Below are 70144 nucleotides of genomic sequence, written 5' to 3'. Positions count from 1 at the left end.
TGATCGGCAGCAGAAACCCTCTGTGTGGAGGTGAAGAATGTTTACTTTGGACGAGGCTTTAAGATGCAGCGTAGCAAGCAGTTATGCGTCGGCTTGGAGGACTAGAGAACAGTGTTGATTTGCAGCCACGTTCGCGCCCGTGACCATCCAGGCTCCCGACCGCCAACATGTGAAACCATCATGGAGGTCAGAAAAACAAGAGCCAAAGTGGTCTACACATCTCTAGCAAGCCGGCGTGGTGTGTGTTTCTCATGTCTGTGAGTTCAGGCTTCGCTCTTCGCAGGGCCCTGACCAGTCGGCTCTCAGGTAGGCCAGCGCCACAGTGGCGCCAGGAGGGGGTTGCACACTGTTGGGCTGGTACGAGGAGCTCGGCAGGAACACGCAGCAACTCTGTCAGTCAATGTAGTCATGGCCTTCGGCCTGGAGGAGCCACATTCTTACGGGAAGGATCCAGTGAGTGAGCAAGCATCTAGGTCACAGTACAAGCAACAGGCACAGCCACCTCTGCTACGATGGGCAGAGAGTTACAGGTTCATGGATCCACCTCGGAGTCACTTGCTGCATGTATTCAGTGGCCTAATGAGACGCCTCTCAACTCAGCTAGCCAGTGACGTACACAGTTCATCTGCTGCTTATCCCACGGTGGCGGGAGGCCAACCCTACTACACTGCCACACACCTCGGCCGCCTTCAGGATCAGCTCCCTCTGGAAACCCAAACAAGCTCAGGAGAACCTGGTTCGCCACAAAACACCACCGCAGCAGCCTCCCGCTCTCTGACTGAGCACCATGGCTGGCGCCACCAAATCCTCTGTTAACTGTTCACCCTGAGCCTAATCTGAATGTAGCCCTCTGCTTGTCTTTGTTGGCTGGAACGAGCATTTGATGTCATGGCAGAGATACACAGCGCTGACAAAAGAGAGAGCGGGACCTTTTGTGTCCGGCGCTCCTGGATTGTAGCAGCGGGGAAGTGGAGGGCAGGACAGAGAAACAGATGGAGCCACCTCAAGGGTCGAGACTCAGCGGGTGAATCTTGACTCGGGACGTCGGTGAATGGGTGACACAACTCTGTAAAGGTGTCGGGGCGACCTTGGCGTGTCCTGGATTCTGACGGTGACATCGAAAGGTTTGTCGCAGAGCGTGTCAGCTTAGAAGAATAATTGGATTAAGTAGCAGACGGCTGGTGATGAGAGGGAGCGAGGGGGCGCAGGGGGGCACCAGGGGAGCGAGCTGCTGATAACGTTTGCTGCAAAGCCTCGGGGCATCAAGCAGACACGGAGGGGACTCCACCCGTGACGCCGTAGATTAGAAGGATGAAAGGCTGGGACTGGTGGCATCGGCGCAGCACCCCCACCCCCCGTCTTGAAGAGCAGTCGTATGATCGCAGTGTCTCTCGGGGTTATGGCCTGAAGAGGGGCTGGCGCTGGCCTCACCAGTGACAGACGTCAGTCGAGTGCAGGTCCAGAGGACACCGCAGACGGGTCGCCAGGCAAGAGCCAGCAGTCAAGCGCTGCACCTTTCACCAGCGTGGCGCCCAGAGAAATGCAGAAGGCCAGCGCAGGATAGTTCAGTCGTCCCGGGGAAACTTGACTTGACTCAGCTTGAGTCTGAACCAGCTGCCTCGCAACCGTCGGGCTCTCATTCACATTTAAAGATTCAATTGGGTTGTGACAAGCTCTTTCTAAATGATTTCAATCCAAACTGAAGTTCCAACAGGCCGTCATCCAACGTCACTCGCTGGCCTGGAACCACCTCACTTCGGTCATTTTGCTGCTTATTCCCGTTTAGCGGTTCATGGCTTCTGCAGCCTAAATAGAAAAACTGAGCGCATCTACATAGAACATTTCCCAGCTAAGCACTGAAAAACAAGCAGACAAAAACATTGCAGCTGGGAGTCGTTGACTACTATTGAAAGTTGGACAAAATATGATGAAAAAGCACAATCATGTGCGTATTGTTCTGCACGTTTGTTACATTTCCTAGTGTTGGCAACCACCTGACACAGGCTGAAAAATGTTTAATCTTTCAATGAATTCTACCTCGGTTTTTGAACGTCTCGGAATTCGAACGAATCAGAGTTCGAACAAAAATTGGGACATTTTTTTGCTTTGGATTTCTAAACCAAAATCCAGAACTGGAACGCCCCCCAAAAAGCCGAAAAAACCATAACGTGTGTGGAGCGATCAGCTGAGCCACGAGGCGCTCTGTTATTGTGTATAACGCAGCCTCTGTATTCAGACGTGTCCCGTTAGCTCCATTTAGCTGTTTAGCTGTTTTGTCTTCCTATTGAGGAGTGAAACCTTTGCTGTCTCCGCACTGGACCGTGGTCGAGCGTCACAGGGGAGGTGCTGGAGCGGCCACTCCAGGGTTGGATGTGGTGGAGAACCGAGGTAGCGCTGTGTATGGAAATGAGAAAGAAGATTAGTCTGCTTTCACTGGGATCTGACGCCACAGCAGAAACCACAGAGTCGAGAGGTGACCGTTCTGCAGAGCTCATAAATAAGTGAAGTGGAGGAGAGTCCCCTCAACCTCTGACCTCACACGTTCTTTTCCCTCTCACTCTCCCTGGCCATTCCTCACTGCCCTCCTCCGTTTCCAAATGACCTTCAGTGCCCGCCCGCAGCAACTGAGTCATCTCAGACAGCAGCATGAGCTCTGTCATGGAATAATCTTTGGCTCCACCAAGCCTTGCATAATGACATGTCCAGTCATGATCAGCTCGAAAACTGTCGAGTGAAGCCTGAGTTACAAAGTCTCATGAATTATGGCACATGAAAGAATGCTGTTTTCCTACATGCTACTGTGTGCACATTGAACAAAGCATGGGGACAAAATTCCTCCAAAATATGTCAAATATATGTGTATATATATATAAAAATCATACAAAGTGGCAAATAAATCCACCACAGCCTCCACCAGTCTGAAGGTCACGAGACCAAAGCAAAACTTAGCTGAGACAATATTAACCTGGATGAAATATAGACAATAAAAACAAGGCAAATACGTTGAAGGCATTAGTGCAAAAAGGATGACAGTGACGTTACAAATATTGAAACATGTACTTCAAAAAAGGCACAACTCACCCAATTATTACTACGCCTAATAACTGTTACTGAATAGTGCATTTCAGTGAAATGACTTGTTGAAGTGACATCAACGGCCCATATTAAATCTCTGAAAAGTCTGTCTGAAATGACTCGTATATTTAGAACATATATGAATAGTGTGGGCACCAAAGTCTGCAACAACAAACAGATTTTGAATGAAACCAACATTCAGCATCAGTAAGTGTGGAGTGACTTGACGGAGTGGCGTAGCTGTATACTGGAGCAGAAAGGGAATCAAATGGAATTGAGCTCTAGGATCCCAGGAAACGCTGGATCATAACTCCATCGCACAGCTTTGTGCTGAGTGGGTGGATCAACTGCTATTCACCACCGGTGCTGGTACACAACTGAAACCTATCAAATGGAACCCTGTGGTGTTGAATTGGAGTTAGTGAAACACGAAGACACGTATGGATTTGGTGATGTGATGTTTCTTTGTTAATGACATGGAGCCGCTCACCCTTTGCCCCGCCCTGCTGTTTTCTCCTGTTTCCATTGACAAGTGCCACAGACTAGTTTTATCTGCCATCGAATTAGCATCATAAAACATAGGCATGAAAAAGGGATAAATTCAAAGAGACAGCGCGGCCCAAAACCTGGATTTCACAGGCTTATTTTCATCTTTCTTTCTTGTCTTCTATTCTTTTATGTTGCGCTTTTCTTGTGGCTGAGAGAAATGGAAAGAGACATGCCTTTTCTTTCAGCCTCTGCCTCATTATGGCGCTTTTCAGGTCTGGCCTTTTGTGTGGGCGGCTGCCCAAAGCCATGCTCGGGCGGCCGCTGGATTACTCGCACCAGCGCGACATGCCAGGCCTGCTGAGCCAGCAGCTGGTGCGCCGCCGCCGCCATGGGAGCGCAGCGAGCGCGCTCATTCTACTGGACGTACATGGGCTACTGCTGGTGATCGGCACGCAGCCCTGCACCCAACGACAGTTTATGCTCATGAGATTAGATGTGGAAACAGGGGTGGAAAGGCTCAAGGTGGTCAACCTCTTGTATGAAGTTGTGAGATAAAGATGAGGAGCTGCACTGGAGCCTGTCGGAGACAACGTGCTTGAGTCAACTTTGAACAAGTAGTAGTCACACCAACGCTCTGCCAGAGAGAAATGAGATGTGGAAAGATGAGTGTCATGTTTGTAAGTACGTAAGTGTCAGATGGTGCCTCAGGGTGTGGGGAGAGCGCACAATGAAGAGGTGAGAACGTGAGCGTGGCGGACCATCACTTTCCCCGCAAGCCATTCATTCCCTTCAGACCCTCTTTGCCAGTTACCCCAGAGGTTGTTGGTGTTCACGGAAACACAAATTCTCCATGTGTTGTTGCTCTCTTCATTTGGACTGACAAGAATGTAAAAAAAGAGAAAAAGTCTCAGTAGTTCCATGGATTTTGCCCCCCTGAATCAAAGTCCTGTCATGGCGCCGTGCCACAAATAAAGCGGACAGTCCAGTGAAAGGCTTCCTGTGGTTCAAGCATGGTCTGCAAGAGCTCTGCAGCCAAACCTCCGAGACTCTTCCACGGCCTCCTTGGTGAAAGACTTTGGTCTGAAGGGGAGGGGGACAAGACAGAGAACTGAGAGTATGAAGGAGCGCTTGGCGGATCTGAGGGAAACATGACTCCACTGACTGAAGCTACACTCAGTAGCTGCGACAGAATTCCTGGGGCTGACTTTGGTACAGGCTCTCCATGATTCAGCACTATTTAAAACATGTTAGGGTGGCATCGTGGCCTTGGTATGTTATGTCCACTCCAGCGAGTCAGCCCTGTCTGCACACGCCTGCTCATGTGACCTGCATGTTGGGGGGTATCAAGTCCAGCCGCATCTGCCTCCACACTTCGGCCGCTCTGCTCTGCTCTGCTCTGCTCTGCTCTGCTCTCAGTCTCTGCTCCGTTCCTCACCTTCCTCCTCTGTTGCTTCTTCTAATCTGGGGATGAAACCGCTGGCATTCTCATCTCAGAGGCTTTATCCGCGGCTACAGCGGATGATACCGTTCACGGTGAAGTAGAGGAAGATGAAGACGTGGGAATGGAGCAGTGACAGAGGAACTAATTAACCAGCGGGTGAGACGGGGGACAGACTGGCAAAGTTAGCGTGTCAAACTCATGGAGACACGTGAGCCAGACAGAGTTCCAGAGCCACAGACAGCAGCGTGTGAGTTAGCTCACCATCGCAAGACCTTTGAACGGAGGTTTAGGGGTGCAAACTTCAAAAAAAAGCTGCGTTAAACATGTACATGCTCCTTCCTTCTGTCATTCCTCCACCGGAGTGAAGTGGTCCTCAACATGAGGAATACAATAGTGGAGGCTCAGACGACGTTGAGCATTCCTCCCCAAATGTCCCTGGCTGTCTCTCCATAACATGTCCTCTCTTCCCTCTCAAGCACAGCAAAGCCAACACAATGAGGCGCAGCGGTGAAAAACACACGGCTCTGAGCCCTGAAACACTCACCCAGCTGAGGGTGCTGCGGTGAGAGTCGCTCAAGTGGCTTCTTAGAGCACAGACACACAAAGGCACGCACAGTGAAGTACAGTGCTTCGCTCAAGCAAAGTGAGCGAGGAATGGAAATAAGGCGAGAGGAGCGGTTTGGATGGGATGAGAGCGTGTGTTGATTTAAGCTGGAGAAGACAGTGACGGGTCAAGAGAAGGGAAGTGAAGAAAAGGTGGCTGGAAACAAGTTTAGGAACCGATCATCTGCCAGCCTTTCATTTAATGCAGTGCGGCAAAGGAGGATAAACTGTGCTCACTCCAGGGGCAAAAGATGGCAGCTTCCTGCCTGCTGAGTTGTATTTTTAGCTTTGTTCAACTGAAGGACGACGTGTGTTGACAGTGTCTCCTGAGGTCACGGCAGTCCAGGCTGCCCGGAACAGTGCTGAATGGATGCAACTACCTCCACAGAAAAATCTCCTCCATCAGCATTGAAAATAGGAAGACTGTATCCAACAGCCGCGGCCTAAAATAGTCGCAACCTTAGACGGCACTTTGGTGCCCATTCTGGAGAAGTGGAGCGTGAAAAGGGGATGAGCAGCCAAGGAAGTGCCAAGTGAACAGAGCCACCAACCTGGCCACACACACTTCACTTGCACCGTTTGTCTCCTTAAAACTTCTTTCTAAAATAAATGACAAATACGCTGAGGAACATGTCAACAGAGAGCCCTGATTGAACTGTGCAGTGAGAGGGTCTCAAGGCGCATGACGTTACATTCACTTTCCCGCTGTATCTGCACCTGTTAACAGGGGGTGCAGGGTTGGAGACTTCTCAAATGAACCCAGAGGTGCCACGATAGTCATGGGCACAGTCTGTGGAAATGCCCATTGTTGGGTCATTCCTGACTGAAATGGAAACCAACGACATTTACATTTCTTCCACTATTTACACCCGATATTCTCTACTCTATTGAACGCATTAGAGAGGTAGCTTGTGTTCAGTGACCTGATTCGACACTGTAGTCAAATGTAATGCACTGTGCGATAGATGGGACTGAACTTTTTTCAAATGCAACAAAATGACCCAAGTGGTCAGTCTATAAAAGATGAGCGCGAAACCTCTAAAACAGTTCTTGCGCTTGTGACTTCAAGTCTAGAAACGGCGCTGTGAAGCTATGGGTGGAGCAGGTATTGCGCCGGCGTTCAGCAGTGACGTCAACAGGTGATGGCGATATTCTCGGTCGCTGTCACTCACTGTGGTTTCCTATGTGGCTTTAAGATGCAAAAGAGATGTATATGGCAGTGTGTTTTGACTTTTTCTCGAGGGTCAAGTGGTCCGAAGGATGGAGATGAAGCCTCACCTGAACCGCTAGCCTAGCATCAACTTCGGTCAAGACTTGATGCTGAACGTTGGAGTGACGCTTGGAGCTGCACGCGAACCCTTCTGAAGCCGCGATGTTTGGGTCCAAGCAGAGAAGCACTGCACCGCACACATGTAGGAAGGAAGGAAGGAAGGAAGGAAGGAAGGAAGGAAGGAAGGAAGGAAGGAAGGAAGGAAGGAAGGAAGGAAGGAAGGAAGGAAGGAAGGAAGGCTTGTGTCTCGATGGTGGTGTTCGGCTGACACGCCGTGTCTGAGCAGACTGGCGTCTGGCTGTGCCTCATTCTGTCGCCAAAAGGTTCTCAGAAGTCAGTGATTATTACATTCGAAAACTTGACGGTGCAAGCAATCTCGTTCCCCATTTCCGTTGTAGACAAGGGTTATTAGGATGTTCTGACTTTGCTACGAGCTAGACTGGCCGAGGATGAGTCGTCAGTGTCTGCTCACTGTGCGTTCACTGAAAGACCAAATCATTTGATGTCATTCATGACCCCATGGCTCCTGGCTCTATTCCACACGCGCGCACCTCAAGGTGGTGGTTAGGTACGCTGCTCTTCTTCTGGACGATGTGCTCTCCAAAGCCTCCTGTGACGCTGCTCTTCCTCCGTCACGGTGAGGTGGCCACGCATGAAAGTTGAGCAACAGTGCAAAGAGAGTCAAGCTGACTGAACTCAGCTGTGCTGTGACTCCCGGCTCCCGCGGCCCACCTCCAAAGGAAGTGGAACACAGCAATGTGTAGCAGGAAGCTTGTTGCTGCAGTCTAAACGCCTGGCTGACATAGGCCTGCTCCATTGTGCTGAGGAGCTTGTGACCATTGCAGCGCTGAACGTCTTCATTCTTGTCTCTTTAACACGATCACACACGGGGCTCTGCTGTAAATAACAGTTGAGACAAAGCCAGGCGTCGAGCAAAAGTGTTTGCGTTGGAACAAAAATGAGCAAACACGGGCGCAGTATGTGAACATGCTGTTGTTAAACACCGCCTCGGCAACATTCCAGAACCACCGCAGTATCTCATGTCTGCATTTGGAAACACCAGTGTGCACTCCATCAGGCCCTGCAGGTCCTCCTCCATGTTCAAAAGTTAGCCCCCCCCTCCCTTTTGATCAACGGCAGAGTGGCGCTAATACACATGATCATGAATAAATCCAAAGGAAATCCCATACATTCAGACTAGCGATAGCACTGTCGGCCGGTGAGAGTGAATCAGGTCTTCGGATCATAGATACAGACACGCGTCTGGAGAGCAGGAAGACGGCGATCCATCATGCATGACTCTGCAGTACTGTGGACCACGCCGCCCGAGCTGCCTCTCCAGTCTGACAGTGTGCCCACACCCGGCAGTGGTCAGCCAAGACGACACAACTCTAGATGACTCACTTTGCTCCCAACACCATGCTTTTACAATGAGGTCCTGAGCACACAGCATTTATGAGCAACGGCATCCGAACGGTGTCACGCCGGAGGAAGGATGCAGGACAGTGGAGCTGAGCAGGTGACAAGTGAAAATAAGCGAGGAAGCGTGTGCCCCTTGTGCATGACTCAGTCGAAGAGTGAAGTGGAGAAGGCGTGTGGACTCAGATGGTCCAGGCTAGCAGAGTAGAAGAATTGGACTGTAATTTGTAAAATGGTTTTCGTCAGCATAGTGATGTGATGTCACTGGAGGAGGACTCCGCCTCTGAGAAGGTTGTACAATGTCTGCCGTTCCCTGTATTGAGCTCACCACCGCGATATGTCCCTGACACACCTGAAGTCTAGTGTGTCTATTGAAGTTGGGACGACCTTTCACACCCCCCCCCCCCAAAATGATGTCTGCAAGGGTGTGTGCTGCGCCACTTTGGTTGCAATGAAAGTTGATCCCTGACTCGGGGGGAAGGTGAAAAATAGAAAGGGATTTTTTTATGCATCAAGTGGGACATTAAAGGTAAAACTGAAGAACACTGGGACTGTGATGTTCAGCACGGCTTGTGTTCTGTGTGCGTGCCCTGATGCTCCAGTAACTGCAGCGCAGATGTGAGGACCTCTGCTTAAACAGCAGAACCGTGATGACATTGACCAGGGAGACGTCCCAGTCATGGATGTGGGGGACGTGTGTTCCCTTCACGAGGCCCGTGCAGACGCTTTATTGAGAGTGAGACCGATGTCTCCCATGTGACAAATCAATGAGCGGCAGACTCTATTGACCCACCCGTGTCTCTGGATTCCTCATAAGGACCGGTGAATGGCTCAATTGCATGTTGTTGGTTTTTGGCATCGTTGTGTGATCTGGTCCTGCCATTCTCCCTCGCGGTGCCTCATGAGTGAACAAGTGCAGATCATGGATGTTGCTGCCTGACACTGGCTGCAGAGCACTGCTGAGTGGCTCCGCTGGATCAGACGGAGCGGCGTGTCAGTGCGCAGCGCCCCCTGCGTGGGGCCAGTGTGGGAGTGTGAGGGGGAAGACAGCGTCTGCTGTTAGAGTGTCAGGTCCCTCACACCTCCTCTACCGTTACAGCTCCTCACCTCTGAGCTCAGAGGTCCACCTGTCACTCATTTCCCTGCATCATGCTGCACAGATGCTGACCACTCTGGCTCACCAGAGGGCGCTATTTTCGACTTCCATGTGTGGCGCTGAAGAGTGAACCGGCATGGCATGAACTAAATTATGATCCCATTGACTTCATATTTGACTTCGTATAATCTTCCTGCTCGAGCATGAAATTCAGCTGTTGTCTTTTTTCATTTAACAAATAACAAATGCATTCCCTGTAAACATTGCAAGTGAACAAAAATGACAATGATTATTATTCATAATATTGATGAATATTTCAGGGCCGATCACCCTGTGAGTTTCACAGAGATGAAGAACACTGTCAGTGTGACCTGAATCAGGAGGCAGTGATTCTGAAGACTATTACTAAAATGCTATAGTTTGCTCTTCTTCATATTTGCTCAAGTGAAAAGCAAATGCCATCTTGATTTTGGTCTGGGAGGTCAGAAGTAGCTGCGGTGAGGAGGTTCCCATTTACAGAGGATGCACACGGGGTTTAAAGTGGAGGAGGTCGACTTGGTGTGGGAAGTCCGGACTTCAGTCACAGTGGTGCGTGACCTGTGTTGTTGAAGTAGACGGTCATTTTTTATTATGAGCAGTGCATTAGCTCGAGAATGTTCGCTCCGTCAAGCCCAAACATGTCTGGGACTAAAGGAGACTTGAGGAGTGCTGACTGTTGTGAGACATGCTTGAAATTAGGACTAACCTTGTCTTATTCTGGATTAAGACCCTTGAAGCAGGATGAACAGGATTAGTTTTCACTTGGATCCTTGGCTGGACACACCAGCCAGGTTTACGCACGCGCACACACACACACGAACACGAACACGAAGTTGTTTTGCTGTCCCTGTGGGGACATTGTTAGGTTTCTCATTGACATAATGCTTTGACCTCCAAAACAAACCACTGACCTTAAGCGTGAGTCTGATCCAGACTGAAACCCAATGATAAAGTCCCGGTTATTTTGAAGTCTTCATCCTCAAATTGAGGTTTGGACCTGTGGGGACCAGCACAAGGTCCCCACGAAGACATGAGAGGATAGTGGATAGACAAGGATAGTGCTTTGTCAGGGATAGGTCCTCACAAGGCAGTATAATCAAGCCCCCCCCTCACACACACACAATAGGGATAGTCTAAGCACATTGCGTAACAGCGGCAGAGGGTGAAGTGACAGGAGACCATGAGTGTTTATCAGCATTCACAAATACAGAGGTCAACTGCAAGCAAGAGGCAGATGTGACGTATCCCAGAGGCAGCAAGTGCAGAGCAAACGCCCTCCTGCTAGACAGTCAGTGAAGAAGATGATGACAAGGTTGAATTGGTGGACGGTCTCAATGAAATAAAGGCTCCGACTGGCATGCAGAAGATCTCACCTAGGACCACCACTGATGCCTGTTCTGCGTCCTTGTGTCCCTCTACTGCTCCATACATCGTTGGGGGTGTGACTTCAGCCAAACACAATGTATTGACTTCGAGCGTTTGGAATTCATTCATTCATCCATTCATTCAAATTGAAGTGCAAGACATCAGAGTGGAAGTGCGGCACTGATTTGTTAAACTTCAACTGTCGCTGGGTCAGCGTGATCTCATCACCTGGTCTCCTTCATCAGGAATGCTTCGCTCGTTCCTTCTTGTCATAGAAGAGTCAAGCCTGGCTATAGTAAGGCTATATTATAGTGAACTGAATGAAGGGGTTTCATGCTGAGAGCTCGTCCCTGTCTGTGTTGAGCGTACGTGGGACTTTACTATCGTGGCCGGTACGTGACTGAGACGCCAGTGGACCAACATGATATTCAGAATCCTGGCTGTACGGGTTTGTGTTAAATGGACCTGGAGCATCATGGACAACATGAGGCACAGCGGGCGACGGAGGGAAACACATCAGTGATCGAGTAGATTTAGTTTCCTCAAGTCAGCAGGATGCAAGAACACCACGTGACGGCGAGGGATGTGGGGTCAGGAAAGTGATGAATGAAGGAAAAACGGTCTTCAGGAAGCTGCTGCGTGATGAAATTCAGCCTTCCGATAAAAGCCGGTGAGACAGGAAAGTGCGAGGCTTGTTCCAAAGCGCGGCGAGCAGCCCTTTCTTTCTGGCCTGCGTCTGCGGTGGGGCCTTTCTAACGCGTGGCTGCAGGTTCCGCCGCGCCCCGAAGCTCTCATATCTTTGAAGGGAACTGAGGCAGGACACAGGCGGCGTATTCTGTCAGTCCTGCCCATGCACCCGGGGGAACTCTGGTCCCACCAAGAAGCCACATCTCTGTACAAATACACACATTTGCCACAGATGCGGAAGCAACAGCACCATTGTGTGGTCAATTAAAGGTCCCTGCCCGAGGGTGTGCAGGGGCCAAATTCACTCTGACAGACATTTTTCCATTTCCAGCAAACTAACCGTCCTACACCGCCTGCAGCGCCACCATACATCCTTCCTCACTTAGGACCAAAACCAGAAGAGTGAAAAGAAAAGTGGCCAGAGCGATGAAAGGGAGAGGAGATGGACGAGCAAAGTGTTTCTTTGTCGAAAAGAGAGAGGAGAACGTGTGCTCGGAGTCCAGCATGGTCCATCACTGAATGAATTATTCACTGGAAAATCTCTCAAATGGCCAGTCAGGTGAAGCTCGGCAACGTTTACACATGTGAGATTTTGATTCAGGACCATCCAAAATGATGGAAGCCATCCTGCAATAATGGCTAAAAAGCCATGATACAATTGAGGGGGAAATGTGCACAATAATGCTGAATAGAATGTGGCAGTTCACATCACTTTTTGTGTGATGACAAAAGCAGGTTTCATGTCAATCATCACGGTGCCTTTGATCCATGGTTCGACAGCTTCAGATTTAAATAGCAGTGGCAAGGTCACCAGCCTGCCATAGAAGTGGGCTCCAGCAAGTCACCATGCTGGGAATTCACACCCCGACGGCGGCTGCAAGTCGATACATTAAGAGGAAGCGAAGCAGTGCAAGGAAAGAGGAGTGAGATTAAAATAGGAGTCTCAAGTGCCTGTTTTGGGTGTGGAAACCTTCAACTATGTGTGTGTGTGTGTGTGTCAAATAAATATGCAGGGATCGAGTTTTGAATTCATCTTCTAAATAAGAGAGAAATTGCTGTGCAGTCGAGGTTCCTCGTGTCCACGAATGGTTCCTTTTGAATGCATCCAGACCACAAAGGAAGGGCTCATTGTCCTGTCCTATCGTTGCTCTGACCGCGGTGCTAAACCAGCAACGTTGGTGGAGTCCTCTTTATCAGCACTAGGGGGAGCTACCTAACCCTGTCACAGCCCCTGTGCTGACTAGGTCCTGGCTGACAGAGGATGTTCTTGAGCCAAGTCCACATGCGCGTGAGCCTACATGTGCTAGTGTTGGAGGTGCAGGTGACCTTGTCATGTGACTGCCTTTGTCCTGAGACCATGCCCATCCTTAAGCTAGGCCCCGACGAAAACATTAGCAGACAGCTTTAAGAATGAAAATGAGAAACGCTTCGCCCCCCTTTTCCGTCACTGCACTGCTCACTTCGTCGTGTGCTTCTCTCTGGATCTGTACTCAAACTACCGGCAGGCAGAGGAGAGAGTTGCTGCAGCGGAGCATGGCGGGCAAGAAAAGGAGTTGTAGTCCGTAGTGGAGCAGGAGAAGTGATCCTGGCTGGAGTGTTCTGCTCAGGAAAAATCTCTGGGGTCGGCCAGTTAGAGGGAGAGAGACAGACACGATCCCCCAAACCTGAGCCTAAATCCTGAGGCCAGGTGTCTGTATGTTCCCTGCACTCTCTGAGCAGCTGGGAGCAGTCGGGCGCTGCATGGAAGGCACTAAGATAATGTACAGGCCATCTGATCTCGTCCGATCTAATGTGTGACGCGTGTGATTTGGTTGTTGCCAAACAGGAAAGAACCAGACACCTGTCACAAAGCAGCAATGGAATTCATATGGCATTTCAGAAAAGTGTTGAAGTGGGATGAAACAACTGTGCAACGTTGAAACTGGAGAACGAAAATAAATATTGATGTTTTTCCGTATGGCATGTTGGGATTCAGTGAGTAGAGTGACAATGTTTGTAGACGATACTGAGCCGTCATTTGCTTTCTCAGCATATTTGACTATTTGTGCCTGATGGCAGACACGATTATGTGCGTCACTCCACTCTCATGAGATTCCTCCTCATCCTGCTCAGAGCTTGTTGCAAATGCAGGACGTTGTTCCCACTTCCTGACTGATCATCACATGGCACATCAGTCTCGTCCCCCAGAAATAGTTCATTTCACTTCTTGTTTTAATTCCAAATTCATCTCGACAGAGCAGCTGATATTAGAAACCTCTGGATGGAGACATCTGTCTCTGAACAGTCCAGTCCAGTGGAGCTGTTGCTGGGCATGACGGTCGACTAAAGAGGTCCGGACACATACGCAGACATGGCCGTCCTGCAAGTCTCTGGAGCTTCTGATGCCAGCAGCGTGTAAACAAACCGATATTGAGGAGAGGTGAAGTGGTACCAGTGGAGTGGCACAACCTCCTTGTCAAGCATCCAGATGGAGAGTTTAAGACACAGCTCCGCGTCTGATTGCAGACTGTGCTGAGCGCAGTGACACTTGACATGAGATGATTGAAGGAAGCTGCTCTCCACTAAGTAAGATTTGCCATCTGGGAGCGCCGAGGGATTCTGCTGTGCAAACCCCAGCGCATCAAAGACAATACCAAACTGGGCCCAGCAGGCGTCTTGTTGAAGCCTGAGTTCGGACGCCAACACAGAAGGTCCCACACCAGTCAGGTAGATCAGACACTTCTCATGCAGTGGAACAGCAATGTTGGGTGAGCTCATCCTCTGTGAGGCGCACGCTCCTCTGCCTGCAGGCTGAGTGCTGCTGCTCATGTGAAACACTTGCTCACACAGAAGGTGCCACCCACACACTTTCTAACTATCTATCATTTCACACCACTTTGTCATTGTGCTGATAAAAGCACCTCATGCTTAAAATCCCGGTCCATACCTTTCATGGACATGTGTCGCTGCTCAACTAAGCAGCATTTGACTTGTCTGAAATTCTCATGCAACTAACAAGTGTTGTGGTCGTGGACGAGGCAGCGACGATCCTGGTGACCAGTCGACCAGTTAACGTACGACTCCATGAACTGGACGACATGATGAGTGTGACAATATAAAAACTTCAACAGTCAGACATTTGTGACTTAAACTTAACCTAAACAGGTTATTTAAGCTGTAAGACTAGTTCAGGCCTGGCCCACCAGTCGGAGGCTCAGAGCCCCACTGTTCTACTGTGTTGCTGAGCAGAGCCACGTGCCACCAACACGTCAGGCTGTGAGGCTTCACCTGAGCAGCTGCTCACCTGACTCAGTAGAGCGGTTAAAGCTCCTCCCTGTGTGTCACCAGGTTGCTGGTTCACGTCCGGCGTACGTCTCTGGTGCATGTCGTTTACCATACTCCTCCATTTGACCCTGATCCTCCTGGAAATATCAAGCGGCGTAGACAGAAATGTGGGCGCCATTGACTTGACTCCTCTATGTTTGGACGTGGCTCCTGCCACCAATAACGTGGCCCCGCTCTGTGTGTGTGTGAGCCACGCAGCAGACTGGAGCCTCTCCTCTTCACGGACTTCACCACCATCAACAGTCAGTCACAGGTGAAGCACATGCCATACGTTTTGATTTGGTGTAGAAATCCAGACTGCACGTCTGCACGCCGATCATCATCAGGTGGCTGAGACTTCGCAGCATTTTTCGTTCTTTTTCCTGACATTCTTCAGAGCAGTAATTTCTCCTTCATCAGCAGTCTTTCTCACGCTCTCTGATTGGCTAAAATCCCTCTCCTCTGAATGGCCATGAAAACCTTGTCTTAGGTTCAGAGCTGGCTAAACATCTGAGGTGAACAACTGAGCTGCATCGCACCCTGGGACGGTACCTTCCCCTACCATCCTGGGCTCCACAAATGTGCTCCCTGGAGCTTGGAGCCGCTGTTGCGACAAACAAGCGGTGCTTGACATATCCAGCACCGTCAAATATTGAGCGTGTTCGGATGCGCTTATCCGCCACCAAATCGTTATTGGTTTTCCAAACATCTCCGAAAAGCAACTACAGTGGTACCTGGGTTCTCAACCACAATCCGTTCCAGATGGCCGTTCCAGAAGCCATCTGTTGGAAATCTCAGTCCGTTTTGTTGCTGCTGCAGGTGCGCTGTTCGTCTGTGTGAGCGTGTGAGTGAGTGAGTGAGTGACGTCTCTCCTGAAGTGAAGAGGTGCGTGTCCAGCTCTGAATGTGCGCTTCTGTGCAGTTTGGCTGTGACAAAGTCATGAACCAAGTCACGCTCTGTCCCAGACTGGCCTCTTCCCTGTCCCAGCTCCAGCCCACAACAGGACAGAGGACCTGGAGTGGCCGCTCCAGCACCTCCCCTGTGACCCTCGACCACGGTCCAGTGCGGAGACAGCAAAGGTTTCACTCCTCAATAGGAAGACAAAACAGCTAAACAGCTAAATGGAGCTAACGGGACACGTCTGAATACAGAGGCTGCGTTATACACAGTAACAGAGCGCCTCGTGGCTCAGCTGATCGCTCCACGCACGTTTTGTGTTCTGGATTTATGTTCAAAATGAGAAGGTACCGCTGTATCTCTGTTGTTGTGACTCAGAACGTAGCATGAGTATCTGTTCCTGGAGATGCTGAAAATGGCACTTAGTGTCAGCCAGGAGTTAGAGGTGGATAATCCAAGCGCCCCCCTCGTGTAAACGGAGGGCGGAGCCCCCTCAACCCAGATAGCTGCTCACCACAGTCTGTGTGGCCTATAATGTACATTTGAGGACGTCCTCAGGTCTCAAGCGTAAGCTCTCAGGTGTCAGGAAAACCAAACAGCTCAAGAGAAACCAAAACAGTGCTTTACGTTCGCTCACGCCATGTTGCTTTTCCTGCGATGAGGAAGTCACCATACAGCTACAATAGAGTTGATGGCGGATGAATGAAGGCGGGACTGAACGTACCTGGACAGTACATCCCCATCCAGCCTTGTGTCCTGAGCCAAAAAGCACAGCGTATCTGACGCTGTGCTTTCTTCTTCCAACCACACACTGCTTGACTCTACTGCGTCAAATCGTTTGGGAATTGGCTGGCACCCCAATACCATCTGGACTAAGCTCAGTTAGCGTGGTCTCTCAATTTTGTTTCAGGGACTCGTGCAACAGCTGTTGTGCCAGATTAACAATCGGGAGGAGAGCTCAGCACAATCATCCACACGCCGAGCGAGAGATGGAGAGGTAGATGAGAGGGAGGGGCCGGGAGGAAGCCCCCCTCTCCACATGACGCGTGGTTTCGTGGCTGTAGGCACATCTGTGTGTGTTCGGAGGTGGAGCGTATGGGATGTGTGTGGGACAGATCTGCGCGAGTGCTGTGCCTCCGTCACCGCCACTGACTTGGCCTCACCATTCCTGTGCACGTGTGGTGGTGACAGTCACTCTCCTGACGCAGTATCATTCAAAACACTTCCAGAAAAGGAACATTCTCCGGACAGAGAACCTCACACAGCCAGACACCAGGTTCAAAATAGCCTGGCTCCCAGTTCTGGGGAAGCCGGGCTCCTGCAGCGAAGCTTTACTTCCTCATGTTTCCATTCGTTCCTGCGTTTCCTCTGCGTACAGCCAGAGTGCCAGTGCCGTGCAGGGCTTTCCTCCTCTTTACCGCCTCAGGAAGGAGGCCATGAAGCCACGAACCAGGGTGGAGGCTGAGTGACCGTCCTGCCACCTTCCCCCGCGGCAGCATTAATTAAAGAAGAGCTTCCTGCAGCTCGTGGCCATTCTTCTCTCCAGCAGTAGTTAAAGCCCAGAGCTGGACTCACAGAGACTCATTCTAGGCCTCCATCAACATGAGTGAGTGCCTTGATCAGGTCTGCTGACTCAGCCATCTGAGGGATTCCACAGGCCTCACACTCACACACTCACACACACCGCTCACACTCACACACTCTCACACACACACACTCACACACTCTCACACACACACACTCACACACTCTCACACTCACACACACTCACACACACTCCACACTCACACACACCGCTCACACTCACACACTCTCACACACACACACTCACACACTCTCACACACACACACTCACACACTCTCACACTCACACACACTCACACACACTCCACACTCACACACTCACACACTCTCACACACACACTCACACACTCTCACACTCACACACACTCACACACTCACACACTCTCACACACACACTCACACACACACTCACACACTCTCACACTCACACACACTCACACACACTCCACACTCACACACTCTCACACACACACACACACACACTCACACACACTCACACACTCACACACACTCCACACTCACACTCACACACACTCTCACACACACACACACACACACACTCACACACTCTCACACACAAACACTCACACACACTCACACACACACACTCACACACACTCACACACTCACACACACTCCACACTCACACTCACACACACTCTCACTCACACACACACACACACTCTCACACTCACTCACACACATGCACACACACATAGAGGGGACGACGTTAGCTTGGTAGGTTTGTTATTCACACAACAAAAGATGCCTGTGACCTTTTCGCAGTCAGTTTGTTGCTGTGAGACTTTCTCTGAATCAGAAGCACTTCTTTTCACCACGCGCAGTAATGGCAGTTCGGTCCATAGCTCTAGCAAACACTCGTGATAGAGACATATATTGCCGATGTCAATGGAATGTCAGCTGCCACCACAACATCCCTCATGCGTCTCCTGAGCACTGCTCTGCTGCACAGCGCACCACATTAGCGCGGAGCCATTTCCATGGAGCTACATAGTGAGCGCTTTGCTATTTACCTGCATGACACTATAATATCACATGTAATGTATCCAGGTGTGTGTGTGCATTCTCTGGCCTTGTTCATCCAGTCAGTCCTGCGCTGGAGGTTTACCGACACATCAGCAAGGTCAGCAACTACAGAACATATTCACTGGAAACACGGCTTTTATTGATTGTGACAGCGATACTTCCTGTGGAGTCTGTGCCATCACTCTGCGCATGTTTCACCGGGCCTTTCTCGTTTATTTCCAAACGTACACACAACGCCATCATCTGGTGAGGACCTCTAGTCCCGTGAAGAGCTTCATGACGGTGTTCCGGGGGGAGGAACAGTCCGAGCACTGAAGAGTCAGGGAGTAGCACATGAGCCTGCCTCACCCCTGCGTGAACTGTGACGAAGACAGAGATGGATCGCACCCTCACCCACGTCAGGAGAGAACAGCACTCATTTAAGGTGCACAGCTCCACAGGGGATTTCTCAGACTTCCAGAATGATCCACAAGACGTATGTGAGCCCCACAGTGAAGTCAAGAAGCTGACTGTGAGGATTAGAGTCACAAAAATGTTGTCGATTTGGGTGCCAGACTGCTGAGGACCCTGGTGATCCAGCGACTGCTGGAGTTGCCGAGAGGAAGCGCTTCAGAACCAGTTGACTGTGCTGCTCTGAGAGTGAATGATACGCTGAGATGATTCTGAATGTCAGTCACCTGAACATCCAAGCGACACGCAGCTATGGGAGCCATGCATGTAGACAGCGTCAACACAAGTAAGGAGAAGCGTTCGGCTTCAGTGGCAGAAGACTTTGGAGGGCAGAGGGGGAGTGACTGAGACGAGGATGGAAGGGGGATCCGCCGCTGACACTTTGGCTTGTGACGGACATGATGCAGAAGCGCTGCCTTAGTTACTGCCTTCACACGATTTCTAAAAGCAGCCACTCACCTCTGGACCAGAGTAGCAATATTGAAGCTGCTGGCGTACGCTGGCTGCCACAAGACTAATGGGCCAGTGCACAACTGCCTTCATCCCTTTGTTAAGAGTGGCTTTACTTGACACAAACCACACACAGAGACTCATAATGACCTTTTAGCAAAGTCCTCTGCACTTACAGTAATGCTTGCTGGCGACATGCAGTGTAGGCAAGACACACAAGCGATGCAAAATATCATGATGATTCAGAGTAGACCAGTTAAAAAGCTATGGTGGACAAACAAATCTGTCATTCATGGAGTTATTTATTTCCTTTTGCTATTCACGATTCCACACTGACAAGTCCGATTGAGCCAAAGTAAAATGACACCACAGAGAAATCTATATATACGACTGAATGGACTATTGGATTTGTACGTTAAACAAGCACATACGGTTGCAGTCAAGGTTCAGTATGCAGAGTATGTGGCTCTCCAAAGGTCAATCTACAGAAGGTTTGGATTTACCTGCCAGCCGACCGGACGAATCTGTTGGAAAGTCACGGTGTGTGAGCTGACACAGTGGCACCAGCAGTGCCACTGTGTCAGCTCACGCACCAGGCTCTCTGGGGTTCTCTGGAGCCACTGGGACTGTATGTCCAAGGAAACCGTGCACTGGAAACCAAGCGGGTCGTCTGCTGCTGCATTTGCCATTGACTCGCTGAACTCACTGCCTGATAAACTACAGCATCTTAAGTGATGGAATTCAGGCAAGTGGTGATGTTCAGTTTCATTTCTACTTTGACCCAAAATGGCCATGAATATTTGTTCCAATACCTGCAACATTTGGTCTTTATCATATGTGGGTCACATACGGAGGCGGACCTCCGGCTCCCTCCGGCCCTCGCCGCACAAACGCACACGTCGCCAATGAGGAAAGAATAGCTGCTGACTGGGACAATACAGCTTTGTTCACAGGGTGACTGCTCATTTTTCAAGAGAACAAATTCATCAATAAAAGTCATTTGAGGACACAAGTCACTGCTCTGCCACTGACCTGTGCTGCACAATCCATCAGGAAGCTCATTCGAAGGGCTCTTTACACCCTCTCACACCATCGTAACCCGCTGGCTTCATGGCACTGGACATGCAGCGGAGGGTCTCCCAGCATCGTAATCCTGCCGTCTTTTGCTCTTCATGCTGTAGCTAGACTGATGGAGCTACAAAGCAGCATCTTTACCTGCGCGGCTTCAGAGTACGGCTGCTGGCCAGTTTCCCTAATTCAGCCCTGCTACTTCAGATCAATAGGAAGATTCATTCTACTCAAATACCCACGTTTTGGTTATTGGTCCCAAACAGCAGGTCGCACTGTTCGAGAGCCTCAAACGAGCCAGTGGCACACCGTCCTGGATGTGCAAGTCGGTGGGTTGACGCTGGACTTGGTCCTAGGGCTGTTACAGACGCACCTATTTGCATTACACGCTCATGAATTAATACAGGTTCGGTGAATGCTTCTCATGCACAAGGACGTGCGTGACGCCGTGCTTTCACTACAGCCCGTTGAGTCCTCACAGCTCTATGGTCAAGTGGGACGTCAGTACTGCGGGTTCAAATTGTATCCTGGATCAGGCCACACATCTGTAACCCTGATTCGATGCGAGACCTTGGTGTGACCTCGACCTGCTCCCACTTGGACAGATCACACTGTCGGCACATGACCTGGACACAGCCAGCCATGCCTGTCTCAAAAGAGTGTCAAGTCAGTCCAGCGGTTTCAACTCTAGCTTCCAGTCACTGCGTGGAAATGGCTGCTCTTACTAATGGCTTTCCCCCTCCCCGACACGCTGACTCAGCTCCAGGTGCCGTGCTGCCCTTCGGTCTTATGCTCGTCTTCTCTTATTCTGGTTTTCTCACCTCCATTCTCGGCCTGAGTTTGGCTCTCTGAAGAACTGGATTGCGGGAAGATCATTTAAGGTGTTACACTTTTGGAGCTGTGACACAAGCTGAGGTGTGAAACGCAAGCAGCATGCACACGACTCAAGTCAGTAGGAGAGAATTCCCTCCTGCTGCAGAAACTAGGAGCGACTGTGAGCTGCTGCTTAAAAAAACGCCACGGAGAGGTGGGAGGGGAGCTGGCGAAAGTCAGGAGGCTTATTTTAAAGTCTTAAGCGGTGCGCTTATGTAAGAGATATGGAATCCTCCAAAGTGTTCCACTTTCTGCGCTCAGCCTGTTGGAGACGGAGGCTCCCCCTTGTGACTAGTGGCTTCACGTGTGATTTACGCAGCTGCTGGGAATGGCCAGAGGTGAAAGGTGATGCCCTGAGCCCGTCAATATTGGGATAGGGTCAACACTTGCAAAGCTAATGTCAGCATTATTTCCCAGAGATTGCTCTCATCCTGAAGATCATACCGGCAGTCCTTTCCTCCACCAGCAAAAGAGCGGAAGGCCACTTCCTTCTGTCAGTCTGCTCCCCTCTATGAACCAATGGGTCTGCACTGCATCAGCATGAGATTGGTTTACAGCCAGTTTGGCACAGTGCAGAGGCACAGAGTGGCCGGCCGTTTACACTTGGTTGTTGTGGACTATTTGCCACAAACGCAACAACGACAACAAGAGACACAAACACAATCTGCAGTGAATGAGTCGTTTTCATGAATGAGTGTAGGTGACAAGCAGCTAGAGGAATAAAGTGGATTTTGTTTTTCTGCAGTCAGTGGGTGACATCTATTCTTTGCGGCGAGCCGATGGCTCCTGCTTGGCCTGGGAGCCACAGGCAGCCAGAGGGTTGCTGATGAGGGTAACGGTGACATCCTCATGGGTCGCTAAGCCAACTAACATTGCGGTGAGAGAGAGAAAACAGAGATGTGAAGGACACAGTGAAGTGGTGGCGACTCTGCCTTATCAGAGGGTTTCAGCGGTGCAGTCAATAAAGCAGGTATCAAGTGGTCGAGGAGTACGAGAGCATGCAGTGTGTTGTTTCCCATCTCTGTATGCGCTGGACATACATGCGAGTCGGGACGTCTGTGCACACCGTGGAACCTGCGTCAGGTTTCCTTGTGTGCGCTGGCACCCCGACACTTGGCATGACTCTGAAGGAAGGAGGGTATCTGTCAACCCCCCCCCCCAGACCAACCCCTCCCCACCCCAAAGGCCCCACCTGTGTACAGTACCTTGCGTTTTTTATCCCTGGAGCGACTCCTCTTCTTGAACTTCTCTTCCTCTTTTTCTTTCCGCTCCTGCTCTGCGAGAGCTTCTAAATCCTTGTTCTTGCGGAGGTGTTTGGCTGCTTGTGCCATGCTGGCGGTGGAGGTCCGGCTGCTCTTTGGGTCTCCGGATCCGGTGGGGCAACAGTGGCGGGACTTCTGCCTCTGCCACTGCTGCTGCTGCTGCGCCTTCCTCTCTGGCCCTGCAGAGCCTCTCCTCCTCCTCCTCCTCCTCCTCCTCTTCAGCAGTGCAGTCACACACACACACACACACACACGGCAGTCCTCAGCCGTCTGCTGTGGGATGCTACCGCAGCGCTGGCTCTCCCTCTCTTTCTCTCTCTCTGTGTCTCTCCTTCTCAGTGGTTGAGCGCTTCGCTCAGACCATTTTTGCTGCGGTCTTCATCTCTGGTGTGTGTTTTTAATCTCTTAGTGATGGAGAGGGAAGAGGCAAGCGTGACCAAACCTCATGACGTCTCTCTCTCTCTCTCGCTCTCTGTTTAGTGCTCCCCAACCTAGTTGTGCTTGACACCCTCCGTACCTGCTCTGCAACCCCGAAACCCGCCCCCACCCAGAAAATGCACAAAAAGGCTTGTAGACAGAGCAAAGACTGGCCGGTGCAGCGTTAAATCCAAGTCACTCTGTATTGATTTGGTCTCCTTTTCCTGTATTTAATTTCTCAGCATCTATGAGTCTTGTTGTGCCTTGGTCTTTAGAGGATTGCTGGCTGTCCAGCAAATCACTGCACCACACTCTCTCTCTCTCTCTCTCTCTCTCACACACACACACACAGGCCAGAGCAAATAAAAAAAGCTAAAACATGCATGAGGGAGAAAACCAGCTTTCTCGTCGTCAACTCTCGCCTCTCCTCCCTCCCTCCCTCCCGCCGCACTGTTGAGACGCCGCAGCCTTCTCGCCTGAGCAGGGATGTTGCTGCAGTGTGTCTGCGTGTTTCACAGTGGGCTAGTGGGGGGGGGAAGCTGGGGTATAGAGCGAGCTCTGCCTTCATCATGTCCTCCCTGCTGAAGGTTTTCACTTGTGCAGACGGAGGGAGGGAAGACCATGTGCTGTCCTGTGTATGTGGAGGAGGCATTCAACGAGAGAGGGAGCTGGCACCTGTTTACTGGGATTGCTTCGCCTCTCTCACGCTCTGGCACTCTCCTTTCCTCTGACTCCCCCATCCTCTGCTTTTTACCTCCTCTTTCCTCCCTGCAAAGCTGCTGACACAAGCAAAAAAAAAAGATCCTCTTACATCTCTCTCTGCCTGGCTCGCTATACATCACACGTACTGTTCATACACAGCAGCCTGCACTCCGTGTTAGCACATGTCCAAACACGTGCGCGCACAGACACACACAGCACAAAATGCACCACAGCTTTCGTTATCATGGTGAGTAGCTTCTTGTCCTGAAAGCTGTTTTGGGTCTTGTTGCAGCAGTAGTTTCCACGTTTGTAATCGATCCCAAATGTGCATGTTTAACCACCAGGTCGTAATACATTCTGGTTCTATCGGTGGCCAGATGTGTGTTAAGAAGACCTTATGTCTGTGTCCTCAAAACCTGCCATCTTGATCCCAAATAACCCCCTAACCTTCTGTTTGCCATCAGCTGAGTAGGATACTGACATGCAGGTGGGTTTCATGCGTGGTTTTGTGACGTCTCCAGTGTCTTCAGCCAATGCCAGCTGAGGTGACCCAGAATGTCTGGGAGCTATTGAGTAACTCTCATATCCATATGGCATATTGTGGCCGTGTGGGCAGGGCGTCCCACGACAGACGGAGGTTTGGCTTTGACTTAAGCCATGGGATGCCAGTCCGCTCCTCTGGATACTTGAAAGGCTGACGAGGGCGTCAGCATAGGATGCAAGAGTCGATGCTTTGGGAGTGAGAATGGCTGGGTGATGCAATTCTCTTCCTGCCCGGCGATATCTGTCGACATAAGTGAGCCGTCATGAGCTCCTCACCTCAAGGCCTAGTCATGGGTACGTGGTGACACGCGGTCTACGGTCTGGTCTTCCGTCCTCCTTTTCTGTCCGGTAAGTTCTAACTTTACTCATGAATAGACCTCTCAGTTGGACAGCTACCAGGGTTGGTGGAGTGGAACAGAAGGAAGAAGACATGTCGTTTGAACACTGCTGCCGATGCCTTCATCGTTCCTGTGCTTATCTGGGGTGAAGTGAGGTTCTTGGTTGGAAATCATTTCATTGAAGGCCATGAAGACCTGTCTGCGTACTTTCACACATCTGGCTTCCCTCTCCCTCACCGTTGTGCCAAGCTTCTGCCTGATTTAATAGCCTCCCCATATAGCACCGCAAAAGAATGAAGTGGATATTGCCTTCTGTCTGCAATGCACAAATCAATGGCCGATGCTATGACCAACACCAACACCAGTGCTGCGGCCAGAGGTCCAGCACAGGATTGAACCAGCTGGAAAGGTGTGGAGACCAATCCCCATGGGGAGTGGAGCCACATGTGACCGGGGACACTGGCTGGCCTGAGCTGGCCCAATGGACTTTGACTGGAAGGAATCTCAACAGATCCCTTCTCTCCTTGAATCATGAGTAAAGGGTGAGAAGCATTGGTGGTGGATATTTATTCCAACTCTCACCATGATCCAAAGGCCAGCAGGGAATTGTCGTGCACTGGAGCTCGTGTGGCAGTTACAGCCAGACAGACCCCATGAGAGGGTTTCGCATCTCAGCAGATACAATGTTGGAGTGTTATTATTGTTTTCATGATTATTAACTGACTTGATTCCAACCATTGTTGGTTCGGTGTCGTATTCCTCTTCCTGGTTGGGGCTCTGAAGCCAGTCCCAGCTGCTCGGGCTGTGCAGGTCACTGAAGGCGAATGGCGGCAGCGTGGAGCGCAGCCCGAACCAATCTTCAAACGCCGTGTAATACAATGTGGTTTTGAAGTAGAAAAATGTGCCGCGCTGGTGAAATGAATTCTGGCGACCCTCTCCACCATTCTCGATGCGTGGAGAAAAACCTGGCTACACAGTCCTCCATCACTTTGGTGATAGCACCGACGCGGCATCTCACTGCCTGGTTGAATGGAGACCGAACAGGAGCACTTCGATGGTCTGAGAGAAGCGCTCACACGTTTCCTCATGATTTAATCATTTCTTTGTTGTCCAAGTTGTCAAGTATTAAGTGCTGGTTGTGACCGTTGTCATGACAACGCTTCAGTGCCAGCAAGTTTTCAAGTGTTGGAGAGTGAGAATAGAATTGCAGTTTGCCATGCGTGTTCAACCAAACTATCTGGAGCCGTCTGTTGACATTAGCAACCGAGTGTACAGTGGGATGTAATGTTGTGTTCTGCTTATTATTATTATTATCATTATTGTTGTTGTTGTTATTACTGTTATTATTATCATTTGAAAAGCAAAGTCTGAAAGTGAAAATGTCCAAAATATTCAATCGTCTTAACATTAACGCCATGAACACCATGACAACAGCTGGTACAACCAACCTCAGTTCTTGACCACAATCCCTTCCAGAAGGCGATTTGTTCGAAATGTGAATCCATTTCGCCTTTATGGTGGAGGACCTCATCGCCAGGGTGGAGTTTATGCAGAAGGGGCTTCACCACTTTACACACCAGCTGGTGAACTAGCATGTCATGGTCAGGGAAGACAACTCCACAGTAGTAGTGTCTCTGAACTGAGGTCAGTACAGTACAGTACATACGCTCCACAGTAGTAGTGTCTCTGAACTGAGGTCAGTACAGTCCAGTACATACGCTCCACAGTAGTAGTGTCTCTGAACTGAGGTCAGTACAGTACAGTACATACGCTCCACAGTAGTAGTGTCTCTGAACTGAGGTCAGTACAGTACAGTACATACGCTCCACAGTAGTAGTGTCTCTGAACTGAGGTCAGTACAGTACAGTACATACGCTCCACAGTAGTAGTGTCTCTGAACTGTCAGGGTGGGCGGATATACACCTTCATGTTCCGGGCACCTTGAACGGGACCCCGTCACTCTCCTTTGCCCTCAGGTGATCACCTGCTCCTTCAGGTCTTGGGTGCTGTCCCTTCGTCCCTTTTCCCAGCCCCGCAGCAGGACGACGAGGCCCCTCAGTCATGCAGGCTGTGTCCCGTCCGGGCACTGGTTTGTGACGTGGAGTGGACAAAGGCTTTTCTTCGCTTGGACAGTCTATTTGTGAGTTATGGGGGCCGTTCAGCTGGGAGAGCGCGTTCAGCTCATCGGCGAGCTCACTGGCTTTGTGAGGCCATCATCAAAGCATATCGTGCGAAGGGAACAGATCCTCCTTCAGGCCTCACGGCCCACTCAACAAGGGTGACGTTTCCTGGTCGACAGCGCTGTTGAAAGGGGTGGCCATGGAGGACATATGCCAGGCAGCGTCCTGGTCTTCGTCCTCCACCGAGCATACCTTCGGGACATGTCGGCGGGGTCCGGAGCGCAATCGATCGTCCTGAAGTTCCTCAGAAGTGTGGCCTGTGTGGGGGCAGAGCACGCATGACATCGAAGAGTTACCTATTGTAACTTCAGTTCTATGAATACGTGCCATGCCCTCGACTTGGTCACCCAGCAAGGCCCCGTCAGACGGCCGCGTCCTAAAGGAGGACACATATAGGCGAACAGGGGGTCCTCTGGGGAGAGGTGGAGCCTTTCTGGGTGGAGGTGCGAGGCAGGGCCTCGGAGTGGTGGTAACCAATAGCGAAGGCCGTTAGAGGGCTCTGCACGTATTCATAGAACTGGAGTTACAATAGGTAACTCAGCATTCATCTTACCTTGGTCACTTGGTCTTCTTTCATCCACTTAAGCTGCAAAACAGCTGACGATTCCTGATGTCGAGCGACAGAAAAACATTTCCAGAATTTGCTATGCAAGGACATGGTAGACTGCGTTGCACACACTGCCACCAGTGGTGCCGACGCCCTTCCTGATAAACAAACCTGCGTGGGCTGTAGGGCGTCTTTGACCGGCGCTGACTGCAAAAACAAATTCATGTCCCGAGCGTGAGATGTTGAAGTGGAAATCTTGGAGTTGCACAGTGAGCTTGACAGGAACTTTGAGATCAATACGATGGTTATTGGGTGTCGGATATGGAATGTTGAGTTCAAAACAAAGAGAGCTTGCCTGATCCTGGTTCAGCCCAGTCACCCTGAAGCAAGGCAGCGTTTCTCAGGTGGTGGCCACCACAGCTAGACACGCTTCCACTTGAGAAAGCGCCACCTTTATTGGCAGAGGCAACTCTGCTCTCTCTCTCTCTCTAACTCTCTCTCTCTCTCTCTTGCTCTCTCTCTCTGTCTCTCTCTCTCTCTAACTCTTGCTCTCTGTCTTTCGCTCTCTCTCTCGCACTCTCTCTCACTCTAACTCTAACTCTCTCTCTCCCTCTCTCCCTCTCTTTCTCTCTAACTCTCTCTCTCTAACTCTCACTCTCTGTCTCTCTCTCTCTAACTCTCCCTCTCTCTCTCCCTCTCTGTCTCGCTCTCTGTCTCTCTCTCTCTCCCTCTCTCTCTCTAACTCTCACTCTCTGTCTCTTGCTCTCTGTCTCTCTCTCTCTCTAACTCTCTCTCTGTCTCTCTCTCTCTCCCTCTCTCTCTCCATCTCCCTCTCTCTCTCTCTCCCTCCCTCTCTCTCTCCCTCTCTTTCTCTCTAACTCTCTCTCTCTAACTCTCACTCTCTCTCTCTCTCTCTCTAACTCACCTTCTCTCTCTCTCCCTCTCTCTCCCTCTCTTTCTCCCTCTCTCTCTCTCCCTCACTCTCTCCTTCTCTCTCTCTCCCTCTCTCTCTCCCTCTTCTCTCTCTCCCTCTCTCTCTCCCTCTCTCACTCTCTGTCCCTCTCCTTCTCTCTCTCGCTCTCTGTCTCTCGCTCTCTCTCTCTCGCTCTCACTCTCTCGCTCTCACTCTCTCTCTTGCTCTCTCTCTCTCTAACTCTTGCTCTCTGTCTTTCGCTCTCTCTCTCTAACTCTCACTCTCTCCCTCTCTCTCCCTCTCTTTCTCTCTAACTCTCTCTCTCCCTCTCTCTCTAACTCTCACTCTCTGTCTCTCTCTCTCTAACTCTCTCTCTCTCTCCCTCCCTCTCTCTCTAACTCTCTCTCTCTCTCCCTCTCTTTCTCTCTAACTCTCTCTCTCCCTCCCTCCCTCTCTCCCTCTCTTTCTCTCTAACTCTCTCTCCCTCTCTCTCTCTAACTCTCACTCTCTGTCTCTCTCTCTCTCTAACTCTCTGTCTCTGTCTCTCTCTCTCTCTAACTCTCGCTCTCTGTCTCTCTCTCTCCCTCTCTTTCTCTCTAACTCTCTCTCTCCCTCTCTCCCTCTCTCTCTCCCTCTCTCTCCCCCTCTCTTTCTCCCCCCTCTCTCTCTCTCGCTCTCTCCCTCTCTCTCCTTCCTCTCTCTCTCTCTCTAACTCTCGCTCTCTGTCTCTCTCTCTCTCTAACTCTCACTCTCTGTCTCTCTAACTCTCACTCTCTGTCTCTCTCTCTCCCCCTCTCTCTCCCTCTTCTCTCTCTCCCTCCTCTCTCTCTCCCTCTCTCTCTCTCTCCCTCTCTCACTCTCTGTCCCTCTCCTTCTCTCTCTCGCTCTCTGTCTCTCGCTCTCGCTCTCTCTCTCTCGCTCTCACTCTCTCGCTCTCACTCTCTCTCTTGCTCTCTCTCTCTCTAACTCTTGCTCTCTGTCTTTCGCTCTCTCTCTCTCTAACTCTCACTCTCTCCCTCTCTCTCTCCTCTCTCTCCCTCTCTTTCTCTCTAACTCTCTATCTCCCTCTCTCTCTAACTCTCACTCTCTGTCTCTCTCTCTCTAACTCTCTCTCTCTCTCCCTCTCTCTCTCTCCCTCCCTCTCTCTCTAACTCTCTCTCTCTCTCCCTCTCTTTCTCTCTAACTCTCTCTCTCCCTCCCTCCCTCTCTCCCTCTCTTTCTCTCTAACTCTCTCTCCCTCTCTCTCTCTAACTCTCACTCTCTGTCTCTCTCTCTCTCTAACTCTCTGTCTCTGTCTCTCTCTCTCTCTAACTCTCGCTCTCTGTCTCTCTCTCTCCCTCTCTTTCTCTCTAACTCTCTCTCTCTAACTCTCACTCTCTCTCTCTCTCTAACTCTCGCTCTCTGTCTCTCTCTCTCTCCCTCTCTCTCCCCCTCTCTTTCTCCCCCCTCTCTCTCTCTCCCTCTCTCGCTCTCTCCCTCTCTCTCCTTCCTCTCTCTCTCTCTCTCTCTCTCTCTCTAACTCTCGCTCTCTGTCTCTCTCTCTCTCTAACTCTCACTCTCTGTCTCTCTAACTCTCACTCTCTGTCTCTCTCTCTAACTCTCTCTCTCTCTCTAACTCTCTCTCTCCCTCTCTCTCTCTCCCTCTCTCTCTCTCTCCCTCTCTCACTCGTTCTCTCTCTGTCCCTCTCCCTCTCTGTCTCTCTCTCTCTCTAACTCTCGCTCTCTGTCTCTCGCTCTCACTCTCTCTCTCTTGCTCTCTGTCTCTCTCTCTCTCACTCTCTCTCACGCACTCTCTCCCTCTCTCTTATGCTCTCTCTCTCTCTAACTCTTGCTCTCTGTCTTTCGCTCTCTCTCTCGCACTCTCTCTCTCTAACTCTAACTCTCTCTCGCCCTCTCTCTCTAACTCTCGCTCTCTCCCTCTCTCTCCCTCTCTTTCTCTCTAACTCTCTCTCTCCCTCTCTCTCTCTAACTCTCACTCTCTGTCTCTCTCTCTCTAACGCTCCCTCTCTCTCTCCCCCTCTCTTTCTCCCCCTCTCTCACTCTGTCTCTCTCTCTCTCCCTCTCTCTCCTTCCTCTCTCTCTCTCTCTCGCTCTCTGTCTCTCTCTCTCTCTCCCTCCTCTCTCTCTCTCTAACTCTCACTCTCTGTCTCTCTCTCTCCCTCTCTCTCTAACTCTCTCTCTCCCTCTCTCTCTCTCTCCCTCTCTCTCTCTAACTCTCTCTCTCCCTCTCTCACTCCCTCTCTCTCTGTCCCTCTCCCTCTCTGTCTCTCTCTCTCTCTCTTGCTCTCTGTCTCTCTCTCTCTCACTCTCTCTCACGCACTCTCTCCCTCTCTCTTATGCTCTCTCTCTCTCTAACTCTTGCTCTCTGTCTTTCGCTATCTCTCTCGCACTCTCTCTCTCTAACTCTAACTCTCTCTCGCCCTCTCTCTCTAACTCTCGCTCTCTCCCTCTCTCTCCCTCTCTTTCTCTCTAACTCTCTCTCTCCCTCTCTCTCTCTAACTCTCACTCTCTGTCTCTCTCTCTCTCTCTAACTCTCTCTCTCTCTCTCTTGCTCTCTCTCTCTGTCTCTCTCTCTCTCTAACTCTTGCTCTCTGTCTTTCGCTCTCTCTCTCGCACTCTCTCTCACTCTAACTCTAACTCTCTCCCTCCCTCTCTCCCTCTCTGTCTCGCTCTCTGTCTCTCTCTCTCTCCCTCTCTCTCTCTCCCTCTCTCTCTCTCCCTCTCTCTCTCTAACTCTCACTCTCTGTCTCTTGCTCTCTGTCTCTCTCTCTCTCTAACTCTCTCTCTGTCTCTCTCTCTCTCCCTCTCTCTCTCCATCTCCCTCTCTCTCTCTCTCCCTCCCTCTCTCTCTCCCTCTCTTTCTCTCTAACTCTCTCTCTCTAACTCTCACTCTCTCTCTCTCTCTAACTCTCGCTCTCTGTCTCTCTCTCTCTCTCTAACTCTCCTTCTCTCTCTCTCCCTCTCTCTCCCTCTCTTTCTCCCTCTCTCTCTCTCCCTCACTCTCTCCTTCTCTCTCTCTCCCTCTCTCTCTCCCTCTTCTCTCTCTCCCTCCTCTCTCTCTCCCTCTCTCTCTCCCTCTCTCACTCTCTGTCCCTCTCCTTCTCTCTCTCGCTCTCTGTCTCTCGCTCTCTCTCTCTCGCTCTCACTCTCTCGCTCTCACTCTCTCTCTTGCTCTCTCTCTCTCTAACTCTTGCTCTCTGTCTTTCGCTCTCTCTCTCTAACTCTCACTCTCTCCCTCTCTCTCCCTCTCTTTCTCTCTAACTCTCTCTCTCCCTCTCTCTCTAACTCTCACTCTCTGTCTCTCTCTCTCTAACTCTCTCTCTCTCCCTCTCTCTCTCTCCCTCCCTCTCTCTCTAACTCTCTCTCTCTCTCCCTCTCTTTCTCTCTAACTCTCTCTCTCCCTCCCTCCCTCTCTCCCTCTCTTTCTCTCTAACTCTCTCTCCCTCTCTCTCTCTAACTCTCACTCTCTGTCTCTCTCTCTCTCTAACTCTCTGTCTCTGTCTCTCTCTCTCTCTAACTCTCGCTCTCTGTCTCTCTCTCTCCCTCTCTTTCTCTCTAACTCTCTCTCTCCCTCTCTCCCTCTCTCTCTCCCTCTCTCTCCCCCTCTCTTTCTCCCCCCTCTCTCTCTCCCTCTCTCGCTCTCTCCCTCTCTCTCCTTCCTCTCTCTCTCTCTCTAACTCTCGCTCTCTGTCTCTCTCTCTCTCTAACTCTCACTCTCTGTCTCTCTAACTCTCACTCTCTGTCTCTCTCTCTCCCCCTCTCTCTCCCTCTTCTCTCTCTCCCTCCTCTCTCTCTCCCTCTCTCTCTCTCTCCCTCTCTCACTCTCTGTCCCTCTCCTTCTCTCTCTCGCTCTCTGTCTCTCGCTCTCGCTCTCTCTCTCTCGCTCTCACTCTCTCTCTTGCTCTCTCTCTCTCTAACTCTTGCTCTCTGTCTTTCGCTCTCTCTCTCTCTAACTCTCACTCTCTCCCTCTCTCTCTCCTCTCTCTCCCTCTCTTTCTCTCTAACTCTCTATCTCCCTCTCTCTCTAACTCTCACTCTCTGTCTCTCTCTCTCTAACTCTCTCTCTCTCTCCCTCTCTCTCTCTCCCTCCCTCTCTCTCTAACTCTCTCTCTCTCTCCCTCTCTTTCTCTCTAACTCTCTCTCTCCCTCCCTCCCTCTCTTTCTCTCTAACTCTCTCTCCCTCTCTCTCTCTAACTCTCACTCTCTGTCTCTCTCTCTCTCTAACTCTCTGTCTCTGTCTCTCTCTCTCTCTAACTCTCGCTCTCTGTCTCTCTCTCTCCCTCTCTTTCTCTCTAACTCTCACTCTCTCTCTCTCTCTAACTCTCGCTCTCTGTCTCTCTCTCTCTCCCTCTCTCTCCCCCTCTCTTTCTCCCCCCTCTCTCTCTCTCCCTCTCTCGCTCTCTCCCTCTCTCTCCTTCCTCTCTCTCTCTCTCTCTCTCTCTAACTCTCGCTCTCTGTCTCTCTCTCTCTCTAACTCTCACTCTCTGTCTCTCTAACTCTCACTCTCTGTCTCTCTCTCTAACTCTCTCTCTCTCTCTAACTCTCTCTCTCCCTCTCTCTCTGTCTCTCTCTCTCTCCCTCTCTCTCTCTAACTCTCTCTCTCCCTCTCTCACTCGTTCTCTCTCTGTCCCTCTCCCTCTCTGTCTCTCTCTCTCTCTAACTCTCGCTCTCTGTCTCTCGCTCTCACTCTCTCTCTCTTGCTCTCTGTCTCTCTCTCTCTCACTCTCTCTCACGCACTCTCTCCCTCTCTCTTATGCTCTCTCTCTCTCTAACTCTTGCTCTCTGTCTTTCGCTCTCTCTCTCGCACTCTCTCTCTCTAACTCTAACTCTCTCTCGCCCTCTCTCTCTAACTCTCGCTCTCTCCCTCTCTCTCCCTCTCTTTCTCTCTAACTCTCTCTCTCCCTCTCTCTCTCTAACTCTCACTCTCTGTCTCTCTCTCTCTAACGCTCCCTCTCTCTCTCCCCCTCTCTTTCTCCCCCTCTCTCACTCTGTCTCTCTCTCTCTCCCTCTCTCTCCTTCCTCTCTCTCTCTCTCTCGCTCTCTGTCTCTCTCTCTCTCTCCCTCCTCTCTCTCTCTCTAACTCTCCCTCTCTGTCTCTCTCTCTCCCTCTCTCTCTAACTCTCTCTCTCCCTCTCTCTCTCTCCCTCTCTCTCTCTAACTCTCTCTCTCCCTCTCTCACTCCCTCTCTCTCTGTCCCTCTCCCTCTCTGTCTCTCTCTCTCTCTCTTGCTCTCTGTCTCTCTCTCTCTCACTCTCTCTCACGCACTCTCTCCCTCTCTCTTATGCTCTCTCTCTCTCTAACTCTTGCTCTCTGTCTTTCGCTATCTCTCTCGCACTCTCTCTCTCTAACTCTAACTCTCTCTCGCCCTCTCTCTCTAACTCTCGCTCTCTCCCTCTCTCTCCCTCTCTTTCTCTCTAACTCTCTCTCTCCCTCTCTCTCTCTAACTCTCACTCTCTGTCTCTCTCTCTCTCCCTCTAACTCTCACTCTCTGTCTCTCTCTCTCTAACGCTCCCCCTCTCTCTCTCCCTCTCTCACTCTCTCCCTCTCTCTCTCTCTCTCCCTCTCTTTCTCTCTAACTCTCTCTCTCCCTCTCTCTCTCTAACTCTCACTCTCTGTCTCTCTCTCTCCCTCTCTCTCTCTAACTCTCACTCTCTGTCTCTCTCTCTAACGCTCCCTCTCTCTCTCTCCCTCTCTTTCTCTCTAACTCTCTCTCTCCCTCTCTCTCTCTCCCTCCCTCTCTCTCCCTCTCTTTCTCTCTAACGCTCTCTCTCCCTCTCTTTCTCTCTAACTCTCACTCTCTGTCTCTCTAACTCTCGCTCTCTCTCTCTCTCTCGCTCCCTCCCTCTCTCTCTCTAACTCTCACTCTCTGTCTCTCTAACTCTCGCTCTCTCTCTCTCTCTCTCGCTCCCTCTCTCTCTCGCTCCCTCTCTCTCTCCCTCTCTTTCTCTCTAACTCTCTCTCTCCCTCTCTCTCTCTAACTCTCACTCTCTGTCTCTCTCTCTCTAACGCTCCCTCTCTCTCTCTCCCTCTCTTTCTCTCTCCCTCTCTCTCTCTCTCCCTCCCTCTCTCTCTCCCTCTCTTTCTCTCTAACTCTCTCTCTCCCTCTCTCTCTCTAACTCTCGCTCTCTGTCTCTCTAACTCTCGCTCTCTTTCTCTCTCTCTCTCTCTCTCTCTCCCTCTCGCTCTCTCTTTGACGCAGCCGTCCTGCGAAACACGTTCAGCCGGTGCCTGTTTACTATGCCACTGGTGTTTGATCCACCCCAGCATTTCTGAGAGTGCCAACTCTCCCGTGTGTCCGCTGGCAGATTTTTCTGTTGTGGTGATTTCTGTTTGTCATGATTGACTGACGAAGCCAGGGTTTGTTCCAGGATCATTTTGCCTTTTGATGCTCACCATTGAGTCACTGTTGGACTGGACGACCCATCACAGTTCTGTGACTGGCCAGTGGAGCGGCCGCGGCGGCTCCTGTCTTTGGCCCGGTTCTGGGGTTGGAAGAATTGGCCGTGTTTGCCAGCGGGAGGGGGGAGGGTGTTTACCCAGAGACCTGAGGTGCTCCTGGAGATCTCTTGATCTCTCCCTCTCCCCCAGTGCTGGACTGGCCCCAGGCCTGATCGGGAAAAGCCATATGGCAGGTGACAAACCAAGGACGGACTCGGCGTCTGCGCTGGGACCGAGGCAGGCTCTGCCACCTCCTCCAACTGACGGCCTGCTCTCATGTGTTGCTGGAGCGCCACCTGCCGTCTGAGCAAGCTGAAGGCTGGGGAGTCCCTGCAGCGTCAGCTCTCTCCTCTGTTTGGCGCCCAGTGGCCAAAGAGAAAAACAGAAGAGAAGAGAAACGAGGAGGCTCCGCGGAGACACTGATGCTTTCCTGCCATCTAGTGACCGGACCGTGTACATGTCGCAGGAGACGCAAGCCGTGAACTGTCCAACTTCACACCGTTTTTCTTGGCGGTGACAGTTGCTCGTTTGACTGTGGCTCCCCTCTAGCGTCACTGCCGATTTGACATCACTCCATTTATTGAAGACATCCTGGTTGTGCCAGCCAGCCCCCGGTGAGTCGGAGCTGTGCTCTGCTCCACTGTTCCAGAGTCAAGTGGAGCTTGAGCAGCAGATTTCCTTCTTGACTTGGATGTCATGGAATAATTCCGCTGCCTTGTAGGACCGCCGTCATTTGACTGTGGTGTGGGCCGCTGGCTCCAGGTTCTCATGAGAAGACCATGAGACCTCTGGCGGCCTTGATGCGCCGATGCAGTGCGGACGTAAGGCATCAGTGGCATTGGACTGCGCTGTTCATACCATGGTGTGGATGAAGAAAGCAGCGCCAACGACAGCAGACCGCGAAGGCCTGATGGAGTGGAGGCCGACTGTCCCACACAGTCACCGGCCACTGTGAGCGATGGCTGAATGTGCTCAGTGATGGGCTTCCACCTGTTGACTCTGGAGAGCAGAGCCCGCCTCCTCGGATGTGCCTGCCAGCGTTGCTCAGTAGATGGCGCTGCTGTCCCCTGAGCCAGTCTGCTGGTGGCGCGCGTGCTTTCCTCGAGGACCCGAGACCGTCAGTGAGGACCCATCTGAGCGCAGTTTTAATGCCAGGTCATTTTGACCGGACAGGACTCATCGTGTCATGGGAGCAGAACCAAACACAGCTCAACTGTTTCATCCAGTCGAGTTGCTTTTTGGAACCCTTGTGGATAAAACTCCACCCACTCTGTTGGATATGTTCAAAGTCAAAGGTCCATCAAATCGTTCCTTTAAACTCTGTGATTTGTGTCGACATGGTTTCATTTCAACCATGAAAACAAAAGCTTTTCGATGGTACGAACAGCATGTAGGCTTTATTCTGTGCTAACCAAGATGTGCCGCAGAAAAACAGGCTGCTGAATCAGAACAATTCACGACTGTGTTCACTATGATTCAAGCATGTGTCGCGCGGAAGTTACTGTTGACCGGCAGCGTTGTAAATGTGGAGGTACATATGGTGTGGGTGCATTTGAAACCGTCTCCCCAACTGTCCTCTCCCATCCCGTCCTAGACGGCGTGTGTGTTTTGGCTTCGGTGAGGTGCTGACCAAAATGTCCGGCGAGACGTCCTCGGTGAAAGCAGGAGAAATGAGAGAGGACAGGAAATGGAAGAGGAAGAGGAGGGAAGGAGGCCAGAGGCCGCTCTGCTGTCACCACAAACACTTGAGACTGGATCCCCTGAGTCCCATTCCCTTCCTCACGCCGCTCCTGCGCCGTCTCTTTTCCTCCCAGTATTTTCCTTTATTCCTCCCAGATGGTTTCCTCTGACCCCTGCATTCATAGATGATTCCGTCCCGCTGCTGTGTCTATCAATCTCCTCACCACAGGTGGTCGTGCAGCATCTTCTATTTGCTCAGGCATACGTCAGGGAGTCAGAGCCACGGACCACGAGGAGGAATAACATCAAGTTACTTTGTTCTTCTCTCACTGTTGTGACACCGTGGCCTTTTCAACTGCAGTGTGATTGAATAATTCCTCTTGATTCTGAATAACAGTAAGGTCTGAAGAGCTGGCAGTTGTGTGGGAGGTGGCGACGTGAGGAAACCTGGGCTTCCCCTTCTTTCCACTGCAAACACAGGAGGCTCACCAAGTGTGCGTGTTGGAGGTCGACATGGCCTGAAATAAAAGCTCAGTAAAGGCTCTCTGGCTTGCTTTGATGTGGCAAGAGCCTCAAGTGCCATTGAGACAACGTCACTACTCAGTTATTATTCAGAGTGAACGCACCATGGTGACTCAATGACCCGTCAAGTGACACCCTCCTGCCTCCAGTGCTTCAGTGTTGGACTAGCAAGTTGGACTAGCAAGGCTCGTACATGTTTATCACATGGTGCTGAAGACAGGCAGGGAAGACAATACCTGGTTACAGGTGAGATAGTGGGTCTCACCTGGGTCTCACCTGGGTCTCAGCTGGGTCTCACCAGGGTCTCACCTGGGTCTCACCTGGGTCTCACCTGGATCTCACCAGGGTCTCACCAGGGTCTCAGCTGGGTCTCACCTGGGTCTCACCTGGATCTCACCTGGGTCTCACCAGGGTCTCACCAGGGTCTCACCAGGGTCTCAGCTGGGTCTCACCTGGATCTCACCAGGGTCTCACCAGGGTCTCAGCTGGGTCTCACCTGGGTCTCACCTGGATCTCACCTGGGTCTCACCTGGGTCTCACCAGGGTCTCACCAGTGCAGACAGGAGTGCAGAGGCGTAACGGACCGAGGGAGAGTGTTGCTTGCCCTCCTAGGGTCAGAGTAAAACTATCGATCTGATCATGTAGAAAAGTTTCTGACCATTTTCATCTCTGCATCATGACTGTATCTTCTTGTCATGAGACGATTTTGTGAGTGTTTGCTGCCCCTTGGAACTGATTAGACTTGATCAGAGATTTATCGAGACTCATCCCAAATCTTTGAATGAAATGAAAAAAAAAAAGATTTTCTCCAACTGTACACCTCCCCATCAACACTGGACTTTTCCCCCATTGGTTTGATCCATCAGGCTTTTTCTTTGTTGGTCACAGTGTGGCCCGGGAGGACACTGACTGGGCCTCCGCCGAGTCACCCGCCCAGAGCTGTGAGTGCTTGGGTCTGATGACGGACGCTCAGAGCAGCAGAGGTCAAATGGGACGGTCCCATGATTTGAATCTGTGTGGATCAGCAGCAAAGCTGTGGCAAAGCGAGTCAAGTCATGAGTGCTGATCACTTGACATGCTGGAGCAGACAGTGGCTCCCCTGGTGAGCCGCTCCTCACTTTGTCCCAATCTGTTCCCCCCGTGTTGGACCTGCCTCCTCCCACCTGTCCCCTATTCTTCCTTCCTGGGCGTCCTTGCCAATCAATCCCATCGCCATGACAACAGTTTTGCACCCGGCCGCACCTCCCTCCCTCTCTCCCCTGTAAACAAAAACAAGGAAGAAGCTTCATTCTGACAGCTGAGGATTGATGAGTCGGAGTCCTGTCAGAGGCCAGATTAGATTAGGACCGGAGCGCTCTCTCTCTCTCTCTCACACACACACACGTGCACACACACACGCGCAGGCGGGCAGCAGGTGCTTTTGGTTCAACCTTAATTACATGATCTCTGATTCCTCTGATTGATATGGTAATGACTATGTAATGAATGCAAAAGCAAAAATACCAGCAGCTCTCTTAATGAACGCACTTATTTGATGAGTTATCCTCCTGCATATTGATGCCCACTGTTGGGCCAACAACAGCCAGTTGTTGTTGGGGCTTGTTGTCACTGTGTTGCGAGGCGGGCGGCCGTGACGGAATCCGGCTGCGCATCACAGACGCCTGCAGTCACCAAGGCACCAGAGGGGCTCGGATGAAAGGCCTTTTCATCGTTTCATGTTGTTGCGCGGTGGTCGGGTCTGACAGGCAGGGGGCGCTGTTAGGCTCGGCCTTCCTCCGGGCTCTCGTCACACCTCCCGCTCAACAGTCTGTGAACGTTTAATGACAATGGACAGCTGTGGATTTATGTCTATATATATATAAGATGCATTTATTTCTGAGAGTAACCTGAACCAAGAAGCCTTCGATCCTCACCACCCAAACTGGTTATGAGTGTAACTTCTGAAAAAACATCTGAATGTCAACCTCCATTTGGTCTTTCATTCATTTTTGATCTGTTTTTAGTTGTTTGCCAAATAATTGCAGGATCTGTCGCTCACTGTTCTCCATGGCTTTTCTTCGTTACTGACTTATAGGACTATATATGTGTGTGTGCGTGTGTGTGTGTGTGTGTGTGTGTGCGTGTGTGTGTGTGTGCATGTGTGCGTGTGTGTGCGTGTGTGTGTGCGTGTGTGTGTGTGTGCGTGTGTGTGTGTGTGTGCGTGTGTGCGTGTGCGTGTGCGTGTGTAAGGCAGCGTTAGTAAACCCACAGCACGAAGGCAGGTTGGAGCGCTGCTTGCTCCAACTGTTTAACTGACTTGCCTCTGAATAATGTGCCTCTTGCAGGGCCACGCGGGCCACACTTGATGGATGGCCTAACAGAAGCCGGGTCAATTAGCCGCGCCGCCTCTGCCTCCATGTCGACTGCAGACGGTGCCAGTGCAGCGCCTGCCTGCCTGTGTCAGGCGTCCCAGCCGTAATGAATCACCGGCCGGCGCGCGGCCTCTTCACCTCACACCAGCGTGCGCGTGTTTGGCCCGGGACTCTTCCTCTCGTACCAGGCCTGAGTTCTGAATTCAGGAGCTGGAAGAGGAAAGACACATCTGCCACAGAGCTCATGCAGTCGGTGCTGTTCTGTATAGAATCAGACCAACTTTCAAAACAGGCTCACGCTGCTGTTTGTTCAAAGCTTTATCATGATTCAATAAAAAACAAAATCTCTCAAAGTCTGATAAACTGTCAACACTGTGACAAGGGTTGAAAGGTATAGTTATCACTCAATAGAACCAGGCTTCAGCTGACAAACAAACAAAGACCGTGGAGGCTGACAGTGGCTCCTATATTCTCAGGGAATACGGATGATGCATCGTGAATGGGTGACTGTGGAATTTCTTTGCTGGAATTCACCCTTGCGTATTGATGTATTCATTCATTTTAGAGAAAAGAGCTGAAGCTCGCTGTGTTCAACAGCTTTGTGTTTGGTGGCAGCTGGACGAGGCGGACAGAGTTTGACTGGAGCGCTCATTTATTGAGGAGTGTGGGCCCTGGTCGTTGTTGTGACTCCAGGTTTCTTTGTTTTTTTTTAAATAAATTCTGCTCATCACCTTGTGAGTGCAGAGCGATGATTGTGTTTGAAGCCAGCAGGTATGTGTTTTCAGTCAGGGTGTTGTGTCAGCGCCACCACACTGCAGGAGTGCTGTGGGATGTTAGTGTGGCCCCTGGATGGTTTGAGGCGTAAAAAGTTGAGTGTTCCAGTTGCAAGTGAATGGCGTGTCTCTGGGCGTCAGCTGCAGTCTCGTGCGTCTCTGAGTAACAACACAAAGCCTCACAGATTTGTGCGTCCAGGACAGAGACGTCACGGCAGCAGAGTCGTGTGCGCTGGACAAAAGGAGCCGTCTGACAGATGAGGTTTGCGTCTGGGGGCAGGGGACCCGTGCGCTGCGCTGATGTGTGTTGTGCCGATGTATATGTGCATGCATGCATGTCTGAGATTCGTCTGTGTGTGTGTGTGTGTGTGTGTGTTTTCGCGGGGGCGGGGGGTGGTCTCGAGGGGCAGCTCTGTGTCTGTCCCATCTGCCACCCAGCTCCACTCACACCCAGGGGAACGGCAGAAGGGATTCGTTTTAAAGAGAAAAGGAATTGGGTTCAGTGGTCTAATGGGTAACAATAGCGCTTCCTCTGACAGACAGGAGTCAAAGGACGGTGGCTCGGACTGGGACGGAGCCAATGTGGAGATCTCGGCCCCGTCCAGCGCCGACTCACGCTGCCTAATAAGCCATGCGCAGCCTCCGAAGGACGGCAGGGCAGGGAGGCGTGTGTTTCGACAGTGAGGCGCCTCCCTCACCCCGGGCTGATGTCAGCCTAATGCATGACCGTGCTCTGGCCGCGGGGCTAATCGCCTCTGTAAACACAAACACCTCCCTGGAGAGGGCAGGAGGTGTGGTGAGCGCCCCCTGTTGCCACAAGACCAGACTCCAACACCAAAGGAGGAGCAGAGGAAGAGGAGCAGAGGAAGAGGAGCTGAGGAAGAGGAGCAGAGGAAGAGGAGCAGAGGAAGAAGATCTGAGGAAGAGGAGCTGAGGAAGAGGAGCAGAGGAAGAGGAGCTGAGGAAGAGGAGCAGAGGAAGAGGAGCAGAGGAAGCGGAGCTGAGGAAGAGGAGCTGAGGAAGAGGAGCTGAGGAAGAGGAGCAGAGGAAGAGGAGCTGAGGAAGAGGAGCTGAGGAAGAGGAGCTGAGGAAGAGGAGCTGAGGAAGAGGAGCAGAGGAAGAGGAGCAGAGGAAGAGGAGCTGAGGAAGAGGAGCTGAGGAAGAGGAGCAGAGGAAGCGGAGCTGAGGAAGAGGAGCTGAGGAAGAGGAGCTGAGGAAGAGGAGCAGAGGAAGAGGAGCAGAGGAAGAGGAGCTGAGGAAGAGGAGCTGAGGAAGAGGAGCAGAGGAAGAGGAGCTGAGGAAGAGGAGCAGAGGAAGAAGATCTGAGGAAGAAGATCTGAGGAAGAGGAGCAGAGGAAGAGGAGCTGAGGAAGAGGAGCAGAGGAAGAGGAGCTGAGGAAGAGGAGCTGAGGAAGAGGAGCTGAGGAAGAGGAGCAGAGGAAGAGGAGCTGAGGAAGAGGAGCAGAGGAAGAGGAGCTGAGGAAGCGGAGCAGAGGAAGAGGAGCTGAGGAAGAGGAGCTGAGGAAGAGGAGCTGAGGAAGAGGAGCAGAGGAAGAGGAGCTGAGGAAGAGGAGCTGAGGAAGAGGAGCAGAGGAAGAGGAGCTGAGGAAGAGGAGCAGAGGAAGAAGATCTGAGGAAGAAGATCTGAGGAAGAGGAGCAGAGGAAGAGGAGCTGAGGAAGAGGAGCTGAGGAAGAGGAGCAGAGGAAGAGGAGCAGAGGAAGAGGAGCTGAGGAAGAGGAGCAGAGGAAGAGGAGCTGAGGAAGAGGAGCTGAGGAAGAGGAGCAGAGGAAGAGGAGCAGAGGAAGAGGAGCTGAGGAAGAGGAGCAGAGGAAGAGGAGCTGAGGAAGAGGAGCAGAGGAAGAGGAGCAGAGGAAGAGGAGCAGAGGAAGAGGAGCTGAGGAAGAGGAGCAGAGGAAGAGGAGCTGAGGAAGAGGAGCAGAGGAAGAGGAGCTGAGGAAGAGGAGCTGAGGAAGAGGAGCTGAGGAAGAGGAGCAGAGGAAGAGGAGCAGAGGAAGAGGAGCTGAGGAAGAGGAGCAGAGGAAGAGGAGCTGAGGAAGAGGAGCAGAGGAAGAGGAGCTGAGGAAGAGGAGCTGAGGAAGAGGAGCTGAGGAAGAGGAGCAGAGGAAGAGGAGCTGAGGAAGAGGAGCAGAGGAAGAGGAGCTGAGGAAGAGGAGCTGAGGAAGAGGAGCTGAGGAAGAGGAGCTGAGGAAGAGGAGCTCAGGGGGGCAGACGGAGCAGGACCTGGCCTCCTCTGTTGCAGCCGTCACCAGGAAGAGTGAGTCACTTCCGTCAGTCGCCGGTGCCACGGCGCCACTCCTCTCACCGTCCAGGCTCTTGACGTACTCTTCTGTCCGTACGTGCACCATCACAAGAGGCTCGCCGCCCTGAGCGCTACGATCATGAAAGACTTGCTCTTTCCTGGCGCAGCGTTAATTAGCCGATCAGAAGAGAGTGGGTAATTAAGTGTCCGGTGCTAATGACATGAACAGAGCTGGGCCATTTCAGGGGAGGATGCTAAAGAGAAGCCGTGTTGTTGTTCCTGTGGTTCTCCCTGGAGGCCCCAGAGGCCTGCTCCTCAGAGAGGAGAGGAATGCGGAGGCTGCTGTTGTTGTTGATCTGGACATGCTCCACTCACTCTTCAACACTGACGTGGCTGCGGCTCATCAGCTTTGTACACAGACGTGCGCAGTGCACGCAGATGGGCGACGGACACAAGGCGTGCAACAGCCTGAGGAAGACAGTGGGATGCCTCAAGTGTTCCTCATCTGAAAGGTCTCCATCATTTCCTGCTCAGGTGAGTTCAGTCCTTGGAGCAGGAGAGGGCTGCAGTCATTCACTTCCCTTCCTTCATTGTTTGCTGCGTGGTCATTTTTCATTCACTTCAATTTGCCCCAAGAAATAATAACAATAATAATCATCATTTTTCCATCCATCCACGTGAACCACAAGTCTCATAGGTAAAGACAAGGACGGCCAGCAAGGTGGACACTCCCATTTATGCAGACTTCTGTCCATGCTTTGTTCATTTCCTCTCTATTTCTCACTGAACAACTCTGAACAAACGGAGCAGTACCACCTGAAACCTTGGGGGGCAGTGTTCCACCCCGATACGTGGCTCTAGTGAGACAGGAAGAAGACACAACAGTGGCTGAAACTCTCCGTCCTCCAGTGGCCATATATTTCACCGCCTCACCGACCAGCGCCTCCTACTGCGCTGCCTCCAATAGGTACATGGTCAGTGCTTCTTCCACAGCCGCCATGTTGGTTTGGGAGTTTGTCGCAGTCGTATCCTTCTGACTCTGGGCTGCTCCCTCTGGTGGATATATATATATATACATATATGTGTCTGTTTGTATGTATCAGTGAACAGCAACACCCACGCAAAGATGGCATGTGATCAGTGAAACCGGCGGCTACGGTTCTGGAGCATGTGCAAGTGGGACCTCAGATCGTGAGGAGACTCAGTTCTTTGTTGGGGCTGGTAAAGTGTAATGAACAAATTTAGGGAAACACTGATACACTACCTCAAGAAGAATTGAAGTCCATACTCTTAGTGCTACTAGGTGTTCAGCTCAAAATCGACTGCATGACCTGAAATCTGTTTTAAAAAGAAACACAACCCTTTTTCCCCTGGAAATGGTCAGATACGCACCTTGGACTCGCCTTGAACTGGAATTTTGTTTCCCAAATCGAACATAGGATTGAATCATTTAAAACAAGACTGAGTTCCCTCAGTGGATTTCCGAGAGACAAAACTAGCCAAATAAAGTTGCTGTTCATCTCACCTCTTTCAGCTGCATTAGCTGCGACGAAAAACACAAAGACAACTCTTTTTTTCGCCTTTTATTTGCAGCACAAAATATAGTTACACCTTAAGATATACAAATCACTGCACCAGTTTTTGTACCGATCCCAAGAAAGATGGCTTCAAAAACAGAATAATGAAACATAAAATTATGATAGAATTGCTAATATTTTTAAATAAATAAAATGAACGCTCCTCCTAAAAAAAAAGCAAAAACAAATATCACCTAGTCTTTTTGTTTTAACATCCTGAGAAGGAAGTGTGTGTGTGTGTTATTTTACCATGAATGAGGAAACAGCAATTGTCACGTATCAATAAATAATGAAATGAGTTGACTTGGAGCACTGTCAGCGTGTGTTAAGGAGGACACGGTTTCACACTGATAACTCATCTTTCAAATGATGACTGTAAGTCCTCTGGACACTTGAAACCAGAGTCTGGCTTCTTCATATTCTTATGGTCTTACACTGCCCCTGACTTGTGTGCGAGTGTGTCATGACCTTGTGCTTGTCTTTACTGCATAGTGTTGTCCAAAACATTCCAAACTCATTTTTGTTCATGTCACCGTTAAGACGGCTGAAATCCAAACATGATCGTTGTGTGGAAGCATGCATGACATGTGGGATTCAAACAAATCAGCTTCACACACAATCGCTGTCTTTTACCAAATCAAGATGCTGAAACTCACCAATCTGGGATGGTTATTCCAAATATAGTCGTGGCAAAAATCCACTTCCTAAAATCATAATAATAACAATAATAGTAATAGTAATATAAAGGGCATCATTTATTGACTTCCTGTCGTCCACCGTTGGAAAAGCGACCCACTTTATAAAACACATTTATATTATTCCCTAAACTAACCATAATAAGTTATTCTTAAATAAATCAATATACTGTATGAACTGCGTCAGCAACAAATGCACACCAGGTTTCTCTCCGGTAAAAACCGGAACACAAATAAAAATAAAGCGTCTACTTCTCTGGAATGCAAATTGAAAAGGGAAAGAAGTTTGCCAGATGAAAGACGGTGCACACACGAGGCCACGTTCTCCCGGAGCGGCCCGTCATCCAGCACAGTCCGGCACATCTGAGTGGAGAAAGGCTCTGGTTGGACCCAGGATCCGTTTCCTCTTCTGCGTATGGCCGTGAACCATGGCGTCCAAGCGTAGTCCCGTGTCAAGAGAGCACGAGAGTCTGTCTGCAGACGTGAAAGAGTCTCCTCTGCTTCCTGAACTGACGCCTGATCTTTGGATAGTTCATTTGGCTGCACCTGCGTAACAAGTGTTCTGGGACACGGCTGAGGGAGGAAAGTGGCGTTAGTTTCCCCGCCCTCTCTGGGCCAGAAAGAAGGGCTAAGCGGCGCAGTGGTCTTTGCTACATCGGGGGAACAACCAGGCCCGTCATCGCTGGAGAGAAAGAGATGGAGACGCAAAGTCTGTGATTCCGATCAGTCATGTACATGAAGGTCCAGCAGCCTTCTCTGTCTGGAGCGGGTTAGTGCAAGTGTCTAGACCGAAGTGGTGAGTTCAGAGAGAGGGCTCAGATAGTGAGTGGGATGGCTACCTCTGAAGCTGTTCCCCCCTGAGGCAGGGCAGGCAGGGGAGGGGGAGCCCTGGGGTCTGAGGACGGGAGCAAAAGCGCTCTTCTGTTTGGCAGCAGACGGGAAGGAGGAGAACGGCAGGAGGGAGGACGAGGAGCTGGAGCTTCCTGGGATGGTTGGACTGGAGGGCATGACTGAGACAGACAGACAGAGAGAGAGAGAGAGACTGCTGAGTCTCTGACAGACAGCAGAGCAGCCAGCAGAGCAGACAGCATCACGTACTGTAAGGTGAGCCTGTGGGGGAGGCGCTGTTGAAGCCCGGGGAGCCCGGCACTCCCAGGCTGCTCATGGGGACGCTGCCGTAGCCCCCAGTCATCCCCCCGCTGCCGTAGCCCGACTGCTGAGGCGTGGACGCTGAGGGGTAGCCTCGTGGAGACAAGCTGCTGGAGTTGCGAATGTAACCTGCAGGGAGCAGCACGATGAGTTTCGAGGCCAAAGCCCTGGCGTCAGCAGAGCCACGCACCCTGACTGCTCTGGCCCGGCTCGCCGATGCTGACCCCCAACTGAGAGGGATAGGAGCCCAGACCCATGACGCTGCCGTGAGCCGGGGAGCTGGGAAGCGCCTGCAGTTGGCTGTGAGGACGCGGGACGCTGTACAGGGCCTCGGCGATGTCTGCGGCCCGCTTCAGCAGCATGTCCTGGACGGAGGAGCAAACAGCCATCAAGATGGAAGATCATTTGATGTTGAATGTTGGCAGTCTGTGCGGTCGCAGATGTGCTGGAGTTGGAGGTTCTGGTGGGAGTTTTGAGTGTGGTTTTAGGTCATCCAAAACATCTTTTGTTTTTTTAAATGACACCACTTCATCATCATCATCGTCGTCGTCGTCCTTCAGCAGTGCGTTTGGAGCGCGGTGCCTGTGTCCCCCCCGGCCTGCTCACCTGATTGCTGTGTGGATTCCCATAGAGAGCCTCCACCAGATCTGCTGCCCGCTTCAGAAGGATTTCCTGCCCAGTGAAAAGGTTCAAGACTTTTGCTCTGTCAAATGAAGGACAGATGGTTTCTCACCTTGGCTAGCTTCTCTGGGTCGCCGGGATGTCGAGGAATCACTTTCTGTAGACGTTGGAATCCGTAATCTATGGTGGGCTCGTTCAGCGCTGAAGCACCACGGAAATATTGGCCGTTAGAGCAGTGGCAAGCCAGAAGAGGCCTCGGCTACTCACCTGTGTAGATGAAGCGGCCCGGGGCTCCCTTACAGAACTGTTTGGACTTGTAGGACAGGGTGACCTCCACCACGCCGGGGATGTGACGAGGAGGCGTCTGGACTCGGATGGCGTGCGGCGTGATCAGCTGGTGGAAAAGCACGGAGCCATGAGCCCAATGTGTGGGTGGCGCCACAAGCCAACACCCACCTCGCTCCACACCAGCATGCTCCCAAAGACAACCTGCAGCCCGTCAAAGAAGTTCTCCCCTATTACGATGACCATAGCGCCACCTGTGGTCCATCCTTCGCTGGGACTGATGGCTTTGATGCAGGGAGTTGCTGTGGAGACGCGACATTTCACGTTGACAGAGATGTGCCGGCCTTGACTGGGTCCTTCAGCTGAAGCTAGGCTTCTGACGGGAGCGTGGCTAGTTTGCCAAAGTTAGGAGCCGAACATGCACTTCACACGCGGGACGCTCGAGGTGGGACTTGTCAAGGAGAGTCCAAGGTTGAGCATGCTTGTTTTTGGAGTGCAGTACTAATATTGTCAGTAGGTTTTAACCACAGTTCAAGCACAGCCGGCAGTAGGTCCCATTACTTGATGACACAAGGGCTATGACAGAACGTGTTTCAGAGTGGTAAAGAGACACCACATACGTCTGTAACTGCAGCAAGCCTTGCACGACGGGCATTGATTTATGATGTGACGGTGTAACTGCTAAGACATGTTTGAGACACACATGCTTTAAAAGTCAGAAGATTGAGGCGACGACGACACGACGTGTTGACGCTGAACAAATGAACAAGCACTCATTTTATGCTTTCCTGTTCTAGTTCAGAATAGGACTGCTTCTCCTCCATGTGCAGTTGGACATGTGAATGATCTTGGTTAATGGTCTGACAGGGATCGTGTTTGCTGTACGATAGTCATTCTCAGCGGACATTCGTCTGCTCAGCTTCCATGTCTTCAGCATCTGAGCGGGTTCTTCAGACAGACAGTTACCGACATGGCTTTAAATATATATATATATATATATCTATCTCAAAATCCCTCTAAAGAGGAAAAAAAAGTGACGTGGGAAAAGTGGGAAGGTTGCTATGGAAGGAAGGCGCTCGTCTTCGATACAATGTACAGGATGTGAATTTGAGAAAAGGTGAAAGCTTATTCAGGCAAAGTGAGTTGATGAAGAGCAGATGTGGCTTGTGATCTCACCGTACTCCATGGTGTTCTCCACAGACTCCCCGGGCTCCAGCCTCCGAGCTCTGCGTCCGTGTTTGGAGTTGTTGTGAACAAACATGTTGTCAGACACTGCCAGAACGTGGCCGTCAACGCTCACTGTGCTGGACAAGACCACCTGAGAGGAAGGAGAGCAGCCAGCGGAGAGGGGCGTGAGTGTGCGTGCGTGCGTGCGTGCGCCGGACACGGACGACGGGCGTCTCTGCTCACGAGCGCAGGGGCCCTGAGCAACACTTGGCTTTGGCGTTCAGGTAATATTTCTCAGGGGCTGATGCAAGGCCGCGCCGTGCTCCCTGGCGATGACACTGCCTGCTGGATACGGGGCTCTCCCTCTGATCCATCAATGACTCAACACATATGGACCAAATTTGCTATTTTCGCCAGCCGTGAAAGTGCTGGATGATATATATAATGGTCCTAATTTGATTTTCTGGCCTCAGCCTGCGTGTGTTCCTCTCCACATCTGGATGACACCGCTTCCATGAGTGAGACAGGAGACTATCTCGGGATGTGTTGTGTCCAGCGCAAGAGAAAAAACAATGGTGCACTGCTCTCACAACAAAGTGATTCACCGGTGAAAGAGCAGTGGAAGACAAAGAGGGAAAATACAGATGGGTTATAGGTGGGATACAGAGCGATGTTTAGAAACATATCTGTAAATGATCGATCCAGCAGCAGCTCTGCTCACCTTTGAACCCAGGGAGGAGAGGAGCGCGCCCATAACTTCTCAGCCTGTGTCACTTCCCAGGAGTTCAAGCAAACATGCTGGATGACAGCAAGAGCATGAAGGAGGGAAGAGAGAAAGGGGGCGGTGGAAGTCAGGCAGCGCTGTCCCCTGTGACCACTTCCTGGGTCAGGTAGCGTGACCTCCTCCATCTGGAGCCAATCACTCAGCTCCTGACAACTTCCTGAAACACCGATTTCCTGCTCCCAGGAGCTGGAGTCCCTTTCCCCGACTGGACCTTGATGTGCGCCCATCACCTTTGGATCCTCTCCAGGGTTTCGGGGAATTGGAAGGCCTGACACGCTGATGTGTGTTCAGCAAACTGTCTCTCAGTTATGCTTCAGAGTGGCTTGGAAACTAGACAATATTGTCTGGTCTGAGGTCGAGCCACGGGGGCAAGCAGGTGACGCCAGCTGGCGAGACTGTCCCGCCTCCCTGTCAGACGTATCTGCAAACGCTGGCTATGGAGGGGGCCTCATCTCTCAGGGAGAAAACTAGAGGCCGAGTCCTGAACCGGACCGTCGAAAACAACTGGAGCCGTCAGTGAACCCTGCTGCGACTGTTGCATACTGAAAGACATTCACACACACTTTCCCCATGCCTGCTCACCTGAAATCTCCTCATGTCCCTGGGGTTTCCTGCCGTCTTCAGACAGTTCTGGTTACACTTCAGGAAAAACTTCAAGAAAAACCTGCAAAGGTAAATAAAAGGACAGGTTTTTGTACAGCAGTCGCTAATGCATCCCACCACCGCTATGACAGCTAAGACTCAAAGCCACCTGCTTCATTACATGTGAGACGGGATTGTGCGGCGCCAACATCGAGCCGCTTCATCATTAAAGGCGCTGCTATTAGACTTGAAGAGGAGTAATGAGGATTTAAAGTGCAGTCCGCTGTTGTTGTGTTTCAAAGAGAACTACAGGCAGTGATGTACAGCGCAGGCCTCCCGGGACCTGTGGTGTCCCACAATCCCGTGTCTGTTTCCCCCACATGGGACCAGGGAGGGAAATGAAGTGAAGACAGCTACAGAGAGAGTGAAATGAGGAAGGTAGAGATGGAGGCGCCGGCACCGGTGGACATGAATTTTGTGTCTCATTCCGCATGCCAGGCACTTTGGAGAGTGATAGACGGCCCAGATGAAGACGGAGAGCGGCTGCTGATAGCATCCCCTGCACCAAAGGAAAAGGTGGAATAAATACTGCCGATGGAGAACACGGAGAGACTCTCCAAATCCCAGGTGTACGCAGTTCGGCAGCGTAGCCCGCTGCCATGGCAACGCAGCTCTGCCGCAATCCCAAAGTCCCCACGCGGAGTGCAAAGACGGGAATGGGAGAGAGAAGGCAACAAGGAGAACACATTCCATCAGTGCAACACACGGCCCGGACTCGGAGCGCGGGACATCTCATTGATTTGGGTGTCGGGTGTTGTTGTTGCTCTGAAATGTGGCGCTCCCGGCACAATCTGAAGAGTGGCTGTTTGGAGCCGCCGGCCGTGGCACCTTCCCCGGGAAAATTCCCCCTCATTCCACTTCTTCCACCATGTTGTTCCAACGTCCTCCCAGGCGACTTCTACCTGGAAGCCTTCGACTTTTGAGTCGTTTGTGATGCACTTCATGGAGAGTGATCGCTGTTGACATTGGAAGCCCAAACCCAAATCTACTTCATATCCCAAAACTGAAGGTCTGCAGCTGTTCCTCACGGTTTTATTTACGGCGCTTTGCTCACCGAGGAACTGCTCTGTCGTCCCTCCTGAGCTGGACTTGTTAGCCAGAATTCGACGTCCAAATCCATTTGTTTTGGGAAGGAATGTCATTTATCTGGCCGGTATGAGCACTTCAAATAGCTGAACATATGGTACTGGGAATGAAAAGATGCTTTCCTTGTGCTCGTGAAGCCGATTAGCTTGAAGAATTGTGTTGTGGTCGGACGAGTTTCAATGGACCTTCACATCTATATGTATGTATATATATTTATTGTCATCGTCGTACATCCTATTCACATGCCTTGAGTCCGGCATATTAATTGTGCTTCTATTACTTATTTCTGTAAAAAGAAATTTCATAATATTAAGTCTGATTTGTCATTGCTGGAAGATATGAAACAATATATTGTATCAATAATAATGTATTCATTTATGATGCTGATATCGCTTTTTTTCCTTCTTTTTGTGAAATGGTTCCAATTCAGAAGAATTTCTTTTTAAAAACACGACTTGTTTGCTCAGGTCTCTCTTTCCAACACGTGGTCACTCTTTCTTATCTACTAGTCAAGCTACTTCTTGGTATATCCAATATTAGATTTAGGTATAACATGATGTCTATTCATATTATTGACGTTTTTGACAATGTTTCATCGTGCACGATTTTCTCACTGATAGATTTTAGCTTTTCGTCTACTCTGTGAGAGACGGACTGAATTCCACGTGGTTCTTGATTTGATCCCTACTAAAATGAAGTCAGTAAAGGGCTCCCGTTTTCCGCAGCACCTTAGTTTGGATTGTAATTGCTGTCATGAGGTGGAGTGACGTTCATCCAGCCCGAGCCGCGGTGTGGGCCTCCGACACTGAGGCGCTGGTCTGACACTTTCTGAGGGTTCTTGACCTTGTTTGTTGACTCCTTCCCATCACTGCTTGTTTGTTTGAAGCCAGATGCCTCGCACACACGCGCGGCCACCCTCCCACCTTTGCCCCCTCCTCCACCCAAAAACCTATTGAGTCAACTTTTCACCCCCCTCAGTTCGGACGCACACAGCTGCAAATGCTGAAATTAAAGCGAGACGTTGAGGCATATATTAGCATGCATTAGCCGCTTCCCCCTGCCCACTTAACATGCAAATCTCCCAGCCCCGTCGCCTCGCACCTTCTGCCACACATTCATTTGCTGAATTATAATTAGACTAATCTTGCATAATTAATAAGAAGTCGAGGACCCTCTGTTTTCTTATCCCCCTGCTCTGTTGTGCTGACAAAAGTTTCATATTGCTGTTGTTTGTTTGGGTTTGCTAACACGCCCACACACTGCTGCACCCAGGGGGGCGAGGCAGAGGGTCGGAGGTGAGTCACGGAGAAAACCCCAGTTCAACGAGCGGGGCGTCTCTGTCCGCTGCCTCCGCTGAACAGGAGCCCATCAAGAGCCGCACTTCTGCTCAAGACATCGTGGCTTAAAGGGAGCGCTTCAACCTGGACAACTTCCACTTTCTACCTGCTCCTCTCCCAAGCTGGCGCTCTTGTTCCTCATCATCCTCAAGTGCTTCACCTGCCTGCCGTTTCATACTCCTACTTCAGTGCCATGGCGTGAGTCACCAGCAACACTGTCATGGTGGCCTGGGAGTCAGGTGGATGACTGACAGATGCAGCTGTCCATCCAGCGCCAACACAGCCGGCCAGTGACTCTGCAGAGCCGGAGCAAGAGTTCGCCAGCAGTCAAGTGGAAAACAGAAATCGATGTGATGAATTGTTTTGTTGGACTGTTCAAGAGTTCAGAAAGTCCATTAAAATATCACACAAAAAAATCTATTGTACTTCATTGATGCAAATTGTTCTTCGCTAGTAATCATTTGCTTTGATCAACAACTTGCTACGAGGCCTGGCAGTGGAGTTGGAAACAGGAAGAAAAGCAAAAGTCTGGCGGATCCCTTTCCACCGTGGAGTCAGAGGGAGCGGCTCTTTTCCTCTCTGTCTCCACTCGCGTATCTGGGTGAGGGCCTCTGCGCTCCTTTGTCTGCATCTGTTTCACTTCCCAAGACCAAACACAGGCCTCGCAGCACGCGGCCACCGTCCGCATGATGGTGACACCACACTTGACAGCGCGACTTTCACGCTCATCAAACACCAGGCTGGAACAATGGCAAATAAACATGTTACTTTCCACGGAGTCCTGTCCCGCGCATGCTGCCGCTTGAAGTGTTAGCGATACATGTGGGCCCCATCACGGAGGAGCCGCTCACGCCGCTGGAGCTCATAGACTGTCGTCAGCACCAACCCCGCCGTGGCACACGCCGCCTCTTTTGCTCGCGCTACAGTTGGACGTCGCTGCGCTGCACCTCTGAACACAAGCTTCAACTCTGAGTAGACTTTTCCTGTTGAAGTGGGATGTGGAAAGATTTCAGCGCTCAACTGATAACAAAATAAAAATGCTCTTTTTTCTATTCCAGAAAAACGGCTCATATTTAAATTCCAACTGCGTCACCATAATATTGCTTCGCCCGTTTTGACCATGAGAGATGCACGCACGCGCACACACACGCACTTCTGGGCCGCAGAGGAACCAAAAGCTCGTGTTCTTCCTGGCCAGTCAAGCCTCCATCACGAAGGTGGCAAAACAAAGAGCTGTCCCAAACCCCGGCCGCTCACTCTCCTGAGAGCCATCTCTGCGCACGTCCACGCGCGCTCTCGCTCACACACAGAGAAGAAACCAAAGAGTGTCCCGACACTGTGGTCTGGGGGTGGAAAACGAGGAAAGCAGATGTGAAGCATTAAAGCATCCTGACATGCTGCTGAGGGCGTCCTCGTCCACGCTCACACGGCCACAGCACCAAGTCACACTTGAAGAGGAGCTGCTCACATTTAGCCACAAACTCACTGGCATGAGTCTGACATCAAATCCGGCTCCCGGCACAGGCGCCTCTCGCCCGTCTACCTGCCTCATCGTACGGATATGCGAGCAACTAGTGCACGTACCCGGGCGGAGCCGTGGCCGGGGGGAGGGATGCTGATGTTTTGTTTTGCTCCGTGGGGAGAGCTATGTTTGGGGGGGCCAGGAGGGGCGCTGGTAATAAATACCCCGAGACTGGGCTCCCCTGGCAGACTGGGAGCTCCACTGGCCACCAGGGTTAACACTCAGGGCACATGACCTTTGACACTGCTAATGGGGCACAGAAAAGCCTCCACCAACTGATACCCCCTCTGTCACATACCAGCACAGGACCTTTCACACCAGCCTCCTCCTCCACCTCCCCCTCGAGCTCCAGCGTCAGCTCCACGTGGAGCCACTCTTCAGCGAGTTCACTCACTTCAGTCAGGTGAGCAGAGCGGCGCCACAGCTGGGTCCCACTCTGTAAAGACTCACTGAGACTCTGGGCAGAAACAAGACAGGAGTCACGTTTGAGCTGACTCCATATCGAGCGAGCTGCATTGGGCTTCTGGTTGACGTCCCTCAAGAGAGGTGGAGCTGCGGACTCTTGTGAAGAGCAGAGCAGCTCCAGGTAGAAGCTTCTCACCCCTGCAACCCGGCCTGTAAACTCTGTATAGAGCTTTGTGACGCCGTAAAAGCTTCAGTCCTGCCGCAGCTGAGGCCGAGGACGGACGTGGTCCTCAAGTGGAGCAACAGGCTTCCCCCCGGGTGTGTGACGGCGCGCCCCCCTCCGACTGCCAGGCGTGCGCGCCTTTTGAAAAGCTAAGATGAATAAATGTTTAAATCTCAAAGTTCAGCCGCATGGGATTGCGGTTAGCGCCGCGGCCAGATAGATGGATGTGGAGAGACACTGTGAGATATTCTGGAATCCACAACCAGGAGAGGGAATTGAAGTCTCACTGGCGACCTGACCTCTCCAGGAATTCCTGCTGTCTCCTGCGGGACGAGGATTGGAAATACACTCTCATCACTGTCAGCCAGCCACATGGATGGGCCGCCGCGGCTCAAGCCATTCGAAGGAGCGCAGGTCAGCGGCAAGACTTCAGGCAGTCAGACACAAAGCAACAGCAGCCATGTTGTCTGCGAAGCAAGGATGATGGTGCCGCGGAGAGGAAAGAGAAGAAGAAGAAGAGATGTCTTCTTAATTAGCCAGTAATGATAAGATCTGACAAACAACATCTGTTTCCAGAGAGAGAGAGAGAGAGGGAAGGAAGGAAGGAGCGGCGGAGAAAGCCGTGAAGCCGAGACAACAGGGACCTGCGTGTAAGAAAGTGAAGGGGGAGCGGAGATGATGTGCTGCCGAGGAGACGCTGTGTAGCGTGACACAATGGGAGAGTGGAGGAGTGGAACAGGAGACAGACAGACAGGGGAGAGAAATCTGACAGGGTTGAAGGAGTGCAAGAGCCCGGACGGGCATGACAGACAGAGGAAGCGGCGAGAAGGAGGAGCCTGGACAGACTCGGCCAGATGAATGATGGCCAGGAGAAAGTTGTGAAGAGATGGGAGCGGGATCACGCCCAGGTCTGGGCCCGCGCTAATTTACTGTCCGTAGCTAATAGGTAGCAAAGGAGCGGAGCCAGCCAGAGCAGAGCCGGCGGCTGGAGGTGGAGCGGGAAGGGAGGCCAGCGGGAGGGAGGCCCACACAGCAGGCCTGCTGAGACGCTGTCAGCAGCGGCATCACCTTCTGGGCCTGACAGATTCATCAGGACCCTCTCACGCACTCCGGCTCAGCTCCCTTCGCAGAGCCAGGATCCAGCTGGAGAACAGTTCGGAGAGACGCCCCAGTCTTCAGCACACATCCAGCCTTGGTCATTAACCAAGGTGGTAGCCAGTCAACGCCGTGGCTACACATGTTCCATGCATGTTGTGCCCTCTCCCAGCAGATTCCCAACCAACGGGGTGGAGCCCAGGGGACCCTTGACTCAGGAGTGAACTGTGAGAGCAGGGTGAGCAGACACGCGCTCTCCACCACACGCCTTCCCCCACCCCTCTCATGTGCCGCACCTCACTTCGCCGCCGCTGCTAAAGCAAAGGTGAACCCTATTAGCTGCCGGACGAATGGGAGGCTTTGCCCCGGCTTCTCTTGAAGAGCCAGGCCTTTCAGGGTGCCATTGAGCTGAAACTCCAAACTTCTAATCCCCTCTCCATCGCACCCACTCCAAGCCCCCTGCTGTTCCCCCACATTAGCTAATTGCTGGTGCGCTGCTATTTGCTGTCAAAACACTTCTCCGACAGAACCCTCTGCAGGCTCTGCAGCAAATGAAAACAAACCGGGCCTTCCCCTGGTGTCAGGGTTCAGCCCGCCAGGCTCCTCTAAACTTGTGCACCCCAGAGGGCCCCTGAACCCGTGTCCCGCAGTCAAACTCCTGGTGAGACTGGCCTCGACCTGTCAGGGACTCTGACATGGCGTCTTCTCTTGCTGTCTGTCTCTGTGTCACTCTCCCAAGGGAGGAGGCATCTCAGAGGTCCAGCCCGTGTGGCGTTGCAGCGCGTGAGGCGGTGTGCACTGGAGCCTCGGGGCCCTGTCGCCTCGTCCTGACAAGCGCTCTGAAGGGAGCGTCCACTGGAGACCTGCTGAGGCGGAGGGGGCCGGAGTGGAGTGCCAGCGACCCCTGCCATTCACACGCAAAACACAGTCTCAAGTCTGAGTTGTTGCTCCCCGGATATGTGCACGTCATCACAGCCTGACGCCCCATGCGCAGCATTAACTGCCGGCGTAAGAATGTGGCTCCGTATCTCCATGTCACCTCATCACAAGTGTTATCTAGGGCCGCTGCCCCTGGCTCCCCCCTGACACACACACGCACGCACGCACACACGCACGCACGCACACCCTTGAAGCAAATTCATCGGTTGCTCCCCCTTTTCAATGTTAAAGATCTGTTCTTGGTCAATGACAGGTCACCGCATCACCAGTTTGTGAGCAGCCGCCTGGTTTTTCCTCCAAATAGTGCTGATCGTTTTATTCCCATTTACTTCTCTAGTACTTTTGCAATTGATCATTTTTGGTCATGAAATACTGAAACCCAGCGGGGGGTTTCAGTAGAAGAGCAATGGGCTGGATTTACTCTCCCTGAACCAAACCACGGCAGGTTCCAATGTCAACACCGGCCTTCCAGCCACATTTCCAGCACGGCGTCTGAGAAACAAATCTCTGTCAGCCGCGTTGTTGTCTCACTCATAAAATCCTCCGGTGCATAGATGATGACCGAAGTGGGCGACTTGGCGTTGGTCCGGAAAGTGCATCAGGGAGGGGAAAGAATTTGGCCTCTGACACGGACATGAAAACATGTTGCTGCATTTATTCTCTGGCTGAAAGTTTAATGTTCTTTCCCAAAGAATTGTATTTTCTTTTTTTGGCTCGTTGCAAATGATGAGGTGGGGGAGGAGGTTGTTCCCTTCTGTTCGGAGACATGTAATGTGGCAGTTTCATACCCGAGTCAAGACAGGGACGGACTGCAGTTCCAAACCTACTGGCCCTTTTTCTATGATTAGATTTTACTCAGAAGTCGAGACTCACTTCACACAGACATGAGACTGACGGACGTGAGACTGACGGACGTGAGACTGACGGACATGAGACTGATGGACATGAGACTGACGGACGTGAGACTGACGGACATGAGACTGACGGACGTGAGACTGACGGACGTGAGACTGACGGACGTGAGACTGACGGACGTGAGACTGGAGGATGTGAGACTGACGGACATGAGACTGACGGACGTGAGACTGACGGACATGAGACTGGAGGATGTGAGACTGACGGACATGAGACTGACGGACGTGAGACTGACGGACGTGAGACTGGAGGATGTGAGACTGACGGACATGAGACTGACGGACGTGAGACTGACGGACATGAGACTGACGGACATGAGACTGACGGACATGAGACTGACGGACATGAGACTGACGGACGTGAGACTGACGGACGTGAGACTGACGGAAATGAGACTGACGGACATGAGACTGACGGACGTGAGACTGGAGGATGTGAGACTGACGGACATGAGACTGACGGACGTGAGACTGACGGACATGAGACTGACGGACATGAGACTGACGGACATGAGACTGACGGACGTGAGACTGACGGAAATGAGACTGACGGACGTAAGACTGGAGGATGTGAGACTGACGGACATGAGACTGACGGACGTGAGACTGACGGACGTGAGACTGGAGGACGTGAGACTGACAGTGGTTCTCGAGAGTCAGACAGGTTATTGCTTTACTTGTCACTGATGCTGCCAGCAGTGAGAGTTCCTTGACTATTGACTACTAGTGACAGATCAGTCGGATATCGGTCATGTCTCAATCTACACATCTCATTCATGGATGTCTTTGTCATCAAAGTGCCGTGAACAGAAAGGTGCCATGATGGACTGTGAAGCCAGCAGGACAACAGCCGTATTCTCAGCATGCCCACATTTCCATGTGCACTGCAACAGCTGAAGCTCTGCCAGCGGTTGTGCTCACCGATAGGTTGGTGTTCTTGGTGAAACTTTGGAATTCTGAGAATAGGAGGCGGAAATCATGTTCAGATCCACGCAGTGTTTGACGCGGGGCAAAGAAACAGAGCACACTGTCGACGACTAATGTTGACGATGGTGCTTCAACGAAAGCCACTGTTGGTGCCTGTCGGTGGCCAGGTGTGGCGGGCGCCGTCGCTCGGACTGCTTCAACACAAAGGCCAAGCTGAAGCGGGTCAGTAGAACTGCCAACCTGAGACGAAGAGCCATGGATTCCTGGGGATGAAGTGGAGCGCGGCGCGACCCATAATGATGGTGCAAATGACAGGAGAGCGACGGCACACAGCGGCCTCCAAAACCACGTGGCTTTGAATAAGAAGTGGTGAGACCACTGCTGAGCTCATCTGGAGGAGCCGCGCCATTGACAATATTGGAGAAGTCCTATGGATTATTCCCCGTTTCTCTGAGTGCCGGCTTGTTAAAAAAGACCACTCTTGGAAACAGGATCAATTAGAGAGATAGTGCTCGCCATTGATCAACCCCCCCCCCCCACGCTCTCCTTATGAGCAGCCATTGATCTGCACTGCTCAGCCTCAGATGGAGGGCCCCACCCCCCACTGAGCTCTGACCCCTCCGCTCCCAGCCACACACTCCTTTCTTACCAACACTAACACTGACATCTGCTCGTCTCCATTGTAAAGCTATGGCTCACTCATAAATACAGAGGCCAGCTTCAGCCCTGCACCAATATAAGTTCCCCGGGGTCAAAGTTCAGCGCGGCAATCATGCCGCCGTGAGCAGGGTTGTGGGTTCCTCTGCTCAGGGCGTCAGGCAGTGGAAGCCAGACCCCCAGGCCCTCAGGAACCACAGAGCCGGCTTCTGCCCGCCACAGTCTCAACGCAGCTGTGAGCACAGTGACTCGTGAAAAGCCTCACTCTGACCGTGGGAGAGAGCACGACAGCGCGTGCGCCGGGGAGAACATGACTCTGCGCTTTCATGTGGCGAGTGGAAGAGAAGATGAGAGTGTTGCAGGATGGTGTTTGGCCTCCAGAGGCCGCAGCAGCGTGAGCGCACGTCACCGGGGCTGAGTCCAGACACGGGAGCATGAGCTTGATCTAGCAACGCTGCCCTGTTTGAGTGGTTTGTTCTCGACTCATTTCTCAGATTATTATTGCTGGACGTCTTTGAATGGTGCCACTGCTGTCCCATCATGCATTGCTCTAAACACGGTCACTTCTCCTCCTCCTCAGATGCAAATGCCACGTCTTCACTGGTTAGAAAAAGGTGCCGTCGCAGCAGAGGCTCCATCAGGACAGGTGAAATACCGGAGCAGAGACGCTCCCGTGCCTGGCACCGTAGCTACACTGAAACCACACCGCGAGTTGGATTCATGCTAATGGCGAGCGACCAATCAATGTATCGGCTCCTGGATCCATCCAACCAATCGGCCACAGTCCATCAATCACAGATAAGTGACGTCCTCCGAAATGAGAAGTCCCAACATCAGCCCCCACCACCCCCCCTCCCCCCCCGTGGATCAGCTGGGATCCCTCCTTTCACTCAAGTCAGGATTAGGCAGAAGTGGGCGGGGCAGGAGACTGAGGGGAGGTGTGGGGCGAGCAGCAGGAGTGAAACAATATGGGACGGAGATTAGAAAAGAGGGGGTTTGTGGTGTTTGGGGAATTGCAAACTACCTGGTGCTTTGGAAGGTGTCCTAACGACACCATCTAATTACGGCCAAATGAGACGGCGGGGGAGGGGGGCGGAGCTGAGCGGAGGAGGGATGCAGAGGCCGAGGAGCCAATGGGCGAGCAGCGCCGAGCGAGCGGGAGCCGCATGTTAATTGGAGAACAGGTGTTGGGGCTGCAACTCAGTGCACGCACACACACACACACACACACACACACATGAATAATTGAAGAGCCAAGCAGTGGCTGGAGGAGAGGTCAGAGCAGGGGTCGCTCACACGGGAGGGAAGTCCTCACTGCTCCACCTCCGGCAGTAGGAAGCTCATCTGGATCACACCGCTCCAGCACGACCCTGGTCTGACCATGTTAGGAAGCGTCACACTGGGACCTTGCCAAACCACAAACGCAGCTGCGTCTAGGAATTCTGGGAAAATTCTACAAGACAACAGCCCACTTTTTTCCCGCTCCATGAAGACTATCTTCAGCAGAAGTCCTCAGAGACGCGCTGTCAACAGGCAGCCAGCTCGAACTGAGAGGGGGAAAGAAAAGGGTCCGTGACGTCTACGTCGTCTGTTTCAGAGGCAGACAGTTGTTTTTGAAAGCAGGAGGTGGAAGGAGTGAGAGAGAGGGAGAGACTGAAGGAGAGGAGATGCAGGTCGAAGATGTCTCAGCTTGTGAGCCTTCATCATGCTGGTTCATGCCACGCAGACTGTGTGAAAAACAGGCCGATCACTGGCTGAACATCTGACACGTGTCAGAGCTTCAGCCCAACTTTCCCGAACTTCAGCGTGCCAAAATCCTTCAGTGGTTCGGAAACTGTGTGGCGGAAAATGGATGGCAGACTGGGCGCAGAGTCACCAGGTGGGAGCGTGCGCTTGTTTCAAATGGAGGTGAAGGTGGCGTTGACACATTCTCTGTGATCCTGATGCTGATCTAACTGGCCTGGATGCTGCTAACGCTTCCATGAGGTCCACTTATTGCTCTGCTGCTGCTTGACTTCCTGATGCTCTGCTGTTCGTGTGTGTGTGAGCGCGTTTCAGCAGCTGTCATGAGGATGACGATAGCAGTGGAGAGAATCAGAAACGCAGCGAGTTTGAGGGGTTTGAACCCGAGACCTTCCTCCAGCACAGTGTTATAGTTCGGGTCAGGCTCCGTACCGTGGCAGGGCAGAGCGCTCGGCAGCTGAACCCCGCGTGGAAACTGAGGCTGGGTCATGAGGAGGGCGGGCCGACTTGGGACGGGGCTCGATCCGCTTACCTGTCGATGATGACCGGGTCGGACGGCGTCTCGTTGCGATTCCCACAACTTTTCTTCTCGCAGCAGCGGCTGGAAGGAGACACAAGGAGAACAAGTGAGTGGTCGCCAAAGAACAAACAAATAAATAAACACATGAACCAGGAGGGGCCCGCTCAGCGCTGCAGTGGGCCAAAGTCCAGCCTGACACAAAGGAGGCATGAGAGGGGAGGGCAGGCTGGACAAAAGGCTGGCGCAGGAAGAAAAGGTACAACAACACACCCTACAAACAGTGAGAGACCATTGAAAAGTGAAAAGCAGCCCGGCAATCTGTCACATTGATTTGGGAATCAAACTCAACCCCCACGCAGCAGCCTCGCCGCACCCTGACACACACACACACACCGTGCCCCTGCCATTCGTCAGCAGCAACACACCCTCCACCCCCAAAGTCCCCTTCGCTGCATAACAAAAGTGCACCACCCCTCACCATCTGCCACCCCTGCACCCCCCGCCCCCCGTCAGACGGCCTCACTCCCCAGCTGTGACGCTGCCCTCTGCCTCCCCAGCTCTGTTATTAGCCAGCTGTGAGTCACATTCGGGCATCTGCTGCCAACACAATGGCCACTGCACTGCGCTCACAGTCCCCTCCACACAAGTCTTGATCCGGACTCCTGAAGTCCATGAAGTGTACAGCCTCAGACTCACCTGCACATCACCTCGTGCGTGAGCAGCACCCGGCACATCTCTGGGTTCTTGTTCTGGCCCTCGTAGGAGATGGGCTGGGAGAAGGAGAACACTCGTCAGCACCACTCTGGAGTTTGACTTTGCTGGATGCTGGACCCACCTGCTTGGTGACCGAGTCGATGAGCCGCGCGTACAGGTCCTGCTCCGTACGGACTCCTGCCAAACACACACACACACTCACTCAGAGTCTGCCGCTCGCTCATGTTGGAGCCCTCCCTCGACTGACTGCTCTGCTGAGGGGTTTGATGAGGATTACGCATGTTCTCTGGCTCGTTCTCACAGTCGGCCTCCCTGTTGGCTTATTTCTGCCTCAACCGTTGACTGGTTCCCACACTTCTCCGCATCTGTTTTCTCAAGCGGCTAACCTGAAACATGTCGCCCACCTCTTGCTGGGTGAACGGGACGGCCACTGAGGGAACCCAGAGAAGAACCCTGTTATGAGAGGCCTCACCAAACTGTGACGCTGAGCGAGACCCAGTCACAGGCGTGAGGGTGTTCCTCGGGGCTCTGTCTGAGGAACACCTCTCTCTGGCTGACGCTCGGTGTGATGCAACCTTGTGCCCCAACAGTCTTCTCACCAGTCCATGTCAAGCTGAAAGCTTGGCTGAGGCCAGCGCACGGCTGCAGCCTCAGCTGAAGGTCGGTGACGTGTCCAGAGCAGCGGGGCTTCAGTTCTTGCTCCCGGAGCACCAGCGGAAACGAGAGCGGGCGCACCTGAGAGCATCCCGTGGTGGAGCAGAGCATCACCACGGGATGGAAGCTTTTATGGAAGCTTTGTGAGTATGGCTTTTCAAATGTGTTCCACTCATCAAAGTGTCGATTGAGACGCCTTTGATATGGTTTGGGGGAAGGGGATGGAGAGGAAGTGCGGTACGTGCGAGGGAGCTGCGCTGGAACTCCTCTTTCATCTTCCCTCCCATGGGTGGCAGCGCGATGGCAACGCAGGGGCAGAAGCGGCTCCTGGGAGCCACACTTCTCTGCGTATCCTCCATCTGATGTGGAGGCCCAACGGGGAGTTGCACGGTGCTGGTGCCGGGGGAGGGGGGGGTGCAGACGCTGAGTGCTGTCTGAGTGATCCGAGGGTGAGTGGAGGAGCGACCTGGCGTCATGTGCGTGTCACACTCGAGGTGTTGCGCCCCCTCTGGCTGGCCCTCGCAGCGGACTCACCGTTGCTGTAGAGCAGCTGGAGCTTGTAGTGGGTGCCGTTGTTGGTCTTCTCTCCCGTCTGCTCCTTGGAAAGAAAGCAAGGACAGAAACACCCGACATGCAGTTAACAGTGGCGGCCGACTTGGTCACACGCGCGGGAATCACTTTGTCAAGCGATGATTCAGATATCACACTGTCAACAAGTCTTCTCTTTGTCAAACTTCTCTTTCCTGAGTTCTGAGCCGTCACTCCGGTAGCCAAGGGCTCGGAGGGCCACGCTGCACCGGGGGCCACCTCTCACGCAGGCTCGGGTGTAAATGACAACACCATGAACTATGAGGGCATGTGCCTCTCAGACAGGGCGAGACTCGCTGTGGAGTCCAGTGTTTCGCCAGATCCGTCAGAAATGTGGATTTTGTCGGACATTTACTGCACTCTGATGGATTTTACGGCGGCGGTTATTGCATGGCTGCCAGCGGACATGTTCCCACCTCCAAACATAACAGCAGATCTGAGCAACAAGGCGACTGCGCTCTTCTCATGGTGATCTGACACGTGAGGAGAACTGTGCTCAGTTTCTTCATTCCTGGGTTCGGGTCTGACCCATGACCTCCACCTCGCGTGTCATCATGAAGCTCCTGAGCAGAGCTCCATATTTCAGAAGGTTCTGGGCTCTAACAACTTTCCTGAGTTTCAGAGCAGCTGCTGAGAAGGTTCTCCTGGCACAAGTGTGTGTGTGTGAAGTGTGTTCCAGCAAGTGGAAAGTTGTCTGAGCCGCAGTCGACCTTGACAGAAAAACTTCCTCTCTGCTCTCCCCACATCCCCCAGGCTCTGCAGCGCTGGGCTCCCCCTCTTCTTCCCGTCTCCTACCTCCACTGGTCTTTCTAAGTGGTCTCTGAGGAATCCTCTCTGGTCCAGTAACCCAGGAGGCACGGCGGAGACGAGCGCAGGAGGAGGAGGAGGAGGACTGCTGAGGGGGGGTGGAGAGGGAACCAGCAGTGGGAAGTGCAATAAGCCTCAGATGGATGGAAGCCTGGCTCCACAACTTGAGTGAATAGTCAGAGAGGAGCGTGGACTTGGGCTGGGCCCCGGCCCTGCTGACGGGTCCGCCACACCCTGGTGAGAGGCCGGCGTGGGCCCGGCTGAGGAGCCCCGCTCAGATGGCAGGCCGCAGCACTTTGATGGTGACTTGACTCCACATCTTAGGAGGAGCAGGCCTCATTTGCATTCTAAGAAGAGTCATGTTCTCCTAATGAGGCAGGCTGCTAATTAGTCATTAGATATTCTTTTTCAGCCCAACATCATCAGATCACGGCGGGGAGAGTAAACATGCGGCCGTCAGCTGCTCAACACGGAGGATCAGAGCGGCACCTGGCTGCTGCTGCGGGAAGAGAGGCCTCCCTCACCTTGTCGTGCTCCACAAAGTCCACGAAGGCGGTGCGCTCCACCTCCACCGGCTGGCCGTGGCGGTCGTACAGCGCCAGGACGAAGTGGAAGAAGTTGGACTTGCGCAGGTTGGAGGGCGGCTGCTTCTCGAAGTGAGCTCTGGAGAGAGCCACGCCGCTGGGGAGACAGGAGAGGCACGTCAGTCACTCCCGACTGCCTCCATTTCATTCCTTCTCACTTTCCAGGCCTTTTCTTAACAACCTCATTGTCGTTCATGCTATGGCCTTGTCAACCAGCGACGCGACTCACTTTCCATGCTTAATGCCCTCATTCAAACGTCCACATGACATAGATTTTTCCAGGTGGAAAACAAAACAAAACGCAAGGCGGAAATATTTAATATTTATCTTTGGCAAACGTGACGTTTAGATTTAGTTTAAATTGTCCCATTTGACGTTATCTTCTTTTTTATTTCATATATCTATATCTATATATATATATATCTATATCTATATCTATATATATAGATATAGATATCTATATATCTATATATATATATAATAAATGTTACATTTTTTGGGTTGAAAAACAAGACATACGCAATTGAGGTCTGTCAATTATTATTTCAGATATACTAACGTGGAACGGAAATTGGAAATGGATCTCCTTTTTTGTTTCGCTACGAGCCACAAAAACACACATGAATAAGAGAACTGTTTCAAATACTTTTCAAAATGGAAGAAAAACGAACGATTGCTATTCTGATTATTTTCGGCCTAAAAACCTGTTCTGATGATGCGGAGCGATTGAGGGAAATGCAGTGCATGGTGAATCTGCCTTTTAAATGAACTATAGTTGTCGGCCAATTTGACGTCGGAACGAAACTTGACTAGAAGAACCGATCAGGCTGCCTTGAGTGTCACTTCGCTGCCTGGCTGGTCCGTTGAGTCGCTCTCTGCCTTGACACTTGGTTCGTGTGGCTCGGTGAGCCGTGTGGACGCATGTGTCCAGGTGAAGAGCCCGACACAGGTGTGGCGGTCGCGCAACGCAGCGGAGGACAGGCGGGTTGTTGCGCCTTCGGACAGTCACGAGGGATGAAAAGTGACTCTCGCTCCGCGCGGCTGCTCTGAACTTTTCATTCTTTCTTTCTTTCTTTTTTTTTTTTTTGTCAACAAGTAGTTCGGGACCGAGCCGCGGGAGAAGAAGAACAAACCCAAATAAGTCAAAGTGCACCTTTGCGCTGCGACGTTGGCGTCCACAACTCCCACGTTCCGAACCCAGGAGCGGACCGGATCCATCTCCTCCAGACTCCTCTCCTTTAGTCCGTTGGCCTCTCGAACCAGCTGCTCCTGGAGCCCGAACATGTGCCGCCCGGAGCCTGCGCTGAGGCTGCGCTCGCACCAAACTTCAGCGGCGCGTCTGAGACTGACGGCGGCGGCAGCGGCGGCCCGCAAAAGTGGCGCGTGTTTGACAGCTCGCTCCGCTCTTCAGACCTCAGTGAGTAAATCCCATCTGCGCTCGCATCTCTGTCCGCGGAGTGGTGGCTCAGGGGCAGATCTCGGAGAGGGTCCCGCTCTGGAGCGCACTCTTGAAGCGTGAGTGAGTGTGTGCGCGCGCCGGGATGGAGCGTGGTGGTGGAGGAGGAGGAGGAGGAGGAGGAGGGGCCACGGAGCAGATGGGGGACCGACGGTGGAGCCGGAGCCTCTCATTGGAGCGGAGAGCATCCTTCCTCTGGGCCCGAGCCACAGTCAGCATCCAACCCGCGGCGCAGGCCCCAACTTTGACGCGTCAAGAGGAAGCGACGGGAGCCGCTCTCGTTTCATTCACGGTCGCGAACAAGGGATCGCGAGGAAATCTCAACCAAGTTGAAGCGATGTCTTTGACGATGTTTGTCCACACAAAGTGTCGGGTGCGACAGATGAAGTGGGTGGGAGAACTACACTCACAGAATCACCGCTGCTCAAAGCTGGGCCTCACGAACCAAGACACTTGCCATTAGACAGCTAGACAAACATCCGATGTCAAAACACAACGAGAGAACCTGCATGAAAGACAAAGGCACCTGTCCTCACTGAACGTGTTGGATTAAAACAGGTTCAACGATTATTGAGGGGTCGCTTCAAACTATCCTTGTATTTATTTTACAATACTCCGATTGATGTCTTTTTAATGTAAATGTGTATTTGTCAAATGTAGAATCAGAGCCATTCATTATTGTTATAACTCTGGATGACACACTGCCAACAGCACGTTCCCTTGCTCCGGCCGAGGGTCTGCATGAGGGGCCGATGAAGGTCGACGGCTTCTGTGACCTTAGAAAAAGGTGAGCGCATCACAAGCTGATGACCGTCTGGCACCTGAAGTCTTTCTGGGTTGCTGCACTTGGAAAATGTCAGTCAAATCACAGCTGTGTGTCTCAGGTGTTTTGTCTTTGAACAAATGCGACAAACGTTTCAAGGTGACGTGGCAGTAGCTCTCAATGAAAATGGTCTGTGGTGGACTACAGAGGTGTGACCAACACGAAATGGTCTCTCTCCTGGCTGGAACAGAAGACGGATCCAACAATCCTCTGGTAAACGGGTGCTGAAGACACAACCGCCGCTGACCGAGATCGCCGCGTCGCTGTGAGCCAGTTGTGCTCGATCGAAAGTTTCTGTTGGAGCCTGAAGTGGCCACTGCTTGTCGGCGGCAGTAAATCCTGCAGGAGAAAAGTGGCTCCGGGGCCACATGAGTGCCAGTGGGAGAGCCTTTTCTCGCCACCTCTGCTTCCCTGTCTGGGAGCGGCGCTCCTGAGTGAACACCCTGCTTTTGAGCTCCTTCGTGGACGTGACCCAGGATCCAGCTTCACCCTGGAGGTGACGCAGGAAGGTCCACGGTGGCTCTCAACACCAGCTCCACGAGAGACGGGGGAAACCACTCTGCAGTTGGTGCGGCTCCGTGTCCCCCTTCCTCCCCACTATTGTCTCGGTCAGGAGTTTGTGTGCCGGGACAATGACCCCCCCACTCCCCCGTCGCCCCCTTCCTCCCCCCATGTCTTTCTGCTCCAGCCCACCATCTGCCAGCGCGGGACCAGGTCAGATGTTCCCCCAATTAAGAGAGTGGTCCTGGGGAATCTTGGGCCGTGATGCCGCCCTGGCGTGAACCAGGACCAGGAGAAACCTGGCACTGGAGCGGATTCCTGCACTCCAGCACCTGGGGCCTCCCTGAGCTGCGGACTGGGACCTGAGGAGGCCTCGGTGGCTCCCACAGCACTCGGTGTGGCGACGGCACAAATGGCCAGGCGCTCGCAGGCGCTGGGAGGAAAGCAGAGTGCCAACCGTCTGCGCCGCAGTACTAAAGCCTCCCAGCAGCGTCCTCCGGAGGCCTTGACTGGAGTGGGCTTCACAGCTCCAGCGGGTTGGTGCCGTGTTCTTCTGTCGAGTTCACGCTACAGACTCAGCACACACGGGCGAAACTCTGCCTCCAACTGGACTTCTGATGATGACGAGTTAGGTTTCAGTTCAACAGGTGCCTTCACAGAACCAGGCCATCGGGTCTGGAGCGCCACCACCTGATGGAGCACTATTTGGCGCGCGGCGGCTGCGGCGGCTCTCTCGCGGTGTCCGGGGCGAAAGCGGCAGATGAGCGGAACCACAAGCGTCCCTCTCATCACCTGGAGGCCGCGACAGCCCCCCGCGGGGGGAATCACTGACTGCTAAAGCAAACAATGGCGCATCGTGTGCCGCTGGTGCTGCTCCCCTGGGACCCGGAGCCTGGAAGGCACCGCCGAGGTCAAGAGGGGCGTGGCCCCGCCTGCGTGCCGGTGCCCTCCCCTCGCTCCCATCCGCCCCGTCATTTCCTCGCGCGTAGAGGCGGAGGCCACGTGCGGCCCTGGCGCTGCGGCTGCGCTCGTGTGCTGCTGACTTCACTGCGTGGCCTCTGCTGTGCAGACGGTGTGTGTCAGCAGCGCATCATATTTGTCTTGTTTCCTAGAACACATGGAGGGAAATAACCGGTGTCTTATCATCTCACGGTCATTCGGTTGAATAGAAAAAGGCACCGAGACTGAAGGGCGCGTGTGTGATGAGACGTCGACGGTAACGCACTGGGTCGGTGTGATTGTTGTTATTATGCTTACTTGAAAGGTGTCGACTCAACTGTCCAAACCCCAGTGTGTCCCCTCACTGTTCCTTCAGCTCGTCTCTCAGCATCTCTACCATCTGAGCTGAGCGCACCTTCCTTCATAATAACCGTGGTGATGTGACACACAACAGTCGACTTGACTCTCTCCACCTGGAACCTGGAACATCACGAGCTGAAGGCAGCCTCGTCTTCTGTCTCTGTGGGCTTCTGACTTCAGGAGGCGCCACAGCGGACCATCCTCCTCCATCTCGCCGCCTGACTTTTCAATGAGAACTGGGCTTGTTGAAGCGATCACGTTACCGTCAAGGAGGAAGTCAGACCGCGGGAGTCCGCGAGGACCCGTCCGTCCGCCAGTCAACACCGCCATCTGCTGGTCAAAGGAGGAACAGCACCCGTCACCAGCGCCTGTCAGTTCATGAGCAACACCGCTCACGGGCCCCCCCCGGCGGTTCTGTTTCGCAGCTACACTCCCGGGTCTCTGGCTGACTCTGATCCTGGCTGGCTTCACTGGACAGGGTGAAAAGGACAAGCCGATGTGTGAATGGTCAGGGGCGCCGAGGCGGTCATGTGATTCCAGCGCAGACAGACAGCGGTGGCGAGCGCTGGACGGCGAGCCCGGACCTGCTCGGGCGCAAACGTCCTTCTCTGCAGAGAAGGATGAAGCGCCGACTCCACAGCAGGAGCGACTACACTTGTTCACGACACCTGCCACGATCGTTTCTTTCTTTCATGCTGGAGTGAAAACGGCACACAGGAGACCCAAACAATAGACACTGCAAACACACCAGTGATGGTCCGGATATTAGGCCGTGTCGTCGTGTTTTCACACCACCGTGATGGCTGCTAGGAATCAAACATGGCGGAGTCTTCTGGTCACGCTGGTCCCACCCCGACCAAGGAGCTGCAGTCTTCACCAGACCAAGTGAAGAAGCCACGCTTCACACCCTGCCGCCAGGGTGGGAGGCAGGGAGGGAGGGAGGCAGGGAGGGAGGGAGGGAGGAAGGGAAGGAGGGAGGCAGGGAGGCAGGGAGGTAGGGAGGGATGCAGGGAGGAAGGCAGGGAGGGAGGCAGGGAGGGAGGCAGGGAGGTAGGGAGGGAGGAAGGGAGGGAGGCAGGGAGGGATGCAGGGAGGGAGGCAGGGAGGTAGGGAGGGAGGGAGGGAGGCAGGGAGGGAGGCAGGGAGGGATGCAGGGAGGGAGGCAGGGAGGTAGGGAGGGAGGGAGGTAGGCAGGGAAGGAGGCAGGGAGGGAGAGAGGGAGGGAGTCAGGGAGGGAGGCAGGGAGGGATGCAGGGAGGGAGGCAGGGAGGTAGGGAGGGAGGGAGGGAGGGAGGCAAGGAGGGAGTCAGGGAGGGATGCAGGGAGGGAGGGAGGCAGGGAGGTAGGGAGGGAGGGAGGGAGGCAGGGAAGGAGGCAGGGAGGTAGGGAGGGAGGGAGGTAGGCAGGGAAGGAGGCAGGGAGGTAGGGAGGGAGGGAGGCAGGGAGGGAGGCAGGGAGGGAGAGAGGGAGGGAGGGAGGCAGGGAGGGAGGTAGGGAGGGAGGGAGGGAGGCAGGGAAGGAGGCAGGGAGGGAGAGAGGGAGGGAGGGAGGTAGGGAGGGAGGGAGGTAGGCAGGGAAGGAGGCAGGGAGGTAGGGAGGGAGGGAGGCAGGGAGGGAGGCAGGGAGGGAGGGAGGGAGGCAGGGAAGGAGGCAGGGAGGGAGAGAGGGAGGGAGGGAGGTAGGGAGGGAGGGAGGGAGGCAGGGAGGGAGGGAGGTAGGGAGGGAGGCAGGGAGGTAGGGAGGGAGGGAGGCAGGGAAGGAGGCAGGGAGGGAGAGAGGGAGGGAGGGAGGCAGGGAGGGAGGTAGGGAGGGAGGCAGGGAGGCAGGGAGGGAGGCAGGGAGGGAGGGAGGGAGGGAGGCAGGGAGGGAGGGAGGGAGGGAGGCAGGGAGGGAGGGAGGGAGGAAGGGAGGGAGGGAGGGAGGGAGGCAGGGAGGGAGGGAGGGAGGGAGGCAGGGAGGGAGGGAGGGAGGGAGGCAGGGAGGCAGGGAGGGAGGGAGGGATGCAGGGAGGGAGGCAGGGAGGGATGCAGGGAGGGAGGCAGGGAGGGAGGGAGGGAGGGAGGCAGGGAGGGAGGGAGGGAGGAAGGGAAGGAGGGAGGCAGGGAGGTAGGGAGGAAGGCAGGGAGGGAGGCAGGGAGGGAGGCAGGGAGGTAGGGAGGGATGCAGGGAGGGAGGCAGGGAGGTAGGGAGGAAGGCAGGGAGGAAGGCAGGGAGGGAGGCAGGGAGGGAGGCAGGGAGGCAGGGAGGGAGGCAGGGAGGGAGGGAGGGAGGCAGGGAGGGAGGGAGGGAGGCAGGGAGGGAGGCAGGGAGGGATGCAGGGAGGGAGGCAGGGAGGGATGCAGGGAG

General features: G+C 52.6%; 2 protein-coding genes across 31 annotated transcripts in view; both read right to left on the bottom strand.

The window, feature by feature from the left end:
* LOC128762132 (ankyrin-1-like) overlaps positions 1-22873 on the bottom strand; it is a 54843-nt gene extending 31970 nt beyond the window's left edge. For 14 of the 26 annotated variants that reach the window (XM_053870026.1, XM_053870028.1, XM_053870027.1 and 11 more), the window contains exon 1: positions 22362-22873. In XM_053870026.1, coding sequence (XP_053726001.1) covers positions 22362-22487 — 126 coding nt within the window. In that variant the 5' untranslated portion in view covers positions 22488-22873. The remainder of the gene's footprint in view (positions 1-22361) is intronic. The other 12 variants (XM_053870052.1, XM_053870035.1, XM_053870036.1 and 9 more) reach the window with 2 other exon arrangements.
* Positions 22874-43706: 20833 nt separating this feature from the next.
* Positions 43707-65145, bottom strand: ebf2 (EBF transcription factor 2). Of its 5 annotated transcripts, none has more exons than XM_053871521.1 (16): positions 64873-65145; positions 63660-63816; positions 62275-62338; positions 61208-61263; positions 61069-61142; positions 60385-60453; positions 48945-49026; positions 47588-47729; positions 46583-46713; positions 46394-46520; positions 46239-46327; positions 46112-46177; positions 45696-45870; positions 45455-45634; positions 45196-45366; positions 43707-45038 (listed from the first exon to the last, which is right to left on the bottom strand). In XM_053871521.1, exons 1-16 carry the CDS (start codon positions 65001-65003, stop codon positions 45007-45009), a joined length of 1746 nt encoding a protein of 581 aa, XP_053727496.1. In that variant the 5' UTR covers positions 65004-65145; the 3' UTR covers positions 43707-45006. The 5 variants fall into 5 exon arrangements, with proteins under 5 accessions (XP_053727496.1, XP_053727497.1, XP_053727494.1 ...); XM_053871522.1 differs by having other exon boundaries at positions 62275-62332; XM_053871519.1 differs by having other exon boundaries at positions 43707-45366.
* Between the last annotated feature and the right edge of the window lie 4999 nt (positions 65146-70144).

The sequence above is a fragment of the Synchiropus splendidus genome, chromosome 7, assembly GCF_027744825.2.
Source record: "Synchiropus splendidus isolate RoL2022-P1 chromosome 7, RoL_Sspl_1.0, whole genome shotgun sequence".
In the NCBI taxonomy this organism is placed as follows: Eukaryota; Metazoa; Chordata; class Actinopteri; order Syngnathiformes; family Callionymidae; genus Synchiropus; species Synchiropus splendidus.
This window is presented reverse-complemented; position numbering and strand designations above follow the sequence as displayed.

Coding starts and splice junctions, on each gene's coding strand:
- ebf2 (XM_053871519.1), bottom strand. CDS start 65,003: ATGTTCGGGCTCCAGGAGCAGCTGGTTCGAGAGGCCAACGGACTAAAG. Junction 62,339..63,659: donor ACTTTGTGGAGCACGACAAG/GTGAGGGAGGCC, acceptor TTTCTTTCCAAG/GAGCAGACGGGAGAGAAGAC. Junction 45,367..45,454: donor CCCCACAGGCTCACCTTACA/GTACGTGATGCT, acceptor TGTCTGTCTCAG/TCATGCCCTCCAGTCCAACC.